This window comes from Sarcophilus harrisii, chromosome 5 (assembly GCF_902635505.1).
Source record: "Sarcophilus harrisii chromosome 5, mSarHar1.11, whole genome shotgun sequence".
Classification (NCBI taxonomy): domain Eukaryota; kingdom Metazoa; phylum Chordata; class Mammalia; order Dasyuromorphia; family Dasyuridae; genus Sarcophilus; species Sarcophilus harrisii.
Window position 1 is genome coordinate 90647667 of NC_045430.1, and position 72089 is coordinate 90719755.

The 72089-nt window shown below is 37.7% G+C and overlaps 1 protein-coding gene across 2 annotated transcripts; it reads right to left on the reverse strand.

Moving 5' to 3' along the window:
- Positions 1-7369: 7369 nt before the first annotated feature.
- ACVR1B (activin A receptor type 1B) lies at positions 7370-50706 on the reverse strand. Of its 2 annotated transcripts, none has more exons than XM_031937848.1 (9): positions 50586-50706; positions 29981-30220; positions 28784-29026; positions 26819-27049; positions 17932-18099; positions 17015-17171; positions 15211-15335; positions 13890-14020; positions 7370-10649 (listed from the first exon to the last, which is right to left on the reverse strand). In XM_031937848.1, exons 1-9 carry the CDS (start codon positions 50677-50679, stop codon positions 10524-10526), a joined length of 1515 nt encoding a protein of 504 aa, XP_031793708.1. In that variant the 5' UTR covers positions 50680-50706; the 3' UTR covers positions 7370-10523. The 2 variants fall into 2 exon arrangements, with proteins under 2 accessions (XP_031793708.1, XP_031793709.1); XM_031937849.1 differs by lacking the exon at positions 50586-50706 and adding an exon at positions 49809-50556.
- Between the last annotated feature and the right edge of the window lie 21383 nt (positions 50707-72089).

Below are 72089 nucleotides of genomic sequence, written 5' to 3' on the forward strand. Positions count from 1 at the left end.
TTTCCCTCCCTCCATCTTCACTGCCTCTCCTCTTCTTTCTAGTGGCCAACAAAGCTCCCTAAGTCCCTGAGACAGACATAGCAGGCTAGAACAAGGCTGGTGTAGAGTAGTGGTTCCCTCTGCAGGCCATAGATTTCCTCTGCAGGAATCCCTACATCCCTAGCTGGCAGATTTATGAAGAATCTCATCCATCCATCTCTTTAAAGATATGCCATGGCCTCACACTCCAGAGCTTTAGGTTCAGACGTCTAAACTGGTCTTTAAGCTTTTCTTGACAACCTAGTGCTGGAGCTAGTTGTAGAACTAGAGGGGTAAAATTATTGCTGGAAGGCATTTCTGAGATCTTTTTTAAAATCCCTTCAATTTTACAGATGAGGAAATGAAAACTCAAAGGTCCCTCAGCTTATCCACAAGGTCACCGAAATGGCACAATTATTTAAAACTTGAATCTTCTGAAACATTCAGGTGATCTTTCCACTATAAGCCTCTAATTATCCATGTGACTGGGCAAGTCACTTCCCCACAGTGGGATTAAAGTATCTTCATCGATAAAATATTAGATTGTTCTATGATGATCTCTAAATATCTACCTCAGGTATTTTATGATGCTACGTGAGGGACCAAGAGATTCCTTTACCTTTGGAAAAGTTCTTTTTTCAGTCTAATTTCATTGTGTCCTGCTGTAGCTCAAGTTAATTTCTTTTAGTGTTTCTTAAGGTAACCTCTTCTATCCTGTGCAGTTCCTGGCATTTGCCATTCAGCTTCCATAGTCTTCTCCATCCCAGGCTTATTTCCTCAATTCCCCTTTCTTCTTTGGTGGAACTCTCTTGCCCACTTCTGTCTTCTCAGCCTTTTTCTTGTGCTCTAAGTATCATTGAAGCTGGGGAGTCTAGCATCCTTCCAATGTTTACACAGTCTCTCTCTTTTTAACCTAAACTTTGTATGTTTAAAAAGAATATGAACAGCCAATTTTCAGTTGCAATTAAAACCATTTCTAGTCATATGAAAAAATGCTCTAAATCACTATTAGAGAAAATGTAAATTAAGACAACTCTGAGGTACCACTTTATTGGTCTCAGACTGGCTAAGATGGCAGGAAAAGATAATGATAAATATTGGAGATGTGGGAAAACTGGGACATCAATGAATTGTTGGTGGAGTTGTGAAAATACCCAACCATCCTGGAGAGTACTTTGGAATTATACCCAAAAGGTTATAAAACTATATACCTTTTCATCTAGCAGCGTCATTATGGGGTCTGTATCTCAAAGAGGATACAGACCTTCAAAGTCCTTCAAAAAGGACTCACACGTGCCAAAATGTTTGTGGCAGCTCTTTTTGTAGTAGCAAGGAACTGCTTGAATGAGTGAATCCCATCAGTTGGGAAATGGCTGAATAAGTTATGGTATGTGAGTGTTATGGAATATTCTTATTCTTTAAGAAATGATGAGCAGGCTAATTTCTGAAAAACCTGAAAAGGCTTACATGAACTGATGCTGAGTGAAAAACAAGAGAACATTATAGACAGTAACAAGATTATGTGATGATCAACTTGGTTCTTTTCAACAATGCAGTGATACAAGGTAATTCCAACAGACTTGTGATGGAAAATCCAGAGAGAGAAATATGAGCTCTGAATGTTGTTCAAAGCATAACATTTTCACTTTTTGTTGTTAGTTTGCTTCTTTTTTTTTCTTTCTTGTATTTTTTCCTTTTATCTGATTTTTTTTTGCATAGCATGAAGAATATGAAAATGTTTAGAATTGCATATGCTTAATATATAAAATTGCTGACTTGGGGAGGAGGGAGGAAGAAAGGGAGAAAAAATTGGAACGTTTTGCAAGAGTGAATGTTGAATATCTTTTCATGTACATGGAAAAATAAAATACTATTAAAATAAATAAAACTAGAAAGGATTAAAAAAAAGAAAAGAATGATGGCTTTGGAGGAAGGAGTCATTTGCCACTTAAACTATGAGATCTAAATGAAAAGGATATGTATATTTGAATCTATTTCTGGTTCATGGTGTGGGGGTAAAGGAGATTTAGGATTTTATAAGGCTACCTGAGTGAAGTGCAAGTTATAGAAAGTCCTAACAACCTGGAAATTTAGTGAAGGATTCCGGGGTCTGTCTCATGAGAACTTTTTTGTTGTTTGTTTTTTCTGTTGTGTCTGACTCTTCATGACCCCAGTTATGGTTTTCTTGGCAATGATATTGAAGTATCTTGCCATGTCCTTCATCAGCTCATTTTACAGATAAGGAGATTGAAACAAATAGGATTAAGTGACTTGTCCAGAGTCATACTGGTAAGAGTCTGAGGCTGGATTTGAATGCAGAAAGATGAGGCTTCCAGGTCTGGCATTCTATCCTGTGCATCATCCAACTGCCCTTCATTTCCTTTTATACTCCCAATGAGGCCTAGCCCAGCTAAATTTGGAGAGATTTCTCAATTAGAATCCATAAGGGAAAATGCAATATGCTTCTGTGGAGGGAAAATCCATACAATAAACTACTGATCCTTGAATTATTTAAATAGAATACCTGAACTACCTCTCTAAGGGATCGGGCCCCAGGACCAATTTGGGTAAGCCAGAAGAGAAACCAATAATAATTCACTTTTCATCTTCTAGTCAGAAATTCCTCCCTTGTTTCCTCTCCTCCAAGACAAGGAATATCAGTAATGATATCATTCCTATTAAACTTTCTTCTTTTGCATACTGCGTCGTATAATTTAAGTGCTTAGTAAATATTAAGAGTCTATGTTACTTTGTTGTTTCTCCATAGCTCTTACTTATTCCAGAAGACTTTCATTGTGTACTTCAATGTAAACGGGGTATAGTGAAATAATTGGGAAGTTTTTAGCAACTAGGACAGAGAATGTCCTTGAGGATATGAAGTATGAGGAACAGGGGATGTTTAATCTAGGGAAGGGTAGGGTTGTGGTGGTGGTGGTGTGTATTTGGAGAGTTATTATTTGGAATATGAATTCAGTTTGCTGTCCTTGGTCTCAGAGGCCAGGATTAGAAGCAAGGGATCGAAGTTGCAGAGGCTGCTTTAGATATTCTAAGTTAGAAAAGAGCAGAATGTGCTGTCCAGAGAGAATGGTTTTTCTTTCAAATTTATACTTTTATAAATCACCCAATTATACTATGCTCTTTTAGCACATTTATGATCATTTGGATGGATTCCTCTGCGTTCAGTCTCTCCCATTAACCTGGGAATTCTCAAAAGAAGGGACACATCTTTTTGCAGTGGGCCCTCTGCAGTACATCAGGACAGGGGGCTGGGATTGAGAAGGAGGGCGAAAGACAAGATTGGAAAACACTCAAATTTTTTGTTAATCATGATGGTCTAGTTCCAAACCCCAGAGAACAAAAATAGGTCAGGAATAGGATTAGGAGTTGGAAACTGCCTTCTGCCACTTTGGATTAGAGATGCTATTTATCAAAATTTAAACTTGGATCCTAGGCCCATTTTTTTTTTCTTTAACTCCTTAAGAAACCCAAACAACTTTTAAAAAAAATTGTCATTATCCCAATACTTAAGTCCTCACTATAGTCTAAATCAAATGAGAGAGGAATTTGGTATTCCCAGAGCTTTGAATGGGTCAGAATCAGAAGGCTCCAGTGCTGGATTCCAAATTGCTTTGGCCCCTGATTGTTTCCATTTCTTGGAAGAAGGCTGATGGAGGAAGGTTTTAAGAAACAGCTGAGTCTCCAGTTCCACCAAGAATGAGGGGTTGGGTCCTGAATGCCATGGGCATTTTCTATGGCATCCAATGCAGGGAGGCAGCAACAGCTGGTGGGCAGCTGGGAGGGTTGGGACTGTTTTTTCTCAACGACTTTCTAAGGCCAAAAACTTCCATGGGAGTATGTGTGTGTGTGTGGTAGACTGCAAAAGGGGAGACATTATAAATTCTGGCTGATGTAGAGGGATCTAAGAATCTTGAACCTGCGACTCAATTTCCTTTTCCTTCCCTCCACTATGCCCAATGGAGGGTACAGTGGCAAATGTTAGGGCTACTTAGTAATCTCCAGTAAGGATATCTTATGGCATTCAACACCCAACCTCTCCCCCTTATTAGGGTATGAGTATTTGGGAGTCTACTTTAGATGTCAGTTTCTAGAAGTCTGGGTCAAAGACTCATCTTTCCTTATGGTAGTTCTTCCCTCCCCTAAACATTCAAATAAGGACAGCCCTGTCCCAACTCAGTCCTCAGACCATTCCTTCAGCTGCTTCGGGGCCCACTTCTTCAAGCCATTACCTATCACCTGCCTGGAATCACCTTAGCCAACCCTGAAAGGTTTAGATCAGATGGAGTTGGAGGGGATCCAGAAGCCATCCATTCTAACTTCATTTTGCTGATGAAAATTGAAACCCAGGAAAAGGAAGTAATCTGTCGAGTCTACACAAGTAGTGGCAGATGTGGAATTTGAACTTAGGTCCTCCACCGCTAGAGCTAAAGTACTACATTGCCCCACCCCCTCTCATGGAGTTGTATCAAATACAAGGTGAACCCACCTAAGCCATCTCCACCATTTGGCCTCCCGGCATGGTAAACATGCATTGTTTCCTGATAATGAACATCTTATTGCTAGATAAATTCCAAGAGTCTCGAACTTTAAAAGTCTGGAAGGGCATTCTCTAGCTGTGTTACCTCCCTGTCAGGTTTAAATTAAGAACCTCCATAGGGCTGAAAACATTTTTCTGAACTGTATTGTGCTCAAATAAGGGTAAATTGTTTATCATTAAACTCTCTCCCATTCCTCAATAACCTATATTTGGCTTTCTGCGGTTTCTTGAACTTGGCTAGACAAATAGCTAAGTGGTCCAGTGGATCAAGTGCCAGGCCTGGAGTCAGGAGGGCCTGAGTTCAATTCCAACCTCAGATACATACTAGTTGTGTGACCCTGGGCAAGTCACTTAACCCTGTTAATAACCTCAGTTTTCTCATCTGCAAAATGCACAGTACTGCATCATTGCCACAAAAACTCCACATACAGGTTCATAGGGTCACAAAGAGTTACGCCTCTAAAAAATGACTAAGTGACGAGAGAAGCAGCTTAGTCCCTAGCAATCTTATCTCAGTCTCAAATTTCTTCTTTCCCAATCTCAAGCCAAGACACTGCATGTGGCCCTGGGTCTCATTCTAATGTCAATAAAATTCAGGATTTCAGAATCCTAAAGCAAATGGGACATCCAAAGACATCCTTGGATGTTTTATCTGCTGGTGCACCCCAATTTCCCACTTCAAGGAATCAAAAATATGTTTTAAAGAGCTTGTTTGTAATGGGTTTTGTGCTTCTTTTTCTTAAGGGGTCTTGGGAAAATTTTTAAAAAATGTATGGTTTTGATGCCCATTTCTTTTTTGAGTTTGACACCACTACCCTAGAGGACCTCAAAAGTCTCTTTAAACCCCAGAATTTTATGACTATCCCATCCAGGGATGGCAATATGTGTTAAAAAGGCAAACACTAAAGCATCAAACTCAAAGATGTTGATGCTTGTGTCTAAAAGAGGGATGGAAAGCACCAGACGCCCTTCCCTTATGCCCAGGAGAATATGAAATAAAATCAAGGAAAGGAACAGTTTCACATATTTCTTTCTAATTCTAAGGTCCAAGGGGAATGACTTAGTAAAGGCTGGGTAGAATGGAAAGAGGATGAAAATGTGTATAGCAGTATCCTTTTGGATAAGAAATCAGAAGCACAAAGTTGTCCTATGAAAGGACTTGCTAACTAAAGGCATAAGGAATATATATCTACTACAAGGGTCCACTGTGAGTATTGTTTTTCAAACGTGAAATACAACATATGGGACATTCACTGATAAATCTACTAGATGGCTAGAATAAATATGTTTGGAGTTGTGAGGAAGAAATTATAGTCTTAAAATTAGGACTATCTACTAGTTCAATTCTATCATTTTGGAGATCAGAAAACTGAGGCCCCATCAAATTAGTAGTATGTGACTGAAATAGGATTTGAAACTTAGTCTTCTGACTCCAAATTCTTCAATCAGCATATCATAATGGAAAGAACACTTAAGGAATGCATATGATCAACAACCATATGAGAAAGTGTTCCAAATTAATAAGAGAAATGCAAATCAGACAAGTTAAGATTTTACTTCATATTCAAACTAGCAGATGATAAAAAATAGAGTCAATATTGCAAAAGGTATGAGAAGAGTGACATATTTAACACTGTTGATAACAGCTGTGAATTGGTCCTATCATCCTGGAAAACAATTTAGAAATATTTGAGAAAGAATCAAAGTATTCACACTCCCTGATCCATTAGCTTCACTCTGGAGCATATACCAATTCTATATGTAACAAAAAAATTTAACCTTTTTATAGCAGAAGAAAAATGGACATGAAATACCCCTTAATTGAGAAATTGCTTAACTGCAGTAAATGAATGGGATAGATAAACTAAGGCTCTATTGAAGGAAAGGAGAAGTTTTCACCAGGAAATGATAAAAGTGTTTGGGTTTTGTTTTTTGTTTTTTTCATTCTTTTAAAAAACTATCTGGCTTGGAATTAGAACTTATTTTCAAGTCTCAAGTCTGCCAATGTTCATTAGTTCTGTAATGTAGGCAAGTCACTTCAGTTCTATGGACCCATTTCCTTATTTGTAAAAAGAGTTGACTTTTGAGCTCCATTCTTTGAGATTATCTTATCGTGTACTAGGATGCAAACAATCCTTGAAGCCATTTGATTTCACTGTGCTAATGTTTAATGTAGTCCACCCAGTAAGAATACCAACTTGTCAGATCCACAACTGGACTAACTGCTCCAGGTTCCCTAACCTAGGGATGGAGAAGAGAAAGGACATTCATTCATGACCAAAGAAAGAGGAGGCTACACTCATTTTACACTCATACCCACAAATTTGTCTGGGAAATACTTTTCTCATTTAAGAAGGTAATTTTCCAAAGAAGGAAAAAACCAAATTAGTGAACACAAGTCCTATGTTCTGCTCCAAGGCCTGAAAAATGTTTCAACTTATAGAAATATGGCAAAAACATGATGCTTGACTTTCCTCCTTAGCCCAGCTATCTGATGCTAGTATTCCCCGGCCTTGGGCAAAAGGTTCTCTCTTTTAAATGGAAGGGTCAGGAAGGTCAGGAAGGCGCAAAACACAGTATTAGCTGATCATATTAAGCAGGTCCTCTGAATGTGCAATTAGTATGTCTTCTTACTCTGCACACTCAACAGTAGAGTATTATGATTTGAGAAATATCTGACTAAAGAGCTGGGGGAAAATGTGGAAGCCTAACAGACTGGTTCTTTCCAGGCCACAGAGTCAACTTCTGGTACCAATGTTTAACCCTACATACATATGATTCATCGCAAATGAGAAGCCCTGTGAATAAAACATTTTAATAATGTACAGCAGAAATCGGACAGGCTTGTTCTTATATTAAAACAAAAGATTTCCTATATTACAATTTATTTACATTTGCATACTGAAGAGGTAAAGTGTCTAAGTGGCTATTTTACAGTCCTTTCTAATAAAATATACAAAATAACAAACAAGTACCGAGGAGCCGTTCCAGGGCTTGATGGCGACGTAAGAACGGGCTTAAACTTGGTCTGTGAATTGAGGATCCAAAGATGCAGGGCAATCCTAAGGATCAATGTTAGTCTTGTTGATCCAAGGACACAGCTTCAGTTCCTCCCTAATTCTCAGGTGGTGTTTTAGTGGGGTTGCCCCAAACAGCTGCCACATTCTTCCCCTGAGGTGGCTGAACTCTGGGGGTGGTGAGCAAAAATGAACTGACCAGGGGAGCTGGTTAAGTGCTTAGGATCCACTTGGATGTCACTGGTTGGAAAAAGGGCATCAGATAGACCTTGAAGGCTAGCTAGCTATAAACGGAGACTTAGGAGTCTTAAATTCCTATCATTATCCTTGGCTTCCAGTTCCCAAAGCTCTGCTATGGGGAGGGGTCAAGTGAAGGTCAGAAGCAGGGTAAACTGATGCCCCCAACAACAGAGTTAAGTGCTAAAAAATTTGTCTTTGGCCAAATGGCCTCAAGTGTTTAGGGAATGGAGAAAATTTCCATAACGTAAGATAAGGGGTAACATAATAGAAAAATAAATATGGGGCGGAAAAAGAAGGGTTTAGGGTAGTCAACCCTAATGGGGAAAGGGTCTACTTCCCCCTCACATACCAGTTTTGGCATTGGCCTGCTGGAAAGGAGAAGACAGGATTCTACTAGTCAGCAAAGGCAAAGAAATTTCCCCTTGGAGGAAGGAGATGAAAGGAAGGGAGGGAGGGAAGACCTTTGCATGAATGTAGCCTACTGAAATTGGTAACTCAAAGTAATCCTGCTGGCATTTAATCTGGAATGCTGGGTCCCACAGCCAACCTGAGGCCCAAATCAGATCATTAAGCTAATCTTCTTGGCCACACATCTCACCTTTGGTATCTTGGCCACTGCTTTCTATTTGCTCTGTGTTCTCCCACGGCATACAGGGTGCTATAGAAAGTGGACACTGGGCACTCGATACACACTGCTGCCTGGCTCTTGGCCAATTTGAGGGATGAGAAGTTAAAGGATTCCAGCAATGGCAAGGACGTTTTCAAATATGAGCAGCAACTTCTGGCTCCAAAAGCTCTCAAAGTCAAGTGTTTTTCTGTCCCAAAGCTGCCACTCCACGAAATCAGTCCGTTCAGTCTGCATGTAGGTCTGCCTCCTGGCTCAGGAGAGAGGGTGTAACCAGTTATATGACCAGCAAAGGGCTCTGGCCACAGTTCAGAAAACTCCACTCTGGCTTGGGATGGGGAGGGAGGGCTGGACAGAAGGGAACAAGGATTGGACCCCAAAGCAGGGAGGAAGTTCTCAATGTTGAGTACAGGCTCAGGTACACATAACAAATAGTTCCAGTGTGATTAAGCTGTGTGCATTTGATTGGATGGTTTCTCTTTTTCGGTGATTTCTTTAAAAACAAATAGGTTGAGAGGTAATCACACACAGAGAGGTTTTTCTTTTACAAACAATTAACAATATTAAAAAAAGTTAAAATCTAGACCCTCCCAAACAACAAAAATCAAACCACTCCAGTTAAAAGTTATGGCTTCAGAGTTATTATATACGGAAGAGACGCAGGCCAAATCACCACCCTTCTAGAACTTCATTAAACGCTACACTCAGATTAAATAAAAAGGGTCCTGTTAAACTATTTCCTATCTTTACTAGGGGCCCCTGAAATGGATGCAAATCTCTCATCTGTCCTCCACCTTGATCAAATAATCCAGTAAAACAAAACCCATGCAGTACCCTCCCTTCCTTCCCTCCCACCCCAAAACTAACCCAGCCACCACCAAAAATATACACTGCTGTTTTTGGGATCTAGGATACAAGAAGAGGATGAGATACTTCAATCTGATTTTAAAATTCTGGGTCCTTCCATTTCACAGCTCATACTCATGAAATTCCTGGTCCGGCTGAGATTTCTGTCACCACTAGCTATAGTTCTACTTCCCTCATCCCTACTCCCCAGGCCTTCCCGTCCTGCCCCATATTTTGACTTCAAATTTTCTCCCCACCCACAGGCAACTGTGTGGCACCAAGCAAAAATGGCCAACCTGTGCCAGCTTTGGTTCCAAAGTCTGAAATGGAGGAGGGAGTGTGAGGCCGGGCAGCCAGTTGTAAAGGAAAAAGGAAGAGGCCCTAGGCAGAGAGGGTCACATGGTGAAGGGGCCTAGTCCAGGGAAGGGAAAGACAGAGGCCTCCCTGGGAAGCCGGGAGAAACGAGATTTTGCTCACTAATGAATAGAGAGGCACCAGCACACTGAGACTGAAAGACAACTGACTGCAACCAGACTTGCACATGCACAGTAAGCTCAAGCAGTTAAGTGCGTACCGACAGACACACAGAGACACACGTACACAGACACACGTACACAGACACACACGTGTAAGGGCATGGCTTGGATGCCTTCGCACATGCACACACAGCTGGAACGAACACAACAGGCAGCCTCTTCCATCTCTGTGGATGGTTCCTCCAGATGTTCGTGCCAGGGAGGGAGGGGAACATTTGGCTCAAAGCTGCCCCTGGAGGGGGCACCCCTTCGGCTCCTTTGGGCCCTTTCTGGGGGCCATGCGCAGGCGTCCCCAAGAGAGCTCTCTGGCAGCTTGATGATGGCAGCACAGCTTCGCGTTTCCCGGCCCTTTCTCAAGCTGTCCCTATACCAGTTCCCAGACAGTGTGCCAGAGGTACTGGGCTTAGCTTTCCACGGAAAGAAAGCTCTAAGCTTGGCGTTGAGTCCTCTGCACCATAGCGCACCAGTCTCCATGCCATTAGGAGGGGAACATAAAAAGGTAGGTGTCTCAAACCCCACATGGGTGAGAGCGTCTCTCCCAGGCTCTTTCCCTCTCATGGCCCAGGCTAGCCTGGGACATAGGGCTGGGCAGAAACGAGAGGTAGGCCTCCATTACCCTCTAGCATGGCAGGTTTCTGTGTGGTTCTGGATGCCCAGAGCTGCATGTGGATGGGGTCGGGAAGGGACTAGATCTTCACATCTTCTTGCACACTGAGCTGTGAAAGAGTCTTCTTAATGCGGAGGGCGGTCAGACGTGCCGCCCCGTTGGCGTACCAGCATTCTCGCATCATCTTTCCCATCACCCGTAGTGCCTGAGAGGGGAAGATCACAAAACAAGACCACAACTGTCACAGCCTAAGGGACCACCACTCTTACCACCACCCGCTCCCCAGCTCAGGACCTATGCAGAAGTAGAGCTTAAGTTCCAAGCCCCACCTAAGAGGCAGAGGGAGGAGGAGGCCCTGGAAGCACTCCAGTATCTCAGGGGAAGTCACGTGGGATTTGAAATATTCACGATGTATATTCTACCTTGCAGCTAATTATCCTAATTACGATAACTGTTTAAAATTAGACAGAGTCTAATGTAAAAAGGTTACTCAGAACTGAACTGAACCTGTGGCCAGTTGCTTTGGTGAGGAGGAGCAGCAGATGGTGGAGGTGGTGAGGAGTATTGTCCTGACTTTCCCTGACTGAGGAGGGAAAGACAGACTTTCCCAGGAATGCAATGGGAAAACATGGTCTAAAATGTAAGTCAAGCCGAAGTGGCTTCTTAACCTCAGAAATATCCACAAGAGCAAAGATTCGTAACCTTTTTTGGGGGGCCTGTGAACTAGATGATAAATTTATTTTTAAAAAATTTGACAATCTTATTTCAATGTAATTGGTTTCTTTGGTAATTTTATGTATTTTATGCATTAATAAGAATTTTATAAGAAATTTATGACAATACAAGTCATTCCCCAATTGATAAATGGCCAAAGGACATGAGCAGACATTTCTCAGATGAAGAAATTAAAGACATCTATAGTCTTACTGAAAAAAAAAAAAAGGCTCTAATTTTTTCAATCAATCTATTACTGATTGGAGAAATGAATATTAAAACAACTTGGAGGTTAACACCTCATACCTATCAAACTGGCTAAGATGACAGGAAATGATGATAATAAATGTTAGAGAAGATATGGGAAAACTGGGACATTAATGCATTGTTGGTGGAGTTGTGAAATGATCCAACCATTCTGGAGAGCAATTTGGAACTATGCCCAATGGGCTATAAAATTGTGCATACTCTTTGATCCAGCAATGTCACTACAGTATTCCAAAGAGATCATAAAAGAGGGGAAAGGACCCACATCTGCAAAAATGTTTGTAGCAGTTTTTTTTTGTGGTGGCAAAGAATTGGAAAATGAATGGCTGCCTGTTAACTGAGGAATGGCTGAATAAGTTACATAGTATAGAAAAGTAATGGAATATTACTATTTTATAAGAAATACTTGAATAAGCAGATTTTACAAAAAACTGGAAAGATTTACATGAACTACTGCTGAATAAATAGAACTAGCAAAACACTGTATACAATAACAGCCAGACTGTATGAAATCAAATATGACTGACTTGGCTCTTCTCAGAAATTCAGTGATTCAAGCAATTCCCATAAACTTTGGATGGAAAATGCCATCTGCCAGAGAGAGAACGATAGAGACTAAATACAGATTGAACCATACAAACTTTTTTTCCGTTTTTTTTTTCCTCTTTGTTCTGATTTTTTTTTGTCCTAACATAACTCATGTGGAAATATGTGAAAAATGAAACCTAAAAGAATTTAATTTAAAACATTATTCCAAAAAGGCCTCCATTAGGCTTTATCAGACTGCCTAAGGGACCCAAGACACACAAAAAAGTCAATAACTTCTGTCCCTGAGGTTTGTTTTTAAAAAGGCTGCTGTCTAAGTCTTTATTGACTTACTGGATTTCCTTAAACAGCAATAAGAATACTAACAAAGAGAAAAGATGCCCCTTACATTGCACTTTTAAGATTTACATATTTTTATCTTCATTTCAATCTTCCAGCAAATCTGGGAGGGGGGGGGTCATCATAGATATTAACATATTTATGGCACAGTTTTTGAGATTAAGTTACACGAATACTATTTCCCCATTTATGATAAAGCTTCCAGGCCTCTTATCTGATTCAGGATCTCAGTTATACTGATCACATACTCCAGGGAGTTAGGGTCTCATCACTCACTGTGCAAACCACTTTTTAAAAAGTTTCCAATTAAAAAATCTCCGCCCCCCAAATCATCTTCATTTCCAAATACAGCACATCACTATCTAGCTAGCTATTCTTTTTAATAAAAAAAGTAACAGGAAAAAAAGCAGTTCAGCAGACCCAAATGATCCAGTGACTGCATCTCACAGTTATGTTCCCCACTGCCCATCTTTAGCCTCTATTCTGCAAAGGAGGGCAGGAGATCTGCCTTCTCATCTATTTTCTGGGGCCAAGCTTGGTCATTTTAATGACACAGTTTTCAGTTTTGTTTTGTTGATTCTACTTACATTATTATGGCCACTGAATATAGTTTTCCTGGTTCTGTTCCCTTTTGTAGTTTACATAAGCTGTCTGATACTTCTTTGAATTCCTTACAGTCACCATTTCATATGACACAGTAATATGCCATTACATTCCTCTATCACACTTTATTCAATCATTTTCCAAGAGGATATCTAATTTTATTGATAGTTCTTTACTACCACAAAGAATTTTATGAAGATGTCCTAATTTGCTCAATGAGGATGTATACTCCTTGGCAGTATGGATTGTCATGCTTTCTAATGGTATGCCCCCAAAATTTGGCACATAGTGTTTAATAAAAGCTTTTCACTTTTTCCATAAGGAATTTTACTTTCTGTCTTTGAGCTATTTGGGATATACCTAACAGTGAGATCTCTGGGTCAAAGAACAAGGGCCACCCTTTCCTTTTGCTCTACACTATCTTTCTTTGTAATCTCATCAGTTCTCCTGGATTCAATGACATGATTCCAAGGCCATCTATTCAGATGCCTGTTTACTCTTTTGAGCCACAGACACACAACAACCAATATCTCCATTTGAATGCCCCTGGCTATCTTCAATTCAACATATGTAAAACAAAGAAATCATCTTTACCCACAAAACTCTCCTCTTTCCTACAATTTCCCCATCACTGCTGAAGATACCACTATCCTCCCAATCAGCCTCAACTCCTCACTCAACATAATGCCTTTGCAAAAGTCTTGTTCCCTCTCAGATTGCCTCCCATGTATCCTGTATAATCTTCTCTGTACTTAGCTAGTCCTGTGTTGTCTTCCCCCTTAGAATGTGAGCTCACTGGGCCAGGGATTATTGTTTTAACTTTATTTGTATTCCCAGCACTTAGCACATTATTGACACATAAGAGACTTTTAATAAATGCTTGTTAAATGATTCCCTCTGCTGTCAATTCCTTTTTAGAATTCCACCTCTCCAAGAGGTGGCAGACAGGCTAAGAGGAAGCAGCAAAGTTCCCTACCTCATAGCTTTGCCACCAGTTAGGGATGTTGGGCCGCAGCTTTTGGTCACATACTACCTTCCGCATTTCTTCAATGGAAGGATCAGAGGGCACAAGATCATAATATGGAAGCTGATATTCCTCATGGATTCCTGGGAAGGAGAGATTTACCTGACTTGTCAGCAAGAAAACAGAGTGCCATTTCCTCAAAAATCATTATGATTCAAGACATTTTTTAAAATAGGAAACTAACAACGAAGTAACCCAGCAAGCTGATGTACTAAGCTAGGGAGGGAATGAAATTCTAAGGGAAGTACTTGAATTATGTGAAGCTTGTACTGTAAGTATCTAGGGGCTTCACTGAGAAATTAGAGGCAGGATGACAATAAAAAGATATCCAGTTCTGATTCTTAGGAACATGGGTTTGATTCTTGGATCTAATAATACATGACCCTGTTAGTCACCACCTCTGTGAGCCTCGATTTCCTCATGTATAAAATGGGAATTATACTGGTAATACCTACTTCAGAGGATTATTGCTAAAACAGTGTTTGTAAGCCTTAAAGTGCCACTATACAACTACAAGGTGGTATTATTATCTAAGCACTTATGCGATTTTTGGTATATCTTAAGCCATTCTTACAGATGAACCTACTATATGACAAACAAATATGTAGCTTTTCCAAACTGTATAAATATAACGTATCTTCATAAAATCTGCACCAGTGGACTTGTCCAATCCATTGTTCTTCTGGGAATATCATTTGAGACTTATGGTTACAGGTCCTCTTTACTTCCTGAATATAAAAGCTTAAAAATGCAGAACTTAAGTGGGGAGAGGCTTCTGCTGAGGGCCCATAAGAAGCGAGGGTAAAGGGAAAGGAACTGGACATCCTAGAACAGGGAAAACTTCATGTTCTTTTATCATTCATTAGCTCTTTTTCACTCTCCCAGGATGCCTTGTGTCAGAGTCGAATGGCACTGAGACATATAATATCCATAGCTTGGAGATCAATAAATGAGGATATGTAATACTGAATCCAGGGAAGAGCTCTAAAATAATACTATGCCACACCTACCCAGAATAATCCCTAAATTCCACAAGTAGCTGTGGCCTAATTAAATGCAATATTTTATATAATATGATGACCTAATAAGAGAATTATAATAGGAAGTTAACAATTAAGAATCTTATTCCTTTGCTGAGAGTTGGGAGTATGATTCTCAACTCCAAATCATACATCCTGAAAAGAAACGTATTAAAGGGAGCAATGAAATCTCAACCACAGCTGAACTAAAAAGTTCTAGAATTCTGAAGAAACTAAAAAGGGTATTGTAATACCTCCTGAATTGCATCTTCGGGCAATCTCCCAATATACCAATCCTAAGGCATAAATATCAGCACATTTGAAAGAATCAAAGTGTTTCATGTTGATGGTTTCATCCAGCACTTCAGGAGCCATATATCTGAAATGGTAATGTGAAAAGAATATGATGATTTTTGGAAGAATATAAATAACATACTTCTCTACTCAGTAATAAGAGTCAATTTGATGATTTTTCTTTTCACATGAAGATACTTTTCGAAGATTTTTTGGATAATGGAGGGAAGGACATGATTATTATCTCCATTTTCATAGGATTATAAAAGTTTTGAACAATAATGAATTTCTGAATTTTTTAAAACACCAATATATCTTGACTTAAATTTGGTCTTTTCATTGTGAACTTTTTAAACTTTTATTAAGCTGCCATTCTCAGGGCATTTTTGAGATTTTCTCAGACCCCAGACTCTAAAAACATTGATGTGGGCACTACTAGGCCAGACACAGCTGTAATGATGCAGGGTAGGCTGGTAAAAGGAAGAATTGGTATGAAATAAAAGTCATATTATACTATTTGGTGTATCCCGAACTCTGAGCTTTCTCTATTGCCTTTGGTCACACTGTTCCTTCTGTTTCAACTGCCCACTAATATTCAGATATATAGAACTATGCAATTGTATAAGTGACATTTTCTTTGAAAAAAAAATGATACATTTCATTTTTATACAAGATACTCAACTCCCTCATCCTCTACAAAATTCACTTGTCAACATTACAAAGAGCATATTCACCTTAGGTAATATAGTACTATTGACATAGATAATATAGTATTATTGACTATAGAGTTTTGTGGCTTCTAAATATTATTTACGTCTAATTCACTGAATTTACACTTTTTTGTATATAGCAAGCCTTTTTCCTACCTGAATATCTTGTTTCCTCAATTAGATTTTAGGTTATCTATTTTAGACTAACAGCAGGATCCACATGTTTCTCTCTATTTAATTTTCCTCCCTTTGATGAAGCTCTTCACAGAAGGGACCAATTCATGTATACTGCTTTATTAAAACTAAAGTCATGAATATGGAACTAAGCCCAAAGGGCTATCAAATTGTCCATATCCTTTGAACCAGCAATGTCTCTACTGGATCTCTATTCAAAAAAGATCATAAAAAAGAAAAAAGGACCCACATGTGCAAAAACATTTGTAGCAGCCATTTTCGAAGTGGCAAGAAACTGGAAACTGAGTGGATGCCCATCACCTGGGGAATGGCTGAATATGGTTTATGTAATGGAATATCACTGTTCTACAAGAAATGATAAACAGGCTAATTTCAGAAAAGCCTGGAAAGATTTTTATGAACTGATGTGGAGTGAAGTGAGCAGAACCAAAAGGATATTGTACACAGTAACAACAAGCTTATGATGCGATGATCAACTCTGATGGATGTAGCTCTTTTCAATAAGTGATACAGGCCAATTCAAATAGAGTTGTGATGGAGAGTTAGGTGCATCCAGAGAGAGGACTATGGGGACTGAATGTGGATCACAACATAGTATTTTCATCTTTGTTGTTATTGTTATTTGCTTGATTTTTTCTCACTTTTTTCTTTTTTGTTCTGATTTTTCTTGTGCATCATGATAAATATGGTTTAGAAGAATTGCATATGTTTAGCCTACATTAGATTACTTGTTGTCTAGGGGGGGAGGGAGGTCAGGAGAAAAATATAGAAGACAAGATATTGCAAGGGTGAGTGTTGAAAACGATCTTTGCATGTATTTTTGAAAAATAAAAAACTATTGCTATGCTTTTTTCCATACCTCTTGGTCCCCACCCTTTGATTTGGGGCGATGTCAATAGTATCAGTGCTTGAATCATGACGGACAGCAAGACCCAGGTCAGCAATTGCACACATTCCATTTTTCTTCACCAAGATGTTCTTTGATTTCAAGTCTCTATGTGCAATTCCAGGCTTCCCTGACAAAGAAAATAGGATTTCTTAAGAGGTTAAGTTCTAACTAATCAGGCCAAGAGGGAGTTCTCTGGTATATGTACGTCAAGAACAGGACTAAGATCAAATAGGTGACTCATGCTTCTTTTTGGTAAGGGCCAGACCTTTTGAGTTTCCTTCCAATTTTTAAGTTCTATAAATTTGTCCATTATCAAGGCTGGCAATGGCTGTCTCCCTGATTATCAACTGAGCCACAAGAGAAAAAAATAACAAGTCTATAAAAGACTTGGGCTTTCTGATAAGTTTACAGTATAAGGCCCAGTGTATCTAATCTACCAACATATTCCTGGCCTAGTTTTCCCCCTTGACACATTTAAATAATTACTTCATGGTTATCTCTGCTGATAGAATGGTCATCAGTTTCATCTACATCATTAAATTATCAATTTCTCCCCTTTAATAGGCTTCCTAGAGGATTACACATGAAACCATTTAATAAATATTTGCCAATGGATCACAAAATCTTACTACCTAATGACAGGTAACTAAATAGTAAGCTATTTGATCATCTGAGGCCAGATCTAAACAAAAATAAAAAAAAGATCAAACTCTAGCTTATTTCATACTAAGCATAAAGAGCATATAGTCCAATTTAATGAGAAGAAAGATTAATTCCTTTAGTGGCTGTTAGTAGTGTACAACTTTAGGCTGGGAATAAAAATCAGGAAGATAAAAGTTCTTTCAAGAATTATCTAACTTCTTTCCTCCTTCAATGTGGCCACTTACCCTGGGTACCTACGATCTCCATGTGTAGGTGTGCCAACCCACTAGCAGCAGACAAAGCCAGCCTAATCATCCCCTCGATAGTCACTGTGTACCGGTTAAGGTAATCAAACAAGGAACCATGTTCGTGATAATCAGAAACAAGCCACAGCTGAGTCCACGTACCATTATCTGTAAGTAGAACCAAGGAAGGTTTTTTAGAAAGTCACAGCTACTGGCAGAGAATGGGACAGAAAAGGAAATATATGAGGAATAGAATGAGAGAAATCAGTTTGCAAAATTTACATTGATTCCTTCCACATTTTTCATTTTACCTACACTTTATAAAAACTGGAGTGAAGAAAAGATTTAGTGGGAAGTCAGTCAGTCAATCAATTAGACATTTATTAAGTACCTACTGTATGCCAAACACTACACTCTTAAAGAGTACCTAAGAAGGGCAAAAAACAGCTCCTGCTCTCCAGAATCTTACAGTCTAATGGAGGAGGCAACACACAAAAAAAAATTTGTACAAACAGGACATGTAAAGCTTAAATTAAGGGTAATCTCAGAGAGAAGGAACTTAGAAAATTATCACGGTAGTATGGGTGACAGCCTGGAGTGGAAATGGAGAAAAGGGGACAATATATGAAGGATATTGTGAAGGAAGAGATGATGATATTTTGCAGTGGATTGGATATGCAAGGTAAAATACAATGAGAGGCAGAGGAGACACTGAGGTTGTGAGACTGTGTAACTAGGAAGATGATGGTACTGTCAAACAAGTAATGGGAAAATTACAAAGAGAAAAGGATTTCATGGCAAAAGATAATGAGTTCTGTCTGGGATATGTTGACTTTAAATTGCTCAAGGGATATCCAATCGAAGATGTTGATGTGTTAAAGCGGCTCAGGAGAGGGAACCAGGTATTTGGATAGACAGGCTTTGGAATCATCAGCATAGAAGTGATAAACAAACCCATAGGAACTGATAAGATTACAACTCGAGATAGTACACAGCAAATAGGAAAAGTCAAGTACAAAGCCTTGCAGATGAGCCACTCAGTGGAAGTGACACCACTGAAGAACCGTTCAAGGAGACAGCAATTAGGAGGAGGAAGGCCACAGGTTAGAAGACAATGAGAGGATAAGAAGTAGAAAAACCAAGTATGGACAGCTTTTCCAAGGAATTTAGCTGAGAGGAGGAAGAGAGAGATAGAATAGTAGATAGTGGGAGTAGGGAAGTTACATCAAGTGAGAGTTGTGTTATTTATTTGTTTGTTTGTTTTTTAAGAATATGGAGATAATGGCATATCTGTAGGTAACCAGTAGATAGGGAGAGATTGAAAATGAATGTAAGAATCAGAGTGTGAGAAACAATAAAGAAGATGGATCAGTTATTTTGATAAGGAGAAGTCACTTCTTTACTCAAGACCTGATTAAGGAGGATATCATACGGGAGATGTTCAAATGATATGATAGAAGAAATAAGGAGAAAGGGGAAAGGGGGAGCTCTCCAAGAATAGTCTAAATTTTTTTTTTGAAGTATGAGCCAAAATCCTCAGCTAAAAGGGTTGTCATGACAGGGGTATCATGGAAAGCTTGAACAGTGTGTGAATATCTGGCACACTGACTTTGGAGAGTGGATAGCAAAGCAATTAGGGAATAATAAGAGTGTATACCTTATGACAGTGAAGGGCAAGATGAGATCAGAGAAAATACATCTGTAGTAGATTTACCTCCTGCATTCATAGCAGAGAATAGATTTTGGAAGAATCCTTTCTTGATTAGTGACTGTCTATTTAAGAATATTATTTCAAGAAAGCCCATCTCAGTTCCACTGACCTTAGTAATTCTTGGTTGTCATCTCACCAAATGCCTTGATTTATAATATATTCTTTTCAGTTCTGGAATTGTGATCAAATCTACCTTACCGTTTCTCTCAAAAGGGATTTGCCTTTGTTGGTGAACTGGAAACTGAATGGATATCTATCAGTTGGGGAATAGCTGAAGAAATAATGGTCTATGAAAGTTATAGAATATTATTATTCTATAAGAAATGATGAGCAGGATGATTTAAGAAAAGCCTGGAAAGTCATGAACTGATACTGAGTGAAGTGAGCAGAACCAAGAGAACATTGTATACAGTAACAAGATTATGCGATGATCAACTGTGATGACCTTGTTCTTTTCATCTTCTCACTTTTCAATGATTTAAGGCAATTCCAATAGACCTGGGATGGAAAATGCCATCTAAACATAGTATTTTCGTTTTTTGTTTTTTTCTTTTTCATGATTTTTTTCTCTTTTGGTATGATTTTTCTTGCACAACATGACAAATATGAAAATGTTTAAAAGAACTGCATATTATTTAACCTCTATCAGGTTACTTGATTAACTTGGGGAGGGAAAAAAGGAAGAACAATTTGGAACACAAAGCCTTATAAAAAAAAATGTTGAAAACTACTTCACATGTATTTGGAAAAAATTACTATTGAAAATTTTTGAAAAGGTATATGACTATTCCAATCTACTCCTTTAAGACTCCACATACCGGTCAAAGGATATGAACAGACAATTCTCAGATGAAGAAATTGAAACTATTTCTAGTCATATGAAAAGATGGCTCCAAGTCATTATTAATCAGAGAAATGCAAATTAAGACAACTCTAAGATACCACTACACACCTGTCAGATTGGCTAAGATGACAGGAAAAAATAATGATTGTTGGAGGGGATGTGGGAAAACTGGGACACTGATGCATTGTTGGTGGAGCTGTGAACGAATCCAACCATCTTGGAGAGTAGTTTGGAACTATGCTCAAAAGTTATCAAACTGTGCATACCCTTTGATCCAGCAGTGTTACTATTGGGCTTATATCCCAAAGAGATTATAAAGAAGGGAAAGGGACCTGTATGTGCACGAATGTTTGTGGCAGCCCTTTTTGTAGTGGCTAGAAACTGGAAACTGAATGGATGTCCATCAGTTGGAGAATGGCTGAATACATTGTGGTATATGAAAATTATGGAATATTACTGTTCTGTAAGAAATGACCAACAGGATGATTTCAGAAAGGCCTGGAGAGACTTACACGAACTGATGCTGAGTGAAATGAGCAGGACCAGGAGATCATTATATACTTCAACAACAATACTAGATGATGACCAGTTCTGATGGATCAGGCCATCCTCAGCAACGAGATCAACCAAATCATTTCTAATGGAGCAGTAATGAACTGAACCAGCTACGCCCAGAGAAAGAACTCTGGGAGATGACTAAAAACCATTACATTGAATTCCCAATCCCTATATCTATGCCCACCTGCATTTTTGATTTCCTTCACAAGCTAATTGTACAATATTTCAGAGCCTGATTCTTTTTGTACAGCAAAATAACGTTTTGGTCATGTAAAAAAAAAAAAACAAGCTAATTGTACAATATTTCAAAGTCTGATTCTTTTTGTACAGCAAAATAACGTTTTGGTCATGTATACTTATTGTGTATCTAATTTATATTTTAATGTATTTTAACATCTACTGGTCATCCTGCCATCTAGGGGAGGGGGTGGGGGGAGGTAAGAGGTGAAAAATTGGAACAAGAGGTTTGGCAATTGTTAATGCTGTAAAGTTACCCATGCATATAACCTGTAAATAAAAGGCTATTAAATTAAAAAAAAAAAAAAAGACTCCACATACCATCTCTGTAACTTTCTAGATCAAAATTCTGCTCATTAGCAATCACATTCCACATATTGTTTTCTCTATTAGAATATAAGCTCTCTAAGGGTTTTTGTATTTATATCCTCAATGTTTAGCATATAGTAAGATGATAATATTAAGAATTTTAAATATTTATTCATTCATTCACAATTTACAAATTCAGCTTCATTGAAAAACCAATGAAAAGGAAACTGAGAATCTGCGTATTTTTAGATTTCATTCCTTCATCATTCCTTCATTTTTAGGTCTCTTGACTACCTAAATTCTTGGATTTCAGACTAGGACTTATTTTCATGAATTAAATTTCAAAACAAGGAACTACCAAATGGAAGGAAACACAATAAGGAAATGGTAAACCTTCAAAATTGCCTTTGATTCTTGCATACAATTGTCACAGACTAGTCTGGAGGAAAGTAAATTGTGTAACACACCAATGGTGGCTAATTATACAACTGCTCAGAAAACAAACTTAAAGGAAGAAATGATCATCAGTGGAATAATATCAACTTGATGAAACTTATTAAGTTATATACCACAAGCTCTTTCAATTCCTCTCCAGCTTTTTAAAGCCAAGTCCCTGGAAAGGTTATACCTTTTCATTGTTGTGAGAAAGACACCAGTTAATCTTTAATCACCAAAAAATGTGAATAATTTAATATCCTCAATATCATTACTGGCATCTTATTTTCATCTTTCTCACCAAAGTTCAGAGAGAAACAGATTGAAGAACTACTGCACAAATGATAAAATGACTTTTTCTATCTGAATAAGAGGATTATTTAAGTAAGTTCATCTTCTGTAGAAAGTAACCTTGGAAAAATTCCAGTAGATGACAGGATGACAGGGTTAACATTTACCTTACCTGTTCCCACATAGTTTTAATTTTTTTTCCTGGCTAAGTCTATTATATTTTTAACACCTTTTATTCCATATAGTTTGGAAGTTATGAATATTTGATTGATCAACACCTAGAAGACTGTTTTTTTTTTTTTTTTAACTTTTAAAGATTAATTTTATGTCCATGAAGTTGTGGAATGCTTCTCTGCATTTATCATATGTATTGTTTCTTACTGCAAGGTTATCTTTAATACTGAAATAGAAATGGGGAGGGGTTGCTAATTGGTACATAAGGATACCTAACACTGGCTTAGTTTTAAAATGTTACGTTATCTATTTAACATGTATTGGTCCACCTGCCATCTGAGGGAGGGGATGGGGGAGAAGGAGGGGAAAAGTTGGAACAAAAGGTTTTGCAACTGTCAACACATTGCCCATGCATATCTTGTAAATAAAAAGCTATAAAATTTTAAAAAAGTTATGTTATCTAGGTTTCATTGCATTTTTATTTATTTTGTTATATATTTCTCAATTACATTTTAATCTAGTTTGGGCTGTACTGGAGAGTGTTGTGGTATGGGCCACATGTTTGACACCTCCATCTTATAGTACATTAAGATTACATTGCATTAATGGAAATCTGTAAATTCATCAGAACTGCTATATATATATTTTTATATGTATTTGTCTCTCCTATTAGAATGTCAGCTTGTTCCAAGTAGGAACTGTTTTATGTACATGTAACTTATGTACATGTAACTCTGGTATCTACAACAATGCATGGTACCTGACAGTTATTGAACAAATACTTCATTAACTAATATATATTTGTAGCAAGGAAACAAGTTCATCTGTCAGTTCATAAAAGATAACAAACTTCTGCTGACACCAGATTCTGCCTTACTAGAAACAAATTTTAAGAGCCTACAGATTACTTCTACAATTCTTTGCTAATTTACAAACTCATTAAGGATAAAACCTTTTTATAATTTCGAGTGGCAATGATTTGGTTCTGAACTATCACCATAAATCTTGCTATTTCCAGAAATAAATATGCATAACTCAAGTATTTGCCTAATACTTCTTTATTAACATAGGTTGGCTGGAGTTCATACAAAAGGTCTTTCAAAAGTCCTTTGATTCCATTCTTGGATCTTAGCTGCCTCACAGGCTGCATCCAGAGGCAAACCTCTTTCAATTACATTAGAAAAATCTAGTAGCATGTTCCTGTTATCAACACTCCTCAATTAAGCAATATTTACTTGTTCCAAAAGAATTGTTTATCATGTACTCCAAAAATGTGTTTAACAATATTCTTTTACATTAGGTTGATGGACTCTGCATTTTGTTAATATTATAAAGAGATTTTGTTTTAGTGAGGAATACTTTCAAATCTGTCACAATTCTTTTTAAAGTTCCAAAGCTGCCTGATATCTAAGGGAGGGGGTGGAGGAAAGAAGGGGAAAAGTTGAAAAAGAGGGTTTTGCAAGGGTCAATGCTAAAAAAATTACCCATGCATATATCTTGTAAATAAAAAGCTATAATAAAAAAATAAAGTTCCAAAGCTGTACCTTAAAGCTAATATTGGACAGATACTAATTGCTTTAAACACATTCTTCCCATTCAGCTTCCACCACAAATGCAAATAAGGATCTTAACATCACAGTCACAGCTTTTGCTCTGATAAATTTATATTCTTATCTTGCCCAGAGAAGACTAAAGTATTTGTTAACAACCAACTTCTATTTGTTCAATGCAACTTTTGGATCAAGCTCAAAGCATTCAGTTGCTATTTTTCTTGACATACTTAAAATATTTATACTTAAGTCCAAATGATATTTTGATATCATTGAAGAAAGATTCCATGAGTTAAAGGTGCTATTTAACAGGCATGTGGCCTATATGAGGGATGTCTGAGGTCCTCATCTTTTGGTAACATATATGTATTACCTCCTACCAAGAAAGTTCAGGCACAAGGATCAGACTTGTGTCTGAGAATAAGCTGGCAAAATGCTAGGCTAGTAATTCATGTGCCAATGTGAGGTATCTATGCCAAGAATTATGGATCTTCTCTGGCTCCAGCAGTTTCAGGTTTTGCAGAAAAGCTGGAATTTCATTCTCATTATAACTGTTCTGGTATTTACTGTATTAACAATAAACACAGTTTTCTTGTTGGTTTCAAATTAAATTTTGGTTGGGTTGGATCTTCTTGTGACCAGAAGAAATTAAGAGTCATTTTCCCTGTTATCATTCAGAAGCTGCTTTATTTTGCTTTACTTCTCAAGCTCCTCTGATTGTGTTTTTGGTTAATATTGCATTGCTTGCTTTATTCTTTGTACTATTCTGACTTCTTTTGATTGCCTTATCCTTTGGACTTTTATAAATTTTTGCACAAATCTAGAATTTTTATATTCTTTTGTTTTTCTGATTTCTTTCTATCTCTCTCTTTTTTTGCTTTTAATTGGACAACATGCTGTTCAAATTTCCTAGTAAGTGCACCAGTCAGGTATAAATATGATCTTCCATTGTCTTTCTGGGACTCTTCAATAGTTCACTCAGGTCACTTCTGCCACTTGTGTCTAATGTTTGTCTTTAGCAGGACTGCTCCAGACATCTATGTTTCCTCGTACTGTCCTTATTATGACAATGACTATCACACATCAACTGCTGTGTGTAAATCCTGAAATGTTTTATATTTTGTCAAATACTACTGGAGAATGCATTAGTTTGTGATAATGATAATAGATACCAGCTTTCAAAAGTTACACTGGTTTTTCTTTTTGTATAATTAGTTTATTAACAGCACTCATGCTGTCAAACTAAAAAAGATTTTTGGAATTGTAGTGTAAGTATGTTCATGCCCTTTTCAAAATTATTTGAGGGAGCAGTGTATTTTTATCACATGATGATGTCTGGATTTTTACATAAAATGACAACAAAATCTTCCTTTTCTTCTTCAAATTTTAGTAACACCTTAATTTTCTCTCTTATTTTTTCTAATATAAATTCAGGAATTAAAGGTTGTTTTTTTTTTTAATTACTGTACTACAATTTTTGACAATGTTGTTTTCTGACTTGGAGCTAAAGATCATTGACAAAAGGTAGTATGAAGGGCTTTTCTATAATTGGAAGGACCTGTTTCTTGTTTTGCTAATGATACAATCTTTTCACAAAACAAAAATACTCATGGCTTCAGTCTGTTTAACATACACTCAGGGTCTTCCTGCAAGGGCAAGAAGAAGCAAAAATTAATCCTGGGTATTTGTAAGGAGGGACCTTGATACTATAAATAATATTTTAGTGGAAAATTGAGTACATACATACATACACACACATGTGTATGCATGTGCAAACCAAGAATTATAAAGGATAAATAATTTTATATCATTGGAAGAGCTAGCTGTTTCAGGCTTTTCGGGAAAATGATAAAGACTAAATAAGTGATTTTCTCTTCCTCAAACCTAATATAGTTCTCATCAGCTAAATCCTTATTCACAATAAACAGTTTCAATGAAGGAATGGCTTCCCCAAAATTCCAACTTTTGGTTTCTTGTTGCCAACAGAGAGCCTACCCAATACCAGCTTTCATTTCTTTGCTCAATAACTTGTCCATAGTTAAAGTCTCAGTATGCTACTATTAAGTTCAAATGAAAACTTTTCTGCCTTTCTGTTTAAAGATCCAAAATTTATTACAAAAGATGGTGATGAGATTTTTTTGTTTGTTTGTTTAAAAGAACACATACTCAAATAAAGTAGTTCTTTTTCATTTCCTTCCCCCTTGTGGTAACTAAAGGTACTATTAACTTCCATAAAAATATAAAGAATATAGCTGCCTGCTGTTTTAGAAGAGGAGAAACATGAAACACCAAACACCTTCCAAAGACTTTTCAGACACATAACTCCTAAAATTACCTCAAAAGTTCTCCAGGGCTGAGAAAAATAGTGACAGAGTCCCCCTTTACAAAAAGGCATACATTTGCTTTTGGATATGCCTTTACAGAGGTTTGAAAAGCACAAGTGATTTGCCTTATATTTGAGAACTATCCAAGAACCAGGAATGGATCACTTCTACAATGGAGGGTGTATATGACAATAGGCAACTAGGCAGTTTCCAGGATTGATTTTCTCTTTTCCCTGCTCTCTTAAAATACATACACATATATGCATGCATGCATGCATGCATACATACATACATACATATATATATAATCTTTTTGCCTTCCTTAATAAAGCAAAAAACTACAAATTAAAGCTATGGTAAGTATGAATTTTTTTTCAGTGTTTCTTTCATCCAGCAATATTGTCAGAAAGTAGAATCATTTCCCTTATACCCTACACCAAACCCAGTCCTTTACCTTTGTTGTCAGCGGCAATAAATCCAAGAATATTTTCATGACGCAACATGACTGTCTGGTATATTTCTGCTTCTCGAAACCAAGACCGTTCTTCCCGGGAGGAGAAAATTTTCACAGCCACATCTCCACCCCGCCACCGGCCACGCCATACTTCCCCAAATCGGCCCTTGCCTATGATCTCTTGTAGAACAATTGTACGAGCCACCGTGCGCTGGACAAAGAGTGGTAACCCTGTGGACCAAAGAAAAGAAGTTGGGAAAAAAAAGAATAGAAGGTGATACTAAACTGTAGGCTTCAGGAAAGCCCATTATTTCACTTTTTAAAATGTCTATCTTAGTATGTAACATGTAGAAAGGGATTTAGCACATTCAGTTCTTAAACAACACATGATAATGTAAAGCCTCTTCACAAATTTCCAGCTAAATTCCGAGCTAACTGTAGGACTGAGCTGAGGAGATTGATACTAAAGAGAAAAATGGGAAAAGATTATTAAGTGTCCATTGTTTTATATATCCATCCCTCTTTTCTGTTCCTAGGAAAAGTTGAATGTAACCAAACTAGTATATGAGTCAAAAGATGTGCATTTAATACTGTACATTTATCAACTGATACAACCAGTTATCTGCTAGTCCACCCACTCACCTCTGCTCCATGCATCCTAATGGAAGAGCTAGAGCATGAGATGATCGGGGTTCTAAAGAGGGATGAAGAGAGAGCTAAGTAGAGTTTGGAGGATAAAAACATTCAGAGCCATCCACTGGTAGCTTTCCTCCTCCACTAGAGGGCAGTGGTGTGAGGCACATAAAAGTGGAACAGAGGATACTTCTCCAAGACCAAGCCATGCATTTTCTCTTGCTTTCTCACGTTCTAAAAATATAAAGGTGAGACACTTTAGCGTGCTTTGCTACGGCTAAAAATATCTCCCACTTTTGGGGGGAAAGTTTTGTCCTGCCTAAGTATTATTTTCCCTACAATGCCAACTGCCTTGTTGATGGGATAGAGATTAAACTTTACTTCAAGAAGAGAAAAAAAAAAACTTAATTTGTCACAAAGAAACATCTCTCTTCTCTGGATTTGGAGTTTGAAGACTTAAACTCAAATCTCATCGATCTTGGGCAAGTCACTCCTACAGCTTCCTTGCTTATGAAATGAGGAAGTCGGGCTAGATGCTCTGCAAGGCCCATTCTAGCGCTAATATTTTTTATCTGATGCAGTAACAATACTTTTTAAGGACATTTTTCTCAAGATTACACTATCATTAAGATCCTTCAGTTCCCTCTAGTTTTGTCCAGACCCCAGAGTTTCGCTGAGCATGTTAATTATGTAAATCCCTAAGATTAATGGTAAGATTTTAATATTGCTGGGCCAAATTCCTGTTTCATTCCTTTAATGAAGCAAACCTCAAGCAGGTAAATGGCAAGCCACACAGGCTATGGAGCCAGAGCTTTACTAGGAACCCAGGTTGCCTATTTTATACCTCTGTCACAAAATCCTAGGGCAACTGGTGCAAGTAAATAATTCACCAAAGGCCAACTCTAAGCTTCAGCACTCAGTGTCCTTACACTCACCTTGTAGATACTGCCAAGATCAATGATTAGCCACTACCACCCTATGGGAATTTTGCACATGCTCACAGTATCTACTGAATAGTGTTCTACCAACTAACTTTTTACAACTATTACTCAGGCAGAACTAGCAGAACATTAATAGCTCCACAAATGCTAAATTTTACAAGTGATAGCATTTTCATGATGAAGAGTTCTTCATATTTAATTTGGGGGGTCTTAGAAAACAAAATAATGATGTGACCTTGCTGCCTTGCCTTATTACATATGGGGCACCAAGTGACTCACAGTCCTGGTAGAAGCAAACACAGAATGATCAGCCTACCCCATCTACACATTACTCGTTGGGAGACAACAATGCAGGCTAACCACAGACACAATGCCCTGGAGAACTCTGTACCTGAGCCAGACCCTGAAGTAGACAGATCGTAGACAAGATCCTGAAGAGTCTTGTCTTTGGACAGACACATTTCACACGAGGGATCTTCCATGTCCAGCCGCTGGCGGTTGTGATAAACTCGCTGATGATGGTGAATAACAAAGACGACGACAATGATGATGAGAAATAGGAGGAACACTGGGCCAGCAATGACAGCGACTAGTTCCACAGGACCCCACATGGATGGGGTATCTTTCAGGTGACCTGATATATTTAATAAGTGGAATTTTTTAAAAAGTGAAAATAAAGGAAAATAGTGAGACAGGGAAATGATCACGTTCCCACCTTGCCACCACCTCTTCTGGTTTCTTCCAGTCCTTTTTGATCCAGCTCCTCAATAAAAAATTCTTGTACACTAGACAAAAGATTATCAAACTTTTTCAGAAAATAATTCCTTCAAATAGCTAACTAAAGTTGGGAGTGCCCAATTAAATGGCAGATTTGCATCTTTCTGCAATATTTGGGAATACCAACTCCTCTCTGCCAAATAATTTCAAAATTTTGACATTTTTCTCTCATACTAGTCTCTAATTCTCTTTATCTCTCTCTATTATTATTAGGACTATCATTAAGAGATGTTCCTTCTAATTACAGCCCAATAAATGAGATTCCCAAAGCCTTTGCCCTTTGTGTGAAAAAGTTTAAAATTCCAGAGAACGGGGAGATATTGTCCCTCTCTCTTGATAACATACCTTCTTTCTCACACCCCTTTATTCCATCTCTCTTCATTTTACTTCTATTCTTAACAATAGTTCTCAAACCATTCCTCCAATTGAACACCTCTACTGCCTTGACCATGGCAACATTTCATAAACTCAAGGCCCATTTCTATACCTCTCACTGACTAATTCTGGTTATTTTTCACCAGGTATTTGTTATTGTATTATAGCATTTCTTTTTCTTCTGAATGGCAGCAACAGCTCACCAATCCCTGCTTCCATTGAGACTACATTCAAGGTCTGGTGCCCTCCTCATCAAATCCTGAATCCTCAAAACTGTGAGATCCCTTTCCTCTAATCTTAGGGGACACTGAAATGACAAGGGGTTCCCCTCATCTATCAGAGGAGCTGCAGTAGATGATAGATGAAATTATGTAGCCAGCCACCCTCTTCTCCCAAAGATACAATAACCAATGGTTCTATAAGAATATTTACTCACCACTGGGCACCCTCAGGTCAATCTTGTTACAGAAGTCAGTACGACAGCAGTGTGTATTTCGAACATGATCTGAGCTGAGGCAATAGAAGGGCTTTCCTACTGGGACCAGCTCAGCCTGGGGGATACAGGTTCGAGAATGGTGCTCCATCCCATCCATGTTGGAAATAGAAACCATGCAGACCCCATCTGTTTCGCATGTGTAGTTGGTATGCACACAGTTTGTACATGAACATATCAGAGCTGTTGGAAAATTAGAACTAGATGTTGGTAAAGGGATCTGGAATTTTTAAAGTCTCTATTCATATAACTAACCACAAAGCATACAGATGAGTTATAAGTTGGGAATATAAAGCTATTAGCCTAATCTGATAACAGCTTTTTGACTTACTCAACTTATAAATAAAATTCTTTGTACTGTCTGCTTTCCTCCAAGCACCATATTTTATGTCTGAGACAGGAAGAAAATTAGCTTCTGATCTAGTTTCTGATAAAAAGTTTTATACTTGGAACTCCCATTTCAAATTATACCTTTCCGTTCTATACTTGAGTATGACTTAGATGCCACCATTCAAGAGTTTTTTTTTCCTTATGCTTATTTGTAGCTCCTGGATTGGGGGGAAAGAGAATTTTGTCCTGTGTTACATGAAAGAAAGAACTAAAATAGGAACATATCCATAGCAAAATAGCTATGTGAAATTTTTTCACATTCCCTTGTTCACACATAAACCCAGACTCTTTGGTATTTTTTCCTTTTGGCCTCATACTGAAAAACTTACCTTAAGGGCCTAAAATGAAGTATGTAGTATGCAGTAGTTAAGAGAACTAATGAGGTAACTGTTAAGCATGAAGTATGTTCTATAAGCAGTAGAGTTCTATCAACTAATTTGGTGCCTTGGAAGTTAGTTCAAGAGTCCTGGAGTCCGAAATCACAGGCAATCAGACCTTCCTACAATGCTGTTTCCTGAACATTGAACCCTAATCCTGACTTTTTGAAACAAAAAGATGACTTTGGACTTGGCTACCTAAGTCTTTAGGCTAAGGCTACTAATGCTGACTGAAGCACTTATCCATTAACACACGGAAATGGGCTACAGATTGGCAATAAAATGGAGGCAAAATTCAGCCACTGTTAACTTGGATTGAATTCAAGCCAAGGCCTATAACTTGGTCTCATAAGATACTGTCCTCTCCCTACTCTTTGCCACTCCGAATCTTGTTCCTGTTCAGCTACAGACAATCTATCTTTGTTTTTTCCAATACTGTAGGACCCTCTCTTAGCCCAGTTACACTGGTTGGTGAAAAGTATAATACATAGCTTTCTGTGTTTTTTCCTAATCTTTCATCAGATACCTATTTCCCAGGAGAAATTCTAAAACATGCAGCTACCTGCTTACAAGATCTGTGTTGTGTTGATTTGTATGATTGTCTATGTTTAACACAAAATTTAAGGTAGTCACTCTTTAAAGGATGCAAATAAAAAGGTTTTAAAAGTCAATGTCCTTCAAACTTTCTTAATTTTTCCTGCTCATTTACTTTCCTTTTTCCTACATTTCTCTCTTTTCATATACTCCAATTTTTATCATAAATGGAAATTTAGAGATTTCTGTCACACAAAGGAAAAGAAGCTTTTGGAGAGAAACTGAAGGATGCAAGGAAAGATTCTGAAGGTACCAACTATTCTGAATTAGCATTGTCAACTGCTTAAGGTATTATGTGTTCTGAAGAGAAAATTTTAAAAAATACTCCCTGAAAAACTAAGGATATTATCATTTAATTCATAGTGTCAAATGGAAAACACTCTCTTATAATGTTTTCTAGACTGGAAACTCTAATTCTTGATATTTGGGGCCTAGCAGAGGTCACAATATTTTTTTTATTTTGGGGAATAAAAATTTTTAAGATGCAACTATTCTGAGCACAGATAGATATGTAAGACCAAAAGCAGCCTTTTAAAAGGCTGTCCACCATTTATTGTTGTTAGCCAGACAAGAGTCATTCTCATTCTTATTTTACTTTGGTTAAGTATGTGGCCTCTTTCTAGTGAATCATTCTGGAGATAAAACACCCACATGTGGCTTGTTATTTCTGGGAAGTTCCTAAAACAATCCTGGTGTAAGACAGGAAAGAACATAAGTGGTGAAATGTATTCCAGATTGGATAAAACACCGGACTGCAAGTTAGGAAGCCTGAGATTTAATTCTTCCCCTGCTGAATTTGCAATCTAATGCTTTTAGTAAGTACCTTTGGACTCTAGAGGCCTCAGTTTGTCCATATATAAATATTTACCTTAATTGGGATGACAAAGCTTTAATGTCACAGAGTGCTTTTAGTAACTCAAAGGTTTTCTTTTCAAAAAATTTTGCATGTAAATTGAGAATCTGAAAAGAAAAAAGTTATGCTCCCTTAATAATAACTGAGCATCGCAGCAACTTCCTAGAATTCTCAGTGAGGAGGTGGAAGCTAGTGGACTGCTTAAACTTAGGATTCTGAGCTATAGAGGGCTAAGCTGATAGGATGTCTGCACTAAGTCTGGCACCAATATGGTGAGCACTTAGAGAGAATAAGGCCACTAGGCTGCTTAAGAGAGGGGACAGTTATTATAGCTATTGCACTCCAACTTATAAAAGATAGAGAAACGAGTCTCAGAGAAAAAAGAGAAGCATCACTGTTTAAAATTCCAAAGCCACCTTTTCTAATTAAACAACCCTCCTTCCTCTCCCCAAAAACCATGCAGGTTAGGTCACTAATACTACATCAAAAAATAGTGCTTTAAATTTACACATATTTTCCTGAATTTTAATCAAAAGAGCAATTTGGCTATGCTTTTTAAAGTATTTCTGCTCAATGATAAATATAATAAAGGATAAGAATTATTTTAAAATTTAAATTTAAACACTGGCCCTGGAATCTGGAGAACCTGAGTTCAAATTTGACCTCAGACACTTAATTCCTAACTGTGTGGTCCTGGGCAAGTCACTTAGCCCCAACTGCCTTGCCAAAAAAGAAAAAAATAATAAAATTTAAGTTTACTATGCATCTGGCGAACTAAGTTTCTTTTCTTTTCTTTTTTAAATTAATTAATTAATTTACAGAGCATATGCATGGGTAATTTTTCCAACATTGACCCTTGCAAAACCTTTTGTTCTAAATTTTTCCCTCCTTTCCCCTACCCCTGCCCCTAACTGGCAGGTAGTCCAATACAGGTGAACTGTTTTAAGCCCGGAATAATTCAAATAATGAAGCCTACAAAGTAGATCCTACTATATGCTAAGTGCTTTACAAAAATGATCTTATTTGATTCTCACAACAATCATGTAAGGTATTATCTTTGTTTTACCCATTAGGAAACTAAGGCACCGAGGCTAAATGAAAGTAAGTGTCCACGGCCAGATTTGAATTCAAATCTTCCAGATTCCATCCAAAGCACTCTATCATTATACCATTAACCTGGGGGCAATTCATACTTTTCAAAGTTGTTATTTATGTAAAATATGTCAATTGGTTTCAGCCCAAGGAAAATATGCACTGCAAATTAGATTAATGGGACCAGTTCACTGGCTTTATTATTCTCACTGATTTGGACCTAGATGTTATGTTTCTCCAGGAAACTAAGAGTCACAAATGCTAAACATTTACAATCTATTCCTTAGCCATATATCTCTAGTTGCATGCATCTAGCACGCATACACCCTACCCATTTCTTATGAGATTTATGGTTAAAAAAAAAAAGTTTGAAAATCTGAACTAAACCATTCTGGCTTGAAACATGTTAGAAAATGGTCAATGTTCATCCTCCCTTTACAAAGATCTCTTACTAACAAGATGTGCCATAAGAATTCCCAGCAGAATTTAAATAGAGTTCCAACACATGGACAGATCATGATTGGTTATTTAAAAAAAAAAAAAAGCAAACAGTTCCTTAAGTGAGCCAATATTAAAAAAGCTTACAAAGTTCCACTGTGAGTAGAATCAGAATCTGGCTATAGATTAGTTGAAGCATCTAATTTACTTCTGGGCTTCAAAAAACATTAAAAAAGAATTACTAATAATGAAAGTGAAACCCTTCTTTCTTTCCCAACTGTCATACATTGGGAGGAAATCCATCATTTCTGCTGCTTGAGTATTACCACGCTCGGAGACATCGTCCTTCCAAACTCAAATTATCTATCTTTGACATAGGCATAAAGGGCACGAGTGTTTTCCCAGACGTAAACTCCAAAAGATTGGGGATGGCTCTAAAATTTCCAAGTTTACAGCCACTAAAGAATAAAACTGCGACTTTCTGAAACTACAGTATTAACATTTGTAGTCTATCAGGGATCACAGATATAGATCTAGAAGGACCTTCAGAAATCATCTGATTGGGGCAACTAGATGGTGCAGTAGATAAGAGCACTGGAGTTCAAATCTGTCATCAGATATTTAATACTTCCTAATTTTATGACTCTGGGCAAGTCATTTAACCTCAATTGTCTTGCCAAAATAATAAAGAAATAAATCACTAATTGAACCTCCACATTTTATATAGAGAGAATTTTGAGGCTTACCAATGACAAATGGAAGAGCTAGAATTTTAATTTAGATCCTTTGAATCAAATCCAAAGCTCTTTCCATTACACTATGCTGCCTAATATCTCTTATTTTTTGTTTGTTTTTCTTAAGAAATCTATGACCTCATATACAAGATAACAGATAAGAACATTTGAGAGAGTTAGATCTTTTATTTGCCCTAAACTTATTTCAAGTTTCAAAAAAGTTCCTGTAATTTTCACATTTTAAGATTCAGGACACACACACACAAAAAATCACCTTTTCCATGTCTTTTATAATTTTGAGAGACCACGATCACATCTCAAAACAACAAACATTTATTGAATGCTAAGCACTATGTTAAGTGCCACAATATGAAGACAGAAAAGGAACACATACAAAGAAATATAAGTATATGCATTTTTAAAAGTTTACACCTATGATTTTATTTGTTATAAGGAACCACCAGTGAGGAAGTTAAATTTACTCATAGATCAACATTATTTTACAACCAAGTTTTCCTAGGAAATGGAGAGGTTAAATGAGTTGGTCAGAGTCACAAAGCTAGAATATTTAATATCAGGGCAAATTTGAACCCACTGCTTCTTGTCATACAAAATATGTAAAGAGGAAAATACAAAATAGTTTTTTTTGTTTGTTTGTTTGTTTGTTTTTTGGGGGGGGGGTAGAGAAAAGAACTAACAAAACTATATCAGGAAAGCTATAGGAACCTAAGCTGGACTACGAAGGCTTTTTAGCAATTCTATTAGACAAATAAAGAACCAAGGTGAGAAATGGAATGCCGAGTACCAGGAACAGCAATTAAGTCAGTTCATCAAGAACAGAAAGGTGTGAATAGGAGTAATGTGAGCTATGTCTTGAGAGCCAGATGTAAAAAGTTTTAAATGCCAAACAAAGGGGTTTATATTTTATTCTAGAGACCACAGGAAGCTAGTGAAGCTTCCACAGCAGGGATGACATAGACCTAAGTTATATAAGAATTATCAATTTGGTGACAGTGTAGAGGATGAATTAGAAAGGGACTATACTGTAGGCAGGGAGACTGACTGAACTACCACATTAGTCCAGCTAAAAATGATGAGGGACTGAACTAAGGTAGTGCTATATAAGAGAAGATATGTTATGGAGATAGAATCTATAAGACTTAGCAAATAATTAGCTGGCAGGGAAAGGAAACATAGGGTAGAGGGAGAATCCTTATCTATATGTGTTCATATAACAGCTTCCCATTCCCATGCTATTTTGTTTGGCAATCTCTAATTCCATGTCTTTCTTGAGATAGGCAAGCAAACCTGCACCTAGCATTCCAGGTATAATTATAGCAAGATTTTGTAAAAAGAGGGAGTGTTTTCTGTTCGATTTTTCATAACTTTTATGCTAATACTTAGCATTCTGTTGTATTTCTTGCTCCTCTAAAAACATTCTGGAATGATATCTTTAGCTAGTAACTTAAAATGAAAATTGGGACCTTTTCTCATCATTTTAACAGTACAGCATGTGATATTTCTCTTCTTAAAGGCTTTATCTTTTATTTTTCTACCATGAAATGAATCTACCTTTTACACACACACACACACACACACACACACACACACACACACACACACACCTACCTTTCTGATGAACTCTAACAGATCAGACTGCTTGCCTCCTCTAGAAATTATGTAGTTTTCCCATCAATGCAGTGTATTTGCTTAAGTGATTAGTGATAAACTAGTGGTAAACAGATAATCAGCCTGGAAGACAGAAGACCTGGGTTCAAGTCCTACCTCTGAAATATGCTATTTTTGTGACTGGGCAAGTCTGAACTTAACAGAACATAACCTATTAGTGAGTTCTAAGCAACTCTCTATAAACTGAAGTTCCCTGTAACAATGAAATTACAGGTCATATCTTTGTACTTATAAGCCTTGGTGATATCTTCTACCATATATTATAGAATTTTTCATTAAGATCGAAGTCAAATAAAATTCTACCAGTTTAGAAGGTAGAGTCAAGAGAGTAGAGAAGAAGCATTTTTGCCCAGCTCATCCAGCACATCTCTTCCACAACAAGCTAGAAAGAAACTGAATTCTGATCAGAAAAAAACAAGAAAAAGTCACAGTGAGTCATTTTTCCACTCAAGAGTAGCTTAGAAAAATAAAGAGGTCTGAAGACACTAGAGTGAGAGCTGGATAGGACTAAAGCATGGCATCAATGAGGCAGAAGAAAGCCAGAGGCCAGGAATTGAAAGGGAACAAGACAGAGCATCTGGGCAGGAAACACGGGTAGAAAGAGATCCTAAGGAATTCCTAAACTGGGGTACAAGAACAGGTGTTATAAGGCAACCTTGATACCCATTATATATTTCCAGATTAAAGATAACAGGGTGGAGAGAAACAGCTGCATGGCACAAATTCCAGAAACTTAGCTGTGTGGCTCTGAGCCATGAGCAAAATTGAGATTTGGTTCTAACCTTTAACCAAGATGGAAAAAGTCAGGAGACTAAGACCAAAGGACAGCCCACAGTTTATAGTCTCTCTGAGAAAACAGTGCCTGAAGTAGACCTGACTTGCAAAAAAAGCTCAGACTAGGAGGGTAGTGAACAGATTTCTTCCCAGATCATACTGCTTTTGGAAGTACTGAAAACTTGCAGATCTCCAGACTGAACTGGGAAAGCTGAAGAATATAAAAAAACAGAAACTTAGGCTAGACATCTCCCTTAGAAGTGGGCACAGCCCAAAATGTTTGTGGCAGCCCTGTTTGTAGTGGCTAGAAACTGGAAAATGAATAGATCTCCATCAATTGGAGAATGGTTGGGTAAATTGTGGTATGTGAATGTTATGGAATATGATTATTCTGTAAGAAATGACCAGCAGGATGAATACAGAGAGGCTTGGAGAGACTTACATGAACTGATGCTAAGTGAAATGAGCAGAACCAGGAGATCATTATATACTTCAACAACGATACTGTATGAGGATGTATTCTGATGGAAGTGGATTTCTTTGACAAAGAGACCTAATTCAGTTTCAATTGATCAATGATGGACAGAAGCAGCTACACCCAAAGAAAGAACACTGGGAAATGAATGTAAACTGTTTGCATTTTTTTCTTCCCAAGTTATTTTTACCTTCTGATTTCAATTCTCCCTGTGCAACAAGAAAACTGTTTGGTTCTGCACACGTATATTGTATCTAGGATATACTACGACATATTCAACATATATAGGACTGCTTGCCATCTAGGGGAGGGGGTGTAGGGAGAGAGGCGAAAAATCGGAACAGAAGTGAGTGCAAGGGATAATGTTGTAAAAAATTACCCTGGCATGGGTTCTGCCCATAAAAAGTTATTATAATAAATAAAAATAAATAATTTTTTTTAAAAATAGAAAAAAAAGAAGTGGGCACAGCCTAACACATTACACAAACTTCAAAACAAAGAATTATGCAAGAAGACTAAACAACAATAACAAAAAAAAGGCCACAACTATAAATTGCTTCTCTGATGAGAGGAAAGTTCAAGACTCAAACACAGAAGATAATGAACAGATTCATAGGCAAAGCGTCAAAGGAAAAATGCAGATTAGACACATGCCCAAAAAGAACTACTAGAAGAGTTAAAGGCATTAAAAAAATTCTTTTAAAAATCAAATGATAGCAATTGAAGAAAGATATGAAAAGGGAATTAGCAGCTTGGTTAAAGAGTCATACAATTTTACTGAAGAAAATAAGTCCTTGAAAATCATAACTGTTTAAACAAAATGCTGACTTCATGAGACAGCAAGAAATAATAAAGTCAAAAGATTTAAAAAGTAGAAGAAAATGTAAAATATAGAAAAAGTGACCTGAAAATTAGATTGAGATGAAATAATTTTAATAATCATTGGAGTATCTGAAATTCAAGAAGGGGGAAGAGAGAAAGAGAAGAAAAGGAGGAAGAGAAAGGAGAAGTGCTTTGACATCATTTTTCAAGAACTTATAAAGGAAAATTGCTGAAAAATCTTAGAATCAATGGACAAAATAGAAATCAAAGAAATACACAAGTTGTTTTCTGAAAGAAATCCCAAAATGAAAATTTCAAGAAATATTGCAGCCAAAATTCAGAGCTGTCAGGTTGAGGAGAAAATACTACAAGCAGCCAGAAAGAAAGAATTCAAGGACCTCAAAAGCCACAGTTAGCATCACATAAGATTTAGCAGGTATTGATAGAAACAAAACAAACAAACAAAAAAAGGCTTGGAATATGACATTCTGAATCTAGGTTACAACCAAGAATAATCTTCCCAGCAAAACTGAATACAATTCTACAGAGAAGAGAAATGGACATTTAATGAAATAGAAGGCCTTCAAGAATTCCCGATGAAAAGAAAATCTACTAGTTCATTGGCAGAGCAGCTCCTTGAGTGAATAAATGAATGAATAAAATCATTTATTAAGTGTTTATTATGTCCAAAGCACTGTATTAAGTACTGGATATACAAATAGAAAAATAAGATAGTCCCTGCAACCAAGATTTCTAAATTCTAATGGAGGAGACATTTGAAAGGCTTCAGCTACAAATTTGATGGAGAAGTCTCATGGTCCTTAGATAGCAAAACAGATGTTAACACCTCCCTTTTTATAACATTTAATGTTACTATTTCCAGGGCTCTTGGGTTCATGGGGCGAGGTCAGGGCTGTCTTCATTAGCATTCAATGAGAGATGGTGGTCACAATGGTGGTAGTGGTTTACTATGCCCAGAGTATGCTCCTTCTTTTCATTCCCTCAGAATGTCCTGTTGCTTCAGCTAGGATGGCTTACCTTGCATTTATACCAATAGGTTACACACTTTGGTAGTGTTCTACAATATTACTCTTGTGTTTCTTAGAAACTCTAGGGAGGATTCAATTATTTAAACCTCTTCCACTGATTAGATCTAGAGAATTCTGTGCAGTTAACACTGTTTAGTCTAAGAGTATTTCCAACCTATATGCTTCAGGGGATGTTAGATGTGGTACTGAAGCAAGTAATTAATTGCAGCTTTCTGATTTCTTTTTCATTTCTGAAAGTAGCTTTTGCATCAGGATCACTAAGTGATTCCACTGATTCTCTAAAGTGGTTCGCTCCCTTCTGGTATATTTTTAAATAACCTGATTATTTGCTTTGGAATCCCTTGCAGTGTATATGTCTAATAATTTTCTTTGACTTTCCAAGTACCTCAAAAAGAAAGAGACTTCCATTTTTGGAAAGATGTCATTTCCTTTGCAAGAGTCTTTTTACTCTCTAGTTGGTATTTAGTACTGCATCTGCCCCTTCTCCCTGCAACCAAGTCATCTTGATCCTTGGTACACATTTATCCTAGCCTTCTAATAAGACATTTATAAGTGGTCTGATAATTATTGTACTTTCTCTTTTCTAAATCAGTCATAATAACTCTCTGTACTAGTTCTTATTCACAACTCAAAAGCAAATTTGGTATATTTCCATTCCTTATGGGTTCAAAATCTTAGGGCCATATTTTGTTTGAATTTTGCCAAATTATGATTAGATAACCGAAATTCCCAACTGCTAAGACTAATTCTGTAGCTTTCACAATTCTATTTAACATTTCACCTTAATTTCACTATCCTGGCTAGGTGGTTGGTACCATATCCCTGTAAGTACATTTTTATCATATAATCATGGAATTATCATGCAGAGACTACATAGTAATGATTTTCATTCCATTTCCATTGATGTTGTATTAGATTGTATTTCATATTTGTCTATCCCTATCATTCCTAGATAGTCTAGAAATTACTGTAGTCTACACCAAGTTTTCCTGAAAACAATCACATGAGAATCGTCATTTACTGCCAGATACACTAATTCATCCATTTTATTCCTTAGGTTTCTAAAATTGATAAAGCTCAGTAAGGAGAACTAATAAGTACACAAACCTCTTTTATTAACAGGAGTGGCCTAGACAAATGCTAGAATTTCTACTCAAAAATGGTTATGGTGAGAAATCAGATGTTTGCTCTCTGACACAAAACCACTAAAGTAATAATAATTCACGTTTATAGAGTACTTTAAAGTTTTATAAAGCACTTTCCTCACAAGAATTTGAAGTATCATCCACAGTTTACAGATGAGGAAATGGAAGTCCTAAAAGATTAAATAACTTGACTATGGCCAGTGTTAGAAATAGCAGTCTAAATTTCAATCTGGATCTTTTGATCTCAAGCTAAATAGTCTTCCTTCTATAATATATAGTATCTCCAAAATTCTAAATATTTTCAAGAAATTGGTACTGTCCTATCTATCTCTAAGGCTCAGGGTTATGAGCAAGAAATTCTTGTAAAAAATAAAGTTCAGCTGTAAAGTTCTCTGTTTCGGTTTCTTTGGAGTCTCCGGGAGCAGCCTTCCTTTCAGTTCAGTAATTACCACAAGTGTAGCCAGATATTAAAGTCCAAATCCTTTATTGTCTCCTTTCCTGGGCCCAGTTAGCTTTCTTAGAGGACTATCTTTCTCCTTGGTTCTGAGAGCTTGAGTTCCTGCTGCCAATCCTTTGTGTTCTCTGCCTCTGCCAGCTTCTTGAGGTCCTCCAAAATGTGTCTTGATTTCTGTCGGGGAGGCAGGAGGACCTCCATCATGGTCTCTGTCTTCCAGTTCTGATTCTGGCTGAGTTTGTCTGAGCTTATATGCTCTCTTATCATAGGTGTGAATCTTGTGGAACTACATTAAGTACTAAGTACATGTACTGAACTAGAGAACTGTTAAGCACCATGCTAAATAGCCATTGTCTCTATCAATTCCACTGACTTAGGACTTAGCACCTTGTAAGAATCCTTTGTTTCAAGTTCAGAGTTCTGGCCTATAACATTCAGCAATTTAAAAAATTCAAAAGAAAAAAATTACCTTTTCTTCATCTGCAGTTTCTAAATTATTCTTCCCTTCCACTAGAATCACCAAATAGAATTAAAAAGAAGATTAAAAAGCAATTCCTTGAAATGGATTGATTCAAGATGTCTCACTGTCAATTATGAGTGTGTAACTGGTAGTATCTTGGAAATCAAAAATCTGAGAGATTTTCCTGAATCAACCAGGATTCATTCCCCATTTTGTTTAAAAAGCACCTTAGAAAAAAATACAATTGCCTTATTACATAAAGGAAGCTGAACAGTAAGGGAAAACCCAGTTTTGACAATAAGAACTTGATAAGCTGATTCTTTAGTTCATTTGTAGCCAGAAAAAGGCCCTAGAAATAAGGTATACATGAAAGGGAAAGGTGTCAGAGAAGCCAGTTCAGCACTGCATCCATTACACACAATACCTTTCTGACATTTTGCTTGGAAACAAACCCAACCCTAGAGAGCTGTTTAAACAAGTTCAACCTTAAGCCTCAGGTCTACAGAATGAAAGCTTTGTTCTTTCCCCAAATAAATGCTTGGCATTTATGCTAAGGAAAACTGTCAGAGCAACTTAATCTATGATGGAGGGTAGGAATGACCATCCTGAAGGATCCCTGTGGCTGCCTGGGAGGTTGAGTGGCATGTGAAAGAGTATGGATAGAATGAATACAGTCATTCCTGGATCATCAAGACAGCCATTATATTTAATAAACTATCCATTATGTACCAAATACTAGGAAGGGGGTAAGTAAGGTAAAGAGAAGGAAACAATCATTCTTTACTTTATTCTACAATAAAACAAAATACAAAAAATACTTTATTGTTTCCTATAGTCAACCTCTGTGTGGCTTTCATTTTATCTGGTTTATCAGGGCAACAATAGTTATTTGAGACGGAAGCTTACGAAAGGTATCTTCTTCCTGACCTACTTACAGTACTAAGGATGAGTATTTTAAAGACAGTGGGGATGCAGTTTTGAGAAAGAAAAAGGCTTAGGTTAGTTGTTTTGGTCAGAAGAAAAGTGAAAGAGCTTAATACAACAAATATTAGGTGCCTAAATGTAGGGGATGCAAAGAAAAATGGAATAACTGGAGCAAAACAAATAGATAATAGGCTAAGAGATGAGAATTGATATAAGAAACAAGAGGAGGCTATCCTGTTCAAAGTGGGTCAAAAAGAAGACTTCAGTAGAATATTAGAGGGAATGGTGAACAAAATATTAGAGGTGAACAGAGATAAAACTAAAAATACAGCAGTACAAATGTGATGTTACTCCTGAAGGGATGGAAATAAAGGGGCAGAGGGTATGAATTGAGAAGGGGGGAAAAGGTAACAGTTGGTTAACTGTTTTTAAGTAGAGAAATATGGATAAGATGGATCTGAAAACTTGTACTACAGAAAGTTGGGACTTATTAAGATAGGTAAGATCTTAGTATGGCAAATATCATTCAAAGAAAGATTCTGTACAACAAAACAATTTTTACTTTCTAAGTGTGAACCGATAATGCAGTAGTAGTATAGTATATTATGTTATACTATAACCTAGCTTTGATCTACTTTCTAAATCTCTTAAAAAATATTCTAAGATAGCATTTGTGTTCTTTAAAATGTATTCATACAACAACTGGCTTTTAAGGATTGGATGCTTTGCAAGGAAGAATAGGGTAGATAGAGAATACTGAGTTGTAACTGAACTATTCTGGTTTCTTGAGCCTTTTCACCAACTAAGGAGCAGAACAACAATCTGATTTCAAGCTCTTGGTGGAGAGGGACAACTTAGGTTTCTTTTATAGAAGAAATTTTGTATCACAAAGTAATCTCAATTAACAGAATGAATTAACCTATTTAAGATAGCTTGGCCTACAAGAAAAGCTGAATATTGCAGAATTGATGTTTTCGAATTGTGGGGATGGAGAAGACTACTGAGAGTCCCTTGGACAGCAAGGAGATTAAATCAGTCAATACTCAAAGTGAAGACTATTCACTGGAAGGTCAAATACTTAAGTTTAGATACTTTGGCTACATAAGAAGACAACAGGCCTCATTGGAAAAGAGCCTGATGTTGGGAAAGATTGAAGGCAAAAGAAAAAGGGGATGGCAGATATTGGCCAGATAGGGTCATGGAAACAATAAACATGAACTAAGACAAACTTCAAGAAACAGTGGAAAATAAAAAAGCCGGTCACACTATAGTCCATGAGGTCATGAAGAATTGGACTTAACTGAATAACAGCAATCTACCATTATAAAACCTCTGGCCTAAAATATGCATATGTATGCACTAATAATTAGTAAGTGCTCACTGGACACTTAGTACCTAAAAATACAATATTAACTGAAATATTCTTCAACTTCCTGACCATTACTCACTTAAGAATTTAAGCAATCTAATAAAATTGGATCATATTTATATAGCACTTACTGCTTTATGTTTATCATTTATTTAATCCTTACAAGTCTGTGATATGGAAACAAGCTTAGAGCTTGCATTGGGTCAGATCAGTTGTATATCCTCTCTGAAATATGGTCTTTGGAACCTACGGCTGATTAAAGACCATCTCTCCCATTAGAGTGTAAGTTACTTGAGAGCAGGAACTGTTTTTGGCTCTCTTTGTACCCCAGCTTTAGCACTGTGCTATTTTTGTTATTGTTCAATCATTTCAGTTGTATCTGGCTCTTCATAACCCCATTTTGGGGTTTTCTTGGCAAAGCTATTGTGGAATGGTTTGCCATTTCTTTCTCCCACTCATTTTGCAGATGAGGAACTGAAGCAAATGGTGTTAAGTGACCTGCCTAGGGTCACACAGCTACTAAGTGTCTGAGGCAGACTTCAAACTCATGAAGATGAGTCCTCCAGATTACAAGCCCAGTGTTCTACCCACTGTACCACCTAGCTGCCCCACACTGCCATAGTAAGGGCTCAGTAAATGCTTATTGACTTGACACAGTTAATGAATGTCTGGTTTAGGATTTAAGCTCAAATATTCCTGACTCAAGTCTATTATGCCAACCTTCTTCTCAACTTAAAATATTCATTCCCTAACTACCCACATAATCCTCTTCTCAAAGGATGCACAAAAGACTTAAGAAAATGGAAAAGGAGAGGGAAAAGGATGGAAATATTAACCATATAAAACCTGAATTAAAATGGCTTCTTTTCATTTATTGATTCATCCAAGAGAGAGAATGGACTTCAGTTCTACTTTTCGTAGCTTCTACAATTCTTAGAGGCTGACAGGAGAGGTGTGAAGACTCCTATTTTACAGATAAGGGAATAGATACAAAAGAGTTAAGTGATTAAAATGATTGTCTTATGGAAGACTTCAGACTGTGACTTCAAAACAAGTGATGGTGAGGGAATGGTGCTGCAAGAAAACTGTTAAGAGGCAGAAACCCAAGAAGCCTGCCCAGGAGGAAAAAATACTTAAGAAAAAGTACAGATTCTAGAACAATACTTTAAAATAGATGTTTCAATCTGGCCAATGTTTCCGCACAAGATCAGCAAACCCTTATATTTTTGTTTACAAAAGATCGAGTGGGAAGTATAGCGGAATCTGCATGCAAGTAGAGAAAAAACTGAGAAGATAGCTCATGTAATCTCAAGGTTAAAAGAAACCTCTGAGGTCATCTGGGCCAATATCTTCATTTTATGGCTGAGGAAACTGAGGTACCATAAGAGGGAACTGCCTGAAGTCAAATCGCAAGTCAGTGTCTTCCATAACACAGATCTCCTGACCTCTAGTACAAGATTCTCTCCACTACATATGAGCACCAAATCTAAAATTAGAAGAGATATCAAGAAGATCTTAGTAAACCATGTTTTTAATAAGCATATTGAGGAAAACAAAACAAAAAAAAATAAGAAAAGGCATTAACACAGGACCAAGACAACAACCCTGGAGAAATTCTATATAGGCAATTGGGAGTGAGAGCTACTTTTCTACTTAAAGATTTCCCTGTTTCCCATTAGTTTTGCATACAATGACTGGATGAAGATGCCTGCAGCACAACCATTGTCAATGAAATTGATGGGAAGAAAGATTTTAGAATGTTTTTTTTTAAATACAAAAAGAAAATGAGAAAAATCTTACCAAAAAAATTCCATCTAACAAAAGAAAAATATAGATGAAGTCCAAATAATGATGGGAGTCCAAGATGAGTGTTCCAAGTAGAGATTTTATCAATAAACAGTATGACAGGTTTTAAAGATGAAAATACAACAATGAAAATACAAAGATGAACCTTTATGTTAGCTTCTTCTGTGCCTTAGGACTAAATAAAGTAGAGAAAAGCATGAACTAGATTTACTCCTAAGAACACACTGTAGTGCAAAGTAATTCAAGTTGACAAGCCTTTCCAGCAGGTTTTGATGGAAACAGCAGCAGCAGATCTCACCAAATTACTGATTTATATGGTGGCAAAGGGCTGCAATGAGCTTTTGGGGATGAAATTGGCCTAACTATAATATCAGAGTCCACCAAAGTCAGTCACTCAAATACGATTTTTCATAAGAATGCCATTCAATTTCAAGTCATTAAGCATTTATTAAGTGCCTCCTAGATTTCAAATGCTGGAGATGCAGAGATAGTCCATTTCCCCAAGGAAACTACATTCCACTGGGGAAACAACATATACAGAGCCAAATTTAAAAAAATTATTACAAAATAAACACAAAGAAATTTCAGGGATGGGATGGGAGGGCAGGAAGTCCTAGCTGCAGTTAGAAAAGGCTTCCCTTCAGAGATGGCACTTGAGCTGAGCCTTGCCTGGAGCTAGGAATTCCACTAGATAAACGGCAAAGAGGCAAGAGTATGGGGAATGTCAAGTTGACCAGTTTAGCTGGAACAAAATAAGAGGGGAGTAATATGAAAAATGGGATGGAGCCACAATGTGAATCTCTATTTTAAGGCAGAGGTAATAGGGAACCACTGAAACTTAATAAGCAAGAAAGCAGTGGTCAGATAACAATATTCAAAAATTCTCCATCAGTTCAACAAGTACATATGAAGAGCCCACTATGTTCCAGGCACTGTGTTAAGCACTGATGATGCTAAGAAAAACAAACAAACAAAAACAAAACAAAACAAACAGCCCCTACTTTCAAGGAGTTCACAATCCAATTTTAGAAAGAGCAACTCAGTCCAGTGTTAGGGTGGGTTCAAAAATCAGTTTAGAGAATTGACAAAAGAAAGAAGGAGGTAAGAATCTGAAAGCAAAAAGTAAAGAGAATTTTTGCTAGGAATTTGGCAGAGAAAGGGAGGTTACACAGGACTAAAAGCTTGAAGTGACAGCAGGATCAATGAAGGGTTTGTCAGTTTTTTTTTTTATGATGGGGAGGTCTAGGTATGTTTGTGGTAGTAATAGTTAAGGAGCCAGTGGATAAAAGGAATGGAAGAGATGATTGACACAGTTAGTTCCCAGAGAAGAGAAGGGACAAAAATCTAAGGAATTGGGTCTTGGTAAGCAGAAGATTCATCTCTTTCTTAGAGAAAATAGGGAATGATGAGGAGATATGAAATGTAGGATGAGAAGATATGAAATGTAGAAGTGATAACAAGAGAGAGCTCATAAAGATTGCCTTAATTTTCTTAGTTAAGTAATAAGAGGTTCTCCCCGAAGAGTGAGTAGAGAAGATGATGTAAATGGTTAAGGTCCCGAAAAGATCTTGTGGGAAGTGTGATAAAAGGTGAATCTGAGATAATTTAAAGATTTGCCTGTAGTCAGTAAAGGCCCAAGTGAGATTAGATAAAAATAAACATAGTGGATTCAGGCATTTGGAATAAGTGATTTCTTTCAGAAGGGATCAGCAGCATGGAATAGGACTAAAGATGAGAAATGGGAAAGGTAATCCAGATTTGGGGTTTGGGAAAGGATGAGAAGCAATATATGACAAGGGGGGCAAGGAATTCAAGGACAGAAGACAGTATAAAGCCAAACTGGTTAAACAGAGTGGAAGATTGAAAACGAGATCAAGTCTTGCTTTTGTCACCCATGTGATTGGAGATACTTAACTGTAGGCTTCAGTTTCTTCACCTGCAAAATGAAAGGACTGGACTAGTGTACTCTAAAATCCCTGTTAGCTTAAAATCTTCACCCCTATGAAGCAGAGTATTAGAGAGTACTGAGAGGCCATTATACCAATCATCAGGAAAAGATATGTTAAAATCTCTGACATAGTAAAGACACAATAAAAATTCCCATTAAAGGAGTCTCCAACATTCCAAAGAACCTTTTAAGATGAAGTTCTCAGTCTAATCTCCTCTTTAGTTCCCAATTGGCCCAAATCTGTCTCTAAGTTCTTATGTAACATAAACCATAAACATACCCAGAGTTGCATAATAAATAATATGGTGCCAAACCAATAAAGCTAAGCAGGTCACTACCTCCAGAATCTCAGATGGCCCAGGTACAGGGCTAGTTGTATAAATGTTAAAGACCTGTCCTTAAGGCAGAGATTAACTTAAAAGAATCTAAAAGTAGCCTGCCAAAATGCATAAATAAAAAGAATTAACACTGTGACAAATGGTATTTCCTTCAATCACAAAGCAGTTATTCTGCCCTGATAAGATAAAAAGTAATCCAACATTGCTTATTCACATAAGTACAGAAACTGTATCTAAAAATACTCAGCCAACTGGATATCAGTAATTCAGCCTCACAAATGTCCCCAAAAGAACAGCATGTATCATTTCTTTTACAATATAGAAAGAAGAACTGAGGTACACAGAGGTTAAGACTTGCTCAAGGACAACCTGTGGGGGAACAAAGTTCTGGTATTGCAACTAATAGTCCAAGTTCCAACTAATACATGTCTTCCATAAGTCATATGGACAGATAAAAGATATGGAGAGACAATGGATTCATTTATTCTCTGTTGTAAGAATCAACTTTTACTGAACATATTTATTTTACTGAATGGACATCTGGATTCAAATTAGATCTCAGAATTTCTACTATCTATCATCAAGGTTTCTACTGATATTGAAAAACTAGAAAAAATTTTCTATTGCCTCTCCTAAATCAAATAATTTCATATTTTTTAAAATAAGTGAAATGTGAACTCCCCAGATAACCCTGAAAAAGCATGATATTCCTAATCAAACAGTTCAGAGCCATAACTTTATCAGGGTACAAAACGTCTTCCCCTTCCCACAGTCAGCATTTTATTAAAGTGCAAAGATCCCAGTACTGCACCAGCCTCTCTCTTTATTAAATGAATAGTCTTCCAAACCATTCATTCTTCTGTTATAGGGTCCGAGAAAAAGTCTGAAATGCTTTAGAACTACCCTGCTCTATTTCTAACCCATCAAATACAGATAAAATAAATCTAATGAACATACACAAGAGAAAATATTCAACTAGTTGTCACCCCATGGCCCATAGTTTGCTTTCCCAGAACTGACGTTCTACTCTAATCCTTTTGCAACAGTGGTTTCCGGTGCATTCACTGCGGGCAACTAGATGTGTCCCGGAAAAAAATTGTAGTGTCTGGCCAAGAAGTTTTAAGGCCTTAGAGAATATCAGCTGGACATACAACCCCTTTCTAATTAAAAAAAAAAAATGGGGGGGGGGGAATGAAGAAACAAAATCCCACCCAACCCCCTCCCTTATTGGACATTCTTTTTAGGAAAGGTTAAGGAAAGCAGACTGTGGCTCATTCAGAACAAGCTGGGTTATCAATTAAACATTTTAGGTAGGTATTTGATTCTTTTACCTAGACTTTTAAAAACAGACATTAAAAAAAGACACCAGGGAAAGACTTGTTACAGTCTGTGACATATCAGGAATATAATAAAAATCCTTAAGAAAGAAATTTAAAGTTATTCATAATATCCTAAACAAGGGTAAATCAAATTCCTTTTCTTAATAACATTATATCTTCCAGAAACACAGTCTATTGTAACTATTCCCATCCCACCCCCATGAAATCTCCCTATTCATGGAAGTCATCATTTCACCATAAATGCTGTTAGTTTCTACTCACACACCTTTACACTGCGTTCGAAAACCATACTACATGGAGTAGCTGCCTATATAATACAGTAATAAGGAGGAAAACACAGAACGCCAAACAGAAGCATTAGTGAAGTGAACAAAGACAGAATGCACACACACCAGCTACTAGCAAGACCAGATATTCAAGTTAAAAATAATAATAAAAAAAAAAAATTTTCAGACTCAAAGTGCAATGATCCCTTTCCCGTTTGGGCTTTTTAAGAAAGGCAGGACCACCATCTGTGGCAGGAAAAACGGTGTTAGAGAATAAAAAACACACACACACTATATTCCATTGTTGAAAGGCTAGGTGGTTGCTGAGAATTCAAAGCAGCAGATCCTGTGTTATTCACCTGGAGTTCTGATATCCCTCCCAGACAAAAGTACAGGTTAATAATCACTTCAATTCAGACACAATCTTCACCTACCATCTCTAAGGCAAAACCCATTCGAATCGGTTATTCCTTAAATTAATACTATTTTAGGATTTCAATGGCGCCTCTAAAACCCGAAGGGCTTCACAAAGAAGGGATCGCGTTGCTGGAACCCGTCCCTCTCCCGCGGTGTGCAGGGGCACGTCGGACAAGAAGGCTTCGGGTTGTTTGGGATAGAAGGTAAGTTTTTGTTTGCTCATTTTTTTCTCGGGGAGGCGGAGGGAGATCTTGGCCAAGGGCAGTGGGAGAACTTCCTCCCCTAGGATCTTTATGTAATCTTGGAGGCTACAGGCAGATCTTAGATTTTTGTCAAGATTTCGCATAAAAGGCAGCTACAAGGTAATTAAATGAATAGGGCCGCTGCCGTGCGTGTCCCCAGGCTGAGAGATGGGTCCATTCCGGGTCCTAGGGCTTCCCCTCCCCGGTCCTTGCCAACAGCGCGCGCGTGTGCGTGAGTGTGAGGGATGGGGGTCCCCGTGGTCGGGGGAGGGAGCCCGGGCCATCTCCGAGAGAGCGGGGGGACCGCGGCCCCGGAAGGCGCAGGGCACAGGGGAGGGCTGGCACCGCTTCCCCGGGCCCGGAGGGCGGCGACCGCGCCTCGCCGGGCAGCCCCAGGAGGGATCCCCGTAGCGCGGGGGCCGCGCCGAGCCCGCGGACGGCCCGGCGGGCGGAGGGAGAGACGGAGGGAGGGAGGGGGCGCCTCGGTCCAGGCCTCGCCCCGAATCCCGCCCGCTCTCGCCCCTCTCCTTCCCCATTCTCCCCGGGACTCACCCTGGGCCCCCCGAGGTCCGGCGCCGCCGCCGCCGCCCTCCAGGAGGAGGAAGGCCAGGAGGAGGAAGGAGGAGGCTCCGGACGACTCCGCCATAGTAACAGTCGCCGCCGCCGCCGCCGCCGCAGCCCAGCAGCTCCCGGCGCGCGCCCGCGCCCTCCCGCCCCGAGCGCGCGCCCGCCGCCGCCTCCGCCTCCTCCCCGCACGAGCTGTCCCGGACGCCGCGCGGGACCCTCCCGCAGCGCGCGTGCGCGAGGAGTCAGCGAGCGTGCCCCTCGAAGGGAGGGGCGAGAGGCGCGCGGGATGGGGCGCGCAGCTCCGCGCTAGGCAGCGGCGGAGAGAGCGCGCACGCGCCCCGCTGAGGGCTCTCCCTCTCCGGGAACCGGCGAGGAGCGCGAGCAGGGAAGGCGGTGCCTCCGTACGTGCGTGCGCGCGCGGCGGGGCGAGGGGCGGGGCTCCGGGGCGCGCGCACCTTGGGGACCGGTCACCTGTGGGACCTCGGCCGCCCGGGTGGTAACATCCGTGTTACTCTAAAAGGGTGTAGCGGGAGCTGCCTAAAGGTCGGCCGGTAGCCCGGGGAGGCGAGGCTGGGGAGCAGGGACGGGTCACGGTGCTTTGGTCCGCTCCCAGGCAGCCCTTGGGACTCTGAGGCGGTGGTCCCCGTGCCCGCGGTGGTCCCCGTGCCCTCCGTGCTCCCAGAGAGCGCTCCCTGCCGCCTTCGTCCCCGCCGCCCCTCACACGTCCGGCTGAGAGCTCCCAGTCGCCCTCTCCTGTACTTAACCTTACGGCGGACGCAACCTTGGCAGCCGCTCCGAGCCTGTGCAGATTTTACCAGTTCTGCCACGCACGAGACTCTAAGCCGCCTAGATCCATCTCAATTAAAACCCCCATTAAAGCGCCTACTGTGGGATAGACCACTGGGCCGGCTCTAGTGGGATCTCTCAATTAAGCGAGACAAAATCTACTTTTGTTGAATTCAGGATCCATTCACACAAGCGCCAGTGGTTTAAGGTTGGCTTTTTGAGGTCTAAAGAAAGAAAAGATCATTGTTGATTAGGGAGGAGGGAGGAGGAGGATGGGGAAATCTCGAAGGACTTCGCGAAGGAGGTAGCGTTTGAACTCAGATTTCATATTGATTTAAATGGTGTTTGCAGAGTACTTCTGTCAACTCTCGTTTTACAACTGAAGAAAAAGGCTCGGAGAGATTAAGTAACCTACCCGTCCTATGAGGCAACGTCCAAACTCTTCTGGTGCTAGGTCCTCTCCTCTCTCCTCTCCTCGCTGCTGAACGCTGACTTGAAGGACTGATAGGATCTCAAAAGGCAAAGATTGAAATGAGCAAGGCATCGGCCGATGAATAGAGTCAGAGCATTTACTCCTTTCAATCTGACTCTCTCACCTGTTTTAACACAATGTAAACAGATGATGTATGTATTATTGTTCTTGTAACCCACAGGGGTACCCCGCATCCCCTGTGCAATGCCCACTCCAATTCCCGAAGCTGCCATGGATTCAAGTATTCTATGGTTCTGCATATATTCAGAACCGTTATTCACGAGCCCCCACTAATGTGTTTGCTGTTACAGCTACTCAGAAGGCATGATTAGTTCAAAGCCAAGGCATTTAATGAAATCACATAGTAAGAAAAATAATGCTATTATTCTTTGTTATAAGGGAAGGCTTGGTTGGTGGTGATAAAGGTATGGAGAAATGATTAAGTGGGGAAGTGAAGGAAGGAAAAAGAAAGAGAGGAAGGGAAAGAAAAGAAAATATCAGTCGATTCTTTTCCCCATCAATCTGGGACACATTCTCCTGCAAATACACAGACCATCAGTGGAAAAAGGGGGGGGGGGACACAATCAGGGCACAGGTGTGTAAGGGGCCCTCGTGACTTGGATGCTTCAGTGTCCTGTGGTGACATCACTGTTCTGCTCTTGTTGAGCTGGTTCTTCACTGGGTGTGGCTTTCAGCTTGGCATCCTCCCCACTGGGTAATGCATTTAGTCTTTGAGTTGCCTGCTATTCCCTGTACCCCACTGGGCTGTTCTCACGGCTGCCACCTACTGGATCTCACCAGGAATCTTTACCTAAGATGTTACCTCTTCCTCCTAAGAAAATGCTTTTCCATCTCAGAGAAGCAAAAACAGAGACAGAGAGATGGATAAAGCATTTGTTAAGTACTTATCACGCATGCGATGCTGTCTTCTTCTTCATCTCTGCCTCCGAGTTTTCCCAGCTAAAGGCCAACCTTCATCAAGAAGCCACTCCTGATCCCCCTTAACCTTAATGCCTTCCCTCAGAGATTGTCTCCAATTTATTCAGTCTATTGCTTGTTTGTACCTACTTGAGTATATGTTTTCTCCTCCCATTAGACTCTTGTCTCCTTGACAACAGAGACTATTTTTTTTTTTGCCTTTTTTGGTATCCCCCAGCATTTAGCAAAGTACCTGGCCCATAAAAGGTACTTAATTAATGCTTATTGACTTATTGACTTAACTTGTTTCAACATCTAACTGATCTTTCTGCTTGAAATCTCTCTTGACACCAGTTCAGACCATTGCCAATATTAGTCATCCTGAACCACTATCTTCATGATACTGTCTTGTTTAAGAATCGATAGTGGGAGGATAGAGCACCTGTCCTTGAGGCAAGAGGATCTGAGTTCAAATCCAGACTCAGACACTTAACACTTACTAGGTATGTGATCTTTGGCAAGTCACTTAACCTCGCAAAAAAAGAATCTAGAGTGGGTCTCCATTGTCCACAACTAGTTCATCTTTGGGACTCTCAACATACCATTCAAAATGTCCTCTGGGAATACACCTTAGCTGACATCTTTATTAATACCTTATCAGACATTGATTTATTACTGCCTAAAAATCTAAACTAGTCATAAGATATATGTAGACGATGAGAGGAGAGGCAGGTCAGATTTAATAGAGCACAAAGGGAAAGAGCTATGATGAAGGTGGTAGAAAATACCAGAAACAGATTCCCCAGTTCCTAGTTTTGTCTGTTGCCATTCAAAGGCATCTTTTCTATTGAATCCAGATCATCCCCTCTATAACCACAGGGTTTTTTTCTTGTTATCCATTTCCAACAATGTTTCATGACTTAACAATTTTCATTAAACACTTCTAAAAGAAACCAGTACTATTGAATATAGGCCCATTTCAAGTCCAAGCTCATTGGCCTGTCCTTCAAGGCCTCAATAATTAGTCCTCATTTGCTTGCATTTATGTAGTTTTTTAAATACTTTATAAGTATTGTTTCATTTTTCCTCACAACAACTCTAGGAGATAGGTGATAATATTATCTCCATTAAACTGAAGAAGACAAAAATTAAGCAACTTGCCCAGCATCAGGCAGCTAATAAATGTCTGAAACAGTATTCGAATTCAAGTCTTCCTGCTACAACTCCTATGTTCTATCACTATGCACTTAGCTATCCTTTATTATACATGACAATCCAAAAATATTTGTAAATTATCTTCTGAATACATTTATAAATTATCTGTTATGCTAAGTCTGGGGATACAAAGATAAATAGGATAGTTCCTTCCCTTAAGAAGGTGATAGTCTATTAATGGTGGTGATAAAACATACCAACTATATATAAATTAAATTGAAGAGAAAGAAAGAACTCATAATGATCAGTAAAGATAGGAGGAGCAATCAAAGAGGAGAGGACACTTGAGGTAGGCCTTGAAACAAAATGAGGAAAATTCTGAAAGCAGAAAGAGGGAGAACATTCAAGCCAGTGCTAATGTATTTTGCAAGAAGATGGAATGTTGAGTTTGGGAATAGCTAGTGGTCCAGGTTGGTTGAACATAGGGTCCTGAAAAGGATTTATATAAAATAAGATTAGGAAAGTAGGTTGGAATCAGTCTGTGGAGGGCCTTAAATATCCATTCAAACATTTATAAGGAAAGAAGAAAAACAAATTACCAATATCAAAAATCAAAAGGGTAAACTTACTACTAATGAAGAGGAAATTAAAGCAATAATTAGGAACCATTTTGCTTAATTGTATGCCAATAAATCTGACAATCTAAGTGAAATAGATGAATATATACAAAAATATAGGTTGCCCAGGTTAACAAAAGAGGAAATAAAATACTTAAATAGCCCCATTTTAGAAAAAAAGAAATTGAACAAATATTTATTAAGAACTTAGCTTTGGGGAGCCAAGATGTCTTTTTGACCTTCTCCTACAACCCTCAGACTAATTAGCAAATCCAGCCTCTGAATTAGTTCTGGATTGGCAGAATCCACAAATATTGGGAGTGCAACAAATTACCAGCAAAAGATAATTTCAAAGATTGCCAAGAAAGGTCTGTTTCAATTGGAAATGGGAGATTGGCAGCCAGCACAAGCAGCTGAGCACAGATGCCAGTGTAGCCAGTGCAGATAGTGCAGACTCCCAGGGTGGTACAGACTGCCAGGTGGTGCAGACTCTGTGGGGCAGAGAATCTACAGTGAGGAATCTACAGCAGCAGTGTTGGCTACTCTGCCCTGGCTGCAAGTCATTAGATCAGCAGAGAAGTTATAAAACATCTAACAAAAACACAAAAGGTAAATAGTGAATCCCAAAATGCCAGAATCTCACAGGACCTGGCCACACCCACCCAGCATCGAGAGTGAGTCAGCACTGACCCAGGGCAGCTGTGGTCCTCTTATAGAGGAAGCTGCTGCTTGTAGAAGAAGCTTGGAAAACTTCTCCTGCCTAAAAGCAGACCTTAACTTTTTTTGAAAAATGAGTAAAAAAGTAGAGAATTCTGACAATAGACAGCTTCTGTGGTGAAAGAGAAGAACAAATCTCAAACCCTAAGAAGACAAAAGGCGGATTGTCTCCAGAAGAATCCCCCAAAAGGTGATATAACTGGTCCCCATTACACAAGGCTCTCCTAGAAGAAATTAAAAAGGATCTTAAAAGAGAACTAGAAGAAAAATGGGGAAAGGAAATGAAAATTTTGCAAGAGGGTTTGGAAAGGCATATAACTCATTAAAAGATAGATTTGATAATATGGAAAAAGAAAACAACTCCTTAAAAAACAGAATTTGTGAAATGGAAAAAAATTCCATAGAACAAAACAACTCATTTAAAAATTCAATTGGACAATACAAAAAGAAGTAAAAAAAAGTAAATGAAGAAAATAATTAACTAAAATTCAGAACTGAATAAATGGAAATGAATGATTCAATGAGACAACAAGAATCAGTCAAGCAAAACCCAAAAAATGAAAAAATAGGAAAAAAATGTAAAATATCTAATTGGGAAAACAACTACCCTGGAAAATAGATAAAGGAGAGAAAATATAAGGATTATTTGGACTCCCTGAAATACATGATGAAAAAAAAAGCCTACACACTATTTTTCAGGAAATCATCAAAGAGAACTGCCTGAATGTCATAGAATCAGAAGGTAAAATGACCGTTGACAGAATTCACTGAACACCTCCTGAAAGAGACCCCAAAATTAAAACCCCAAGGAATATCGTGGTTAAATTCCAGAACTATTGGACCAAGAAAAAAAATATTACATGCAGGCAGAAAGAAACAATTAAAATGCCACGGAACCACAATAAGGATTACTCAGTATCTAGTAGCTTCCACTTTAAAGGATTGAAGGGCCTAGAATCTGATATTCCAAAAGGCAAAGGAACTTGGAATGCAGCCAAGAATAAATCACCCTGCTAAACTGAGCATTTTCTTTCAGGGAAAAAGATGGACATTCAGTGAAACTGGTGAATTCCTTTTATTTTTTATGAAAAGACCAGAGCTAACCAAAAAATTTGGCTTCCAAATATAGAACTCAAAAGAAGCATAAAAAGGTAAAAAGAAAAAAAAAGCTCTTGAGAACTATTTCTATTATGGTTATACATAGAGAATAAATGTATAATCTGATTTTACTGTTATAATATTAAAAAAAAGAAACTAGAGGTGGAAAGGGGATTATAACAGAAAAAAGAGGAAAGTGGAGGTAAAATGAGGGAAATTACATTTCAGGAAGAGGCAAAGAAAACCTATTATAATTGAGGGAAAGAAAGAAGGGTGAAGAATATTGTGTGAATCTTTCATCAGATTTGGCTCAAAAAAAGAATATTAGAATTATATGTGGTTTCACTGAGAAACTTCTTTCTCCTTATAGAAAAGTGGGAGGGGAAAGGCAAAAAGGGAAGTGATAGGCTAAATAGAAGGGAAAAGGAAAGAGAAAAGTATAATTTTGGGTTAATAAGATGGCAGGAAATACAGAATTAGTAGTTATAACTGTAAATGTGAATGGGGTGAACTCTTCCATAAAGCATGAGCAAATAGCAGACTGAATTAAAAAACAATATGTTGTTTACAAGAAACATATTTAAAGCAGAGCAATACATCCAGAGTAAAGGTAAAAAGCTGGAGCAGAATCTATTATGCTTCAGGTGAAGTAAAAAAAGCAAGAGTAGCCATCCTGATCAAGCAAAAGCAAAAATTGATCTAATTAAAAGAGATAAGGAAGGAAACTATATCTTGCTAAAGAGTAGCATAAATAATGAAGAAATAACAATATTAAACACATATGCACCAAGTGGCGTAGTATCTAAATTCCTAAAGGAGAAGTTAAGAGAATTGCAAGAAGAAATAGATAGCAAAACAAGAATAGTGGGAGATCTCAACCTTGCTCTCTCAGAACTAAATAAATCAAATCACAAAATACATAAGAAAGAAGTTAAAGAGGTAAATACAATACTAGAAAAGCTAGATATGATAGATCTTTGGAGAAAATTGAATGGAGACAGAAAGAAGTACACTTTCTTCTCAGCAGTTCATGGAACCTATACAAAAATATTGACCCTATATTAGGACATGAAAACCTCAAAATCAAATGCAGAAAGACAGAAATAGCAAATGCATTTTTTTTCAGATCACAATGCAATAAAAATTGCCTTCAATAAAAGGCCAGGAGAAAATAGACCAAAAAGTAATTGAAAACTAAATAATCTCATCCTAAAGAATGACTGGGTGAAACAGCAAATCATAGACACAATCAATAATTTCATCCAAGAGAATGACAGTAATGAGACAACATACCAAAATTTGTGGGATGCAGCCAAAGTGGTAATAAGGGGAAATTTTATTTCTGTAGATGCTTACTTGCATAAAATAGAGAGAAGATCAATGAATTGGGCTTGCAACTAAAAAAGCTAGAAAAAGAACAAATTAAAAACTCCCAATCAAATACCAGACTTGAAATTCTAAAAATAAAAGGAGAGATCAATAAAATTGAAACTAAAAAACTATTGAATTAATAAATAAAAGTAAGAGTTGGTTTTGTGAAAAAAAAAAAAACCCAACAAAATAGATAAACCTTTAGTTAATTTGATTAGAAAAAGGAAAGAGGAAAATTAAATTGTTAGTCTCAAAATTGAAAAGGGAGAACTATCCACCAATGAAGAGGAAGTTAAAGCAATTATTAGAAGTTACTTTTGCCTAACTTTATGCCAATAAATTTGACAACCTAAGTGAAATGGAGGAATACCTACAAAAATATAAATTGCCCCGATTAACAGAAGAGGAAATAAATTACTTAAATAGTCTCATTTTAGAAAAAGATATAGAGCAAGCTATTAATTAACTCCCTAAAAAAAAATCCCAGGATCAGATGGATTTACATGTGAATTCTACCAAACATTTAAAAAACAATTAACTCCAATACTCTACAAACTAATTGAAAAAATAAGGAATGAAGGACTCCTACCAAATTCCTTTTATGACACAGACGTGATACTAATACCTAAACCAGGTAGGATGAAAACAGAGAAAGAAAATTATGGATCAATCTCCCTAATGAATATTGATGCAAAAATCTTAAATAAAATATTAGCAAAGAGATTACAGAAAATCATCCCCAGGATAATACACCACAACCAAGTAGGATTTATACTAGGAATGCAGGGCTGGTTCAATATTAGGAAAACTATTAGCATAATTGACTATATCAATAACCAAATTAACAAAAACCACATGATTATCCCAATAGATGCAGAAAAAGCATTTGATAAAATCCAACACCCAATTCTATTAAAAAACACTAGAGAGTATAGGAATAAATGGAGTTTTCCTTAAAACAGTCAGTAGCATCTATTTTAAAACCATCAGCAAGCATCATATGTAAAGGGGAACAAACTAAAATCATTCCAATAAGATCAGGGGTGAAATAAGGTTGCTCACTATCATCATCATTGCTATTCAATATTGTATTAGAAATGCTAGCTTTGGCAATAAGAGAAGAAAAAGAAACTAAACGAATTAGAGTAGGTAATAAGGAAACCAAATTATCACTCTTTGAAGATGATATGATGGTATACTTAGAAAACCCTAGAGAATCAACTAAAAAACTATTAGAAATAATCCACAACTTTAGCAAAGTTGCAGGATACAAAATAAATCCACATAAATCATCAACATTCTTCTACATCACTAATAAAATCCAGCAGCAACAGATACAAAGAGAAATTCAATTTAAAATTTAATTTAACTTTAAATTTGGACCAAAGAATTAGAGATCATTATTGATCACAAAATAGATAATTTTGATTATTTGCTGATTAATGCAGACAAGATTAGAAGAGAAGCAATAAACTGGGAAAACATTTTTACATCCAAAGGATCTAATAAAGGCCTCATTTCTAAAATATACAGAGAATTGACTCAAATTTATAATAATAGTTCAAGCCATTCTCCAATTGATAAATAGTCAAAAGATATGAACAAACAAATTTCAGATGAAGAAATTGAAACTATTTGTAGTCACATGAAAAGGTGCTCCAAATCACTATTGATCAGAGAAATGCAAATTAAGACAACTCTGAGATACCACGGCATACCTGTCAGATTGACTAAGATGACAGGAAAAGATAATGCTGAATGTTGGAAGCAATGTGGGAAAACTGGGACACTGATACATTGTTGGTGGAACTTTGAACAGAACCAACCATTCTGGAGAGCAATTTGGAACTATGCTCAAAAAGTTATCAAACTGTGCAGACCCTTTGATTCAGCAGTGTTTCTACTGAGATTATATCCCAAAGAGATCTCAAAGGAGGGAAAGTGAGCCATATGTCCAAAAATGTTTGTAGCAGCTTTCTTTGTAGTGGCAAGAAATTAGAAACTGAGTGGATGCCCATCAATTGGAGAATGGCTTAATAAATTATGGTATATGAATGCTATGGAATATTATTGTTCTATAAGAAACAACCAGCAAGATGATTTCAGAGAGGCCTGGAGAGGCTTATATGAACTGATGCTAAGTCAAATGAGCAGAACCAGGAGATCATTATACAAGGCAACAAGAAGACTATACGATGATTAATTCTGATAGATGTGGCTCTCTTCAACAATGAGAGGATTCAAACCAGTTCTACTTGTTCAATGATGAAGAAAGCTATCTACACCCAGAGAGAGGATCGTGGGAACAGAATGTGGAACACAACATAACATTCTCACTCTCTGTGTTGTTATTTGCTTGCATTTTGGTTTCTTTCTCAGTTTTTCTTTTCCTTCCTTCTTGATCTGATTTTTCTTGTGCATCAAGATAACTGTATAAATATGTATACATATATTGGATTGATCATGTATTTCAACATATTTAACATGTATTACCTGCCAGCTAGGGGAGGGGGTGGGGGAGAAGGAGGGGAAATTTGGAAAAGGTTTTGCAAGGGTCAGTATTGGAAAAATTACCCATGCATATGCTTTGTAAATTAAAAAAAAAAAAAGAAAAAAAAAAAGACCTCAGCTTTGAAGCTCTCACTTTGGGCTATGCTGTCCTATTTGTAAGTCAGTGAATGCAAACTTAGGTAGTCCATTATATTTACTGGATTCTCAAGTAACAAATCATGCTGCTAGCCAACCTTCTTGGTCATCTTCTCACCAGCTAGCCATACATTGTAGAGAGCTGAAACGTTAGAGAGGTATACTTGAAACAGTGGAATTGATGAGACAATGGTTCTCTAGTATACATATACTTAGTACTTATTGAAATGGACGCTGTCCCTAACCTGCTTATGCCCTCCGTGAGAACATTATTTCAGTTTCAGCTCTGTCTGAGTCAGAATTATGTTGCCAGCTCTTCACTCCCTAATGCAGGTAGTATTTTCTGTTTCCAATTGCAGGCACACACAGCCCCCAGATGTGCTGCCTTAAGACCTTGACAACTTGACAAATATAAAACTTAAAGAAATGTTGTCTTCTTATTAACCCTTGCCACCTGTCTGGGAATAGAATTTTTAGTGTGAGAACCTTCACCACCTGTCTGGAAATGGAATTTTTTGGGTGATAAATGTTTCAGAGCATTTTTGTGGGGGGGGGGGTTTCCTTTAAATATGTGTCTCTGAAACTATTCCCTGCTGATTCTCCTAGTTCAGTTCTGGGGGGTTCAGTCACTGGCCAGCTAGCAATAAACACTCTTAAATTTACATTATTTTGTCTGTCCTGTATTTTCTCTCACTTGGGTATTTCAGCATGGTGATGTAATGGTTCTCTAGTTCACACATACTCAGTATATTGTAATGATGTAATTGTAATAGAGGATTTAAAATGGGGACAAAGTCAGACTCGGGGAGACTGGTTGAGGTCGTCAGACTATTAGACTGTCAAGACTGTTGGCAGAGACTGGGTCAGACTGAGATTGGGTCAGATTATGATAGACACAGACTGTATAAGAGACAATAAAGACTTTGGACTCTATTCTTGTCCATTCTCATGATGTCTGTCCTGCTGAGATCAAGGCCCTTCCAGAGGACCTTCAGAAAGCTAGCCCAAACATTATAATATATTCCCTCTCTTTCTACTTTTTGCACTAGGAAATATAATGAAATTAATATTCCCATTGTTTTTGAAGGAGCAGACACTTCTATGGCTCACTTTACTATACTCTATGACTTCCCAGTATAAAAAAATCTTTCTTGGACATGGGTGTTCTAAGTATGTTGTCTTCCCCATTAAGATTTAAGCTCCTTCTAATAAGGGTTTTTTTTGCTATGTGTACTTTGTATTCCATTTGAGATGATACTAATTCTATTTCTAATTAATTCCATTTCCCTCATTCTGAATATCTTATATATGCAGTTGTGTTTTCACTTTTCTTTTTATCTTCAACACTCAAAATGGTGCATTATACATGAACATATATATCTATCATTATCCAGGTCTAGTTCCTAGAGGATGTCACTGATGTACAAGTGACTCAGGTGCATTTGCTCATCCTAGAATATGATGTCTTATTGAAGCCTGGCTCCTGACTAGCTGATGTAGAAATGGCCTAGATAACCACTTGAGGTGGCTTCTGGTTGGAGCTAAGCAGGGTACTTTGCCAGTGAACAGTGGCTACTGAACTGGAGCAAGTGTCTCTGCTGCTGGATGGCTGCGGCTAGGCTAGGTGGGATAGAACGCTCTGCCTCTGATCTCTTCTCAGGATGTGGCATCTCTGCTACATGGATCAATCCTATGATCTATGGGATGGGTAGTTGAAATAATAGGCCACCTTGAGCCACCGACTGGACTTTGGAGGCATTATGCTTTCCTCAGCTAAAACGTTAGTGATCTTTTCCAACATAGTGTTACAAAAAATTTTTGGCTAGAGTAATGACCCCAAGCTTAGAATAGGCAAAAGATTCTTCCCTTTGACTCCTCAGTCTTACCTCTGAGGGAGTTTGTCATCTAAAAGTAGAAGACTTGTCTTTCCTTTTAACAAATTTTCATTAAGAAGCCCCTTCCCTCCCTAAGTCACTTCACATTTCCTTATGATGATCATTCTTTTTCCCTCTCCCATACTCCTTTGAGAATCTGAAGAAGATAATGGTTAGGAACAACTGAGTCCAGTTTATGTCTTGTGTTTTTATTTATCTTGCTGGCCTCTTCATATGCAGTTAGGAAATCTTTTATTTTGCTTCTTAAGGCTTTTCTCTTTATCTTTCAACATCTCTATCTTTTAGCCTCCATAAATTTATAGCTTTTGCTAAAGTTTCACTGGGACATCTCTCTCTCTCTCTCTCTCTCTCTCTCTCTCTCTCTCTCTCTCTGTCTGTCTGTCTTTCTCTCTCTCTGTGTCTCTGTCTGTCTGTCTGTCTGTCTCTGTCTCTGTCTGTCTCTGTCTCTGTCTCTCTCTGTCTCTCTGTCTCTCTCTGTCTCTCTCTCTCTGTCTCTCTGTTTCTCTGTCTCTCTCTGTCTGTCTGTCTGTCTGTCTCTCTCTCTCACACACACATACATATATAATATATACATATACATACACACACATATATATACCTTCATTCAAAATTTCAGTTAAGTGATGCAGTAAAAAGAGTGCCTGACCTGGAGTTGGAAGATCTGAGTTCAAAACTGGACTTAGGTGCTCACTGAGTATGTAACACTAGGTAAGCCACCTAACCTTTGCTTGCCTCAATTTCTTTATCTGGGATAGGGATAATAATATAAATAAAATAGGGATAATAATTTAGTTCCCAAGTTCATCCCAGGTAAGGATCAAATGAAGTAATAATTGCAAAATACTTAGCACAATGTCTGGCACATAGTTAATACTATTGAAATGTTAGCTATTGGGGATGTGGGAAAACTGGGACATTGATTCATTGTTGGTGGAGTTGTGAACGAATCCAACCATTTTGGAGAGTAGTTTGGAACTATGCTCAAAAAGTTATCAAACTGTGCATACCCTTTGATCCAGCAGTGTTACTACTGGGATTATATCCCAAAGAGATTATAAAGAAGGGAAAGGGACCTGTATGTGCACGAATGTTTGTGGCAGCCCTTTTTGTAGTGGCTAGAAACTGGAAACTGAATGGATGTCCATCAGTTGGAGAATGGCTGAATAAATTGTGGTATATGAAAATTATGGAATATTACTGTTCTGTAAGAAATGACCAACAGGATGATTTCAGAAAGGCCTGGAGAGACTTACACGAACTGATGCTGAGTGAAATGAGCAGGACCAGGAGATCATTATATACTTCAACAACAATACTAGATGATGACCAGTTCTGATGGATCAGGCCATCCTCAGCAACGAGATCAACCAAATCATTTCTAATGGAGCAGTAATGAACTGAACTAGCTATACCCAGAAAAAGAACTCTGGGAGATGACTAAAAACCATTACATTGAATTCCCAATCCCTATATTTATGCACACCTGCATTTTTGATTTCCTTCACAAGCTAATTGTACAATAATTCAGAGTCTGATTCTTTTTGTACAGCAAAATAATGTTTTGGTCATGTATACTTATTATGTATCTAAGTTATATTTTAATATATTTAACATCTACTGGTCATCCTGCCATTTAGGGGAGGGGGTGGGGGGGTAAGAGGTGAAAAATTGGAACAAGAGGTTTGGCAATTGTTAATGCTGTAAAGTTACCCATGTATATATCCTGTAAATAAAAGGCTATTAAATTTAAAAAAAAAAAAAAGAAATGTTAGCTATTATTGTCATTATTATTATATAAAATAACACAATAAAAAAGAAAAAACTAAGAGAACTATATATATATATGTAATAATATAAATTACATAACACTAAAAAACAGTCAGATTCTGATAACATCATATGGACAATTCCAATCCTGGAGAACTGATAAAGAAAGATGCCTCCATCCATAGTGGAGACTACGGATAAAAAACAGTTTGCACTATTAAAAGAGATAGATACATCTGCTAATTTTTGTTTCTTTATTATAAAACATGGAACAAACATGTGGATGGGCCATCCCTTATATTGTTCCCGGAGCTCCTTTTTGGCTATTGCTTGATAGACATGTGGTTCAGTAATGAATGGATTAGCATTTTGGGGGTTACATAGAAAGCCCTATGAAAGTGACAGATATTGATGTTGCATCATTTAGAAATGAAAGAAATCTTCTCATTTCTCTTTTTTTGTTCCATCCTTTGGAACATATGACAAGTAGTCTCTTTGCCCAGGCATACCCACAAATGGATTAGGATGAATAGCATGGAAGCTGTAATCACATATAAAAGACATTTTAATTCAGGCAAACCTAGGGCTGAACTTTAGACTTGTGGCTTCCTCTTCTGTTTTTTGTTACATCACTGAACAGAGATTCATTGAACAAATCCACAATGGAAATATCCAGCTGTGGAGGCAACCTTGTGAGTTCTAGGGGTCTGGAGCTCCCAGATCCATCTGTTAGAACTGACTGGGAGTAGGAAAAGTATTCTATAACTATACCTTTCTGAATATGACTATTAATGAGAGGATGAGCTCAAGTCCTGGTCTGGCTTGCCAAAATACATGTTACTAGATATAATTGTTGGGACAGTACAGAGTAGAGGTGAAATATGAATTGCTCAATCAGCACTCCCTAAACCTGTTGCATATTTTGATATTTAAATCTCAGCTTCTTGGAAAAGCATGATCAAAGTGTAAAAATCACTTTGTCAACTTAGATTTATTCATTCCTTGTGTTAAGCATTTTTAATGGAATCTGTCTGTCAACACTATATTAAAACTTACTATGTGCTAAATGCCAGGGATGTAAAGAAAGGCAAAAACAGTATCTGTTTTCTAGGAGCCTACATTCTATTTATGCAAATAATTAAGTACGTACAATATTATGTATAATTAAGTACATACAATATCAGCTACGAGGATGAAGAAAGGCTTTCTTCAGAAGGTAGGATTTAACTGAACCATGAAAGAAGTTAAAGAAACTGAGAGGTAGGCATAAGAGGACAAGTATTCTAGGCAGGAGGGACAAAAGCATGGAGATGGGAGGTGGAGTTGTTGGTGGAATAGAGAGTAGGGCAGTGTCTCTGGAGTGTATAGTATATGGAAGAGAGTTGTGTGAGAAGATTTGAAAGATAGGAAGAAGCCAGATTATGAAGAGCTTTAAATACCAAACAGAGTGGAGGGTAGATTAGAGTAGGTAGAGATTTAAGGCAGGAAGACTACTTAGAAGACTATTGTAATAGTAATAGGTAAGATGTGATGACAGGATGTGTGTGTGTGTGTGTGTGTGTGAGAGAGAGAGAGAGAGAGAGAGAGAGAGAGAGAGAGAGAAAGAGAGGGGGGGGGGGAGAGAGAGAAATGTGAATATAAAATTGCAAGATTTCATAATGAACTGTATATGTGAGATGATGGAGGAGGAAGACTTTAGGATGATTCTATGATTGCAAGCTGGAGTGACTGAGAGGATGGTGGGACCCTTAACAATAATAGGGAAATTTGGTGGAGATGTAGTTCAATTGGAAATTCCAGACTAGAACTTAAGAAACTAAGGCTGAACATATAAATGCAAAATCTTACACTTGGATTCTGAATATTAGTTTTAAAAATATAGGATAGGGCGGGTGGAATGGAGGAGACATGGTTAAACAGCTGTTCATCTGATAAAGGTCTAGAGGATTTATTGGATTGTAAATCCAATGTGAATTAATAGTATGATGTGGCAGCCAAAAAAAAAAAAAAAAAAAAAAAAAACAGCTAATGTCATCTTGGGCTGCATTAAAAAAAAGCAGAACTTTCGGGACCAAAGGGGTTATTTAAATATGAATCCCTTTTCATCCTGCCCTGATCACTCTTCATCTAGAGTATTGTGTTCAGTTCTGGACAGCCTCAAAGGGAAGAAGGACTCAGGAGGGATAGGAAGGGTGAATATCCATATCATATGTTGAGGAAATTGGGGATGTTTAACCTGGAGGAGAAAAGACTTGGGGGAAAACAAATGCTCCTGAGTATTTAAAGGACTGCCATTTGATAAATGTTTTAGACTTGTCTTGTTTTGCACCAGGAGCAGAAGTAGGAACAAAGATCAGATGTTAGGAAGAAACCAATTTCGGGTCAATATCAGCAAAGTTCCTAACAATTAGAATTGTCCTAAAGTCTGTTTGTACAGATAGTGAGATCCTCCTTCATGACAGTTTTCATGAGAGACTGGATGACAGCTTGTTGGGTATGATATAGAGCATATTCACTTCATGTACTGGAATAACCTCCCAAGTCTTAACTTCTGTGTGAAAATAACTATAGCTGTCCATTAAGAGTCCCTTCTGGTTAAACTGCTCATTTGGCACAATCCACAAGCTGAATCCATGCCTCTGTTGGCACCAGGTCACCATCTGAATCCCTGCCAGTCCTGTTGCATGGTACAGAGTTCATCCTGTTTTCTTTATGATAGGCTCTATTTTGTTTAGTCCAAAAGTTGAGGATTTAGTAACTTATTTCCAAATAACTTCTTTTCAGTGTATCTCTTTGGAGACCTTAAAACCCTGGGGATGCCAGGAAGAACTTGAAGAAAGCATTGACTCTCTTCCATTCCTGGAATCTACTTTCTCTCACCTCTGCCTCTTTTACTCCCTTAGAATTCAGTTCAAATACCTCTTTCTAAGATGAAGCTTTTCCTGATCTCCTCAAAACAAGTGACTGCCCCATAAAAATTGCCTTATATTTCTCTTATAAATGCTTGTATAGGAGGAGATCATCTTCCCCTGAGAGAATATTAGCTTTCTAAGGACTGAGATTGGTTAAATTTTGTCTTAGCATGTAGCATATCTGGCACATAATAGGTACTTTTTATTGTTCAATTGTTTTGCAGTTGTGCCTGACTCATTTTGACCACATTTGGGGTTTTCATGATAAAGACACTGGAGTGGTTTGCCATTTCCTTCTCTAGCTTATTTTACAGATGAACAAACAGGGCAAACAAAGTTAAGTGACTTGCCCAGGGTCATCCAGCTCTGAGTCCAGATTTCAACTTGGGAAGACGAGTCTTTTTGACTCTTATGCAAGAACTCTATCCATTGTACCACCTTGGTGTTCAGTAGGTACTTGATTAATACTTAATTGCTGCTTCTCTACAGTATTTATTGAAATAGACTTTAAGAATCCCATAACTTTTTGCTGCCAGAATCCCACAGCATATGGCACTGGTACATGAAAAAGAATATGGAAAAGTTCAGAATGTATTGTCAAGGAGGTAACCAAAGTCATCAGCTTCTAACTCACAGCAAAACCTAGTACATAAAACCTCCCTAGTGGCCCATATACTACAGAGGTACAGGGACATGTTGAGAAAGCTACCCAATTATAGCAACCCCCGAAGATGTGCTGCTTTGAGTAGAAACCCATTTTCTGGCTCTCCCTCCTGGTGCACAGCTCTGCAAGTTTGATATCATGGACTAAACTAAGGTTGGTATTCTCTGCCTTTACATGTTGCCTTGAGATAGCTTCAGAATAAAAGGAAGTCTATTTTTCTCCTTAAATCACTATCTTCCTACCTGATAATGTAATTGTTCTAACTCATTCTGGTTAAAGTGTCATAGGTATGCTGGTAAATATTTAACAACCAGCTCTCAAAAAAAAAAAAGTATGCACAACATACTAGTTCTGATTTGTAGTTGTTTGCTGATTACAGAGATGTTAATGCTCACACTGAAAATTTAGCAATCAGTTCTTGCAGGTTCAAACTGGCTCTAGCATACCCTTGAACAGTATTTCCCGCTCTAAGTCCTGCTCTCTACTAATTCATTCCCAGAGGAAAGGGGCCCCTCTTAGGGTGTCTGTGGATGTGGGTTTGGGGAAAGTGGCTAGTACTGCAAATATTTCTCCCTGCTTACTGAGCTGAACATGCTCTTCTTCCCTTTGGTAAGTTGACTCTGCATATCCCTTTGTAAAATATCATCATGACCTTGTCTCAGTGTATCCTAGACCAACATGTGGCCTTTTCTTTTTGACTGGTCTTCCTGTCTTTCTAAAAAGCTTAGCAAAGCCAAGGACTACTCCATTCACTTCCTCTATTCCAGGTGTATCTTTAGTTTTGGGTTTGTTTTATTTTCAAGATAGAAAAGCTGGCTCTCATGTCTTTTCTTTCTATGTGTCTCCATCTAAAGAAGGGCCTAAACTTAGAAAGGTTTATCCCTCAGAGGCCTTTTCCAGTCTCTATGACTCAAAACCACTTGGTTCCAACCTGTTTATAGCCAAGAGAATGGTAGTCAGTAATATCTGACCTCATGATACCTCTGGCAAGACCAAGAGAGGCTCTTGGTGTTGATCAGACCTCTCTGGTTTGTGGGGAGGGACAAGGGGAGAATTAAAAAGTTATTCTATTCATTTTGGTCAGGATCACTATGTACATAAATTAACTTTAAGAACTGGGTGAACAAGTTAAGAAGCTGGGTAAATCCATAAGTAATTAATTCGCGCGCACGTGCGCACGTGTGTGTGTGTGTGTGTGTGTGTGTGTGTGTAAAACTAAAAGCCATTTTCCAATAGATAAGTGGTCAAAAGATATGAACAAACAATTATTAAAACAATTGCAAACTATTAAGAATCATATGAAAAATGTTATGAATCACTAATAATAAGAGAAATGTAAATCAAAACAACCCTGAGGTTTTATCTTACACCCTGCAAAATAGCAGAGATGGCAAAAGATGTAATAGGCAAGATTGTAGGGACTGTGAGAAGAGAGATGCACTGGTACATCATTGGTGGGATTAAATTAATACAATTATATGGAAAGCAATTAGGAATTATGCAAATAAAGTAACTGAAATACCCATAGTCTTTGTCCCAAAGATTTCACTAGTAGACCTATACCCCAAGAAGACCATCAATAAGAAGAAAGTCCCCACATACTCCAAAACATTTAGGATAGTACTTTTTTTTTTTAGATTGCTTTTTTTTAAATAGTATTTTATTTTTCCAAGTACATATAAAGATAGTTTTCAACATTCATTTTTCTAAAATTGTGTGTTCTAATTTTTTCTTTCTCTCTCTTCCCCAAGATAGCAAGCAATCTAATATAGGTTAAATATATGCAATTTTAAAAACATATTTCCATATTTGTAATGTTTTACAAAAATATCAGGTCATAAAGAAAAAAAGAATAAGAGCAAAAAAAGCAAGTAAATAAACAACAACAACAACAAAAGGCGAAAATTCAATCCACTTTCAGTCTCCATAGTTCTTTCTCTGGATATGTATAAAATTTTCCATCCCAAGTCTATTGAAATTGGATTGAATCACTGCATTGTTGAGAAGAGCCAAGTACATCATAGCTGATCATCACATAATCTTGTTGTTACTATGTACAATGTTCTCTTGTTTCTGTTCACTTCACTTAGCATCAGTTCATGTTAAGTCTTTCCAGGCTTTTCTGAAATCATCCTGCTGAACATTTCTTATAGAACGAGGATATTCCATTACATTCATATACCATAACTTATTCAGCCATTCTCCAACTAATGGGCATCCACTCAATTTCCAGTTTCTTGCCACTACAAAAAGAGCTGCTATAAACATATTTGCGTGTGTGGATTCTTTTCCCTCTTATGATCTCTTTGGGATACAAACCCAGTAGTGACACTGCTGAATCAAAGGGTATGCATAGTTTTATAGGCATTTGAGCATAGTTTCAATTTGCTCTCCAGAATGGTTGGATACATTCACAGTTCCATAGGGTAGTACTTTTTGTGATTGGAAACAAAAATAAATATGGATTAACTGTGGAATGGCTAAAAAAATCAAAATTCATGAATACAATGGAATATTACTGTGCTGTTAAGAAATAACAAATGTGATAAATAAAAATGTGAAAAAACTTAACTGAATTGACCATAAAAAATTATTTAGAAAAAATTATGAAACTGGAGAACTTGAGATAAGAGATTATATCTGAATCAGAACACAGAACAGAAAATATAATGTTTAAGAGGAAACTTGATAATCAAGGCCCAAGATTCAATACTGTACAAAATGAGAAGGCTCAAATGAGACAAAAGAAGGAGCTCAATTTATATTTCTTGAAGGCCTTTTGAGCATATGTAAATTTTAAGCCTAATCATATTGGTCCTGGCCCAACTCTAGTTTTTCTGAAATTCCCATGCCAGAGAGCTTCTTTTAATGATTCAACCCATCCTAATTCCCATAAAATCTTCAAGATCCTGCCCCTCTAACCAACTGATCTTAGATATAGTACCAATGCCTTATAAACACATCAGTCTAGATACCCAGTCCAGTACACTCCAAGCATCCAGTACTGCTGAGTCCCAAGAGACTAAGAAGTCTGGCTTACCTCTATTAGCCTAGTTCACATTTCCCCCAATTTCCCCTGAGCTCCTTTCTATTGTTCCAGTCCCTGGCCTTCCAGTAGTACCATCTTAGATAATTGCAGGCACTATACTTGAAACTCAGTATGGTCAACTTTAAGAACCCAGCCATTATCCCACCAATCCCCAGCTGTATAGTTTAAGAGTTTGTTGTCCTATCCATTATCATCTACTGCTCTTCACAATCCTGAGCTCCTCTATCTTGGTTTTACAGGGACTCATGAATTGGATAAAAACATCTGTCAGCTATGTCAGTCTATATGGAAAGGCATCTTATCCTCTTCCTCCTCCCTCTCCCCTCACTGCTGTCCACTCAGTCCCTGTCACTTGGAGGTCCTCATTTAATCCTTTCTGGGAAAGTTTCCACCAAACTCACCTCCTTCCATATCAAAATGGAATAAGTGGAATAATGGTTGATCAAATTTCTTCAGTCTTTTAAACAATGTTTGTAATTAAAATATTGATATTAGAGTACAAACTTCTCTTGTTCTCAGTTCCCTCTACATTAGTTCATACAATCTTCCCAAGCTTCAGTGAAATCATCCTCTTCAGCATTTCTTCCAGCACAATAATATTCTATTACATCTATATACCATGATTTGTTTAACCATTCTATGAATAATAGGTATTCCCTTAGTTTCCAGGTCTTTGCCACTACTAAAAGAGCTGCTATAAACATTTTGGTACATATGGGTCCTTCTCTTTCTTTCTCTTTGGGATATAGGTTTAAGAGTGATATCACCATGTATCTAGTACCAGGACCTCTAACTATAAGAATCCTATAACCTCTGACATAGGTGCTTCTGAAAGAGTAGAGATGAGCTCAGAATGAGCTATCATTAAGGATATAATTGAGACAGATCTTGGGATACCAATACTTCAAAATTCTCTTTGCTGAAGATCTTAGGAAAGTTAGAGCTCAGATCTTTATGTGCAGAAGCTTAGAAAACTCCATGGATACTTATGCCAGGAACACAAAAACACAAAGAAAGCAATTCAGAAACCTACTGTATCACCAAAAGGTCTTATCTTACTTGTTCTCTCCAACTCTAATACACAGTGGGTTTCATGAATGACTGTTCTTTCCCTTGAAACCTTCAGATCAGAGATCCATAAGCTGAGGCCCAAGATGAGTAGATTTCAGAAAATTCCATTTTTATTATGTTATGCTTTAAAAAATTTGATTCTGACACAGTATGTATAGATTTCGCCAGAGAACCGAGGGGAACCATGATATGATAGAGATTAAGAATTGTTTCTTTGAAATGTGAAGGACCCCACTCCTTACTTATTTTCTATTCCACCTATTAGCTCCCATTTTCTCCATGATGCAGAGTCTACTTACCTATTATCTCTTCAAGACAGTGATATGTGTATGTCCCCTTTCCATTTACTCT

What these genes read in the sequence shown, in the direction of transcription:
- ACVR1B (XM_031937848.1), bottom strand. Translation starts at nt 50,679, where the DNA reads ATGGCGGAGTCGTCCGGAGCCTCCTCCTTCCTCCTCCTGGCCTTCCTC. An exon ending in TGACCTGAGGGTGCCCAGTG is followed by an intron (nt 29,027 to 29,980) that starts GTGAGTAAATAT and finishes TAAATATATCAG; the next exon opens with GTCACCTGAAAGATACCCCA. An exon ending in CAAAGGGTGGGGACCAAGAG is followed by an intron (nt 15,336 to 17,014) that starts GTATGGAAAAAA and finishes TTACCATTTCAG; the next exon opens with ATATATGGCTCCTGAAGTGC.